The sequence below is a fragment of the Astyanax mexicanus genome, chromosome 17, assembly GCF_023375975.1.
Source record: "Astyanax mexicanus isolate ESR-SI-001 chromosome 17, AstMex3_surface, whole genome shotgun sequence".
Taxonomy (NCBI): domain Eukaryota; kingdom Metazoa; phylum Chordata; class Actinopteri; order Characiformes; family Acestrorhamphidae; genus Astyanax; species Astyanax mexicanus.
Genome location: NC_064424.1, coordinates 15384604 through 15456692, shown reverse-complemented (window position 1 = coordinate 15456692; position 72089 = coordinate 15384604). Strand labels below are relative to the sequence as shown.

Below are 72089 nucleotides of genomic sequence, written 5' to 3'. Positions count from 1 at the left end.
AGTTATCTAACAGCCCGTGGCTCTATCAAAAAATCTTTAATAAATTTTTCTGTTTTGGAAAATTAAGTTTCTAAATAAAGAGCATTTTTGAGACGGACAGTCCGATTTTTTTTTTCATTATAGTTCAACCTTACGGGCCAGATGTTTCTTGCTTGCGGGCCGCATCTGGCCCGCGGGCCGCCTATTGCCGACCTATGGTTTAGATCACATGTGTCAAACACAAGGCCCGCGGGCCAAATGTGGCCCGCCACGTCTTTTTATGTGGCCCGCGAGAGCTTGTAAGATCTTAGTGTCTATAATAAATAAGTCAGAAGCGTTCTTTGACCAAAAAATACATTTCCCACAATGCTTGTCGATTGTATTACCCGCAAAGTTACGGCTTACTGCCACTACACGGCAGTGTAGTCATTGATGTGGAAACCCTGCCGGAGGGAAGGTGTAACTTCGCGGGTGGAATTGAGACATATAAATGTTTATCCCATAATGTCCAGAAAAAGAGAAGTTGATGCAGACGGACGGCTGTGCTTCAAGGCGAAAGACCGGTATGCCTTTTGTGTTACGAAGAGTGTTACTGACCAAAATAAACGCTTTTTAGGAGAGATATAAGTTCTGTGTAAATATTTATAAGACAATAGCTGACAAAATCTGTTTTAATGACGTTAATAAACATCACTGGGACAGCGCTAGTCGCAGTTTCACCGCAGCAAAGTACGAGGACGTGAATCACTTATCTAACCAGCCTTTACTAATTTCTGCCCTCAATAACCCTTTGAATAACCTCCAATAGCCTTTAATAGTCTTCAGTAGCCTTCAACAGTCTAACCTTGCAGCCGTGGTGTGTCCACTAAACTCCGTAGTTATAAACATCCTGAGGTTAGCAGCGCGATAACTGACCTGTTTATAATGTAATCCCAGCAGTGACTCATGCTCTAAACGGCTGCTGTTAGCTGATTGGGCTGAAAGATGAACTGTAGAGAGCTGTATTATTCGGTTACAAAAATCTTTATTTCATACACAGAAGAACTTAAAAATTGTAAAAACGCTCCAGACTGGCTGAGCTGAGCCCTGTAGCCCGTGGCTGGGCTGTAGCTCTGACTCAGTAAAGACTGCGGACTTGTGGTGCTGCTGCTGCAGCTCCCACTAGTGGTTGGATGAGGAACTGCTAAATCTGAGGAAATGCTATGTTCTTAACAGCTCACAATTTTTGATTTTATATTTATTAAGCCTTATTTCAGTTAATAATTTCAAAGTTAATATAACTTGATGTCATTTCTATTCACTTGAATAGTTTGGTTCTTGATTGATGGAGTTTTTGGATTTCATGACATGACAAATTAAAAGGATTTATGTTAATAGAGCAACAAGCAAACATTTTTTCCATGCAACTGTAATATTTGATTGAATAAATAATATATTGAGAGTTATTTAACATTAAGGAGTAATTACATTCATTTACATATATTACATTTGGTTACATTTTATTACATTTATAAGTTACATCTGGCCCTCGGAGGACAGCCAATATGCCAATGTGGCCCTCGGCCAAAATGAGTTTGACACCCCTGGTTTAGATGGTCTACAAGCATGATCAACCTGACTAAACTACACAACCAGAATGACCAAGTTTGACCATGCTAATCAGACATCAAGAACATGCTGGTTGACTAGCTTATTCAAACCTGCACATGCTTTGAAGACCATCAAATTCAAACAAAAACATCCAGCATGGCCATCATGATGAAGGTGATTGACCTGGATGATCATGTCACCATGACTATCATGACCAAGCTGGTTGGCAAGGATGACCAAGTTATTCTTGCAGAGTGACCATCAAACCTAAGCTGGTCAGCCAGCATGATTAGAATGGCCATGCTTTTTTTTTTTTTCTTTTTTTCATTTTCTCCCCAATTTACACGACCAATTACCCAACCCACTCATCAGGACTCCCCCTATCACTAGAAGACTAACACATGCTTCCACCGATACATGTGAAGTCAGCCACCACTTCTTTTCGAGCTTTGCCGAGCAGCCAGCGCACTTGGAGGAAAGCGCAGCAGCTCAGTTCTGATACATCAGCTCACAGACGCCCTGTGCTGCAGACATCACCCTAGGAGTGATGTGGGGAGAGAGCGCCATCTACCCACCCAGAGGGAGCAGGGCCAATTTTGCTCCCTCTGAGCGCCGGCTGCTTGATGGCAAAGCTGCATGAGCTGGGGTTCGAACCTGCGACCTCCTGCTCATAGTGGCAGCGCTTTAGATCGCTGGACCACACGGCGCCCCAGAATGGCCATGCTTGACCAAAATCAAATGAACCATATGCTATACTGGTCAAGCTCTTGCTTAACTAATTTTCAACCACCTTAACTATCAAAGATCAGCTTAGATAAACCAGCAGAAGCTGATTTTAAAATGGATTTCCAAGCCTAATCCTCCCGCTTTTGCTCATCACACTGTTTTGGCAAATTTTGACTAAAGCTAAGGGTTCCTAAGCTAGAAAAAGGATCTTGGTCAATTTCTGGATTGTTTCCAATTGCCATTTTTTAGGCTGTGACCACCCATCTGAAACATTTTATTGATTTAAAAGGTCTGCCACCAGTGTCTTTCATTCAGACAATGTTTCAGCATGTTTGGTTAGCATTATGCTAATCCTTTCTAGTGTTTTATCTCCTGAGCTTATTGTTCCACAGTGAAACTCAATCGGCGTCTCATGCAGCTAATACTGCTCCACTTCTAATACTTCTTGCTTTGAACTGTGCTTATTCAACCAAGAACTCAGGAAATGTATCTTATCAAAGTGATATCTCCTGTCATGTCCTCCATATGGTTTACCCATACCAGATAAATCACTTTGACAACCACATGGCAGTCACAGTGGCCCCTAGGGCAAGTCATGTTGACTCCTGCTGAAAATAATGTTTACAACGCCTCATTACAGTAACAGTTGAACGAGCCATATGTTGGAGGACTTTAGCACTTCAAACATGAGACAAGTGAAGAAGAAATGGCTACTGTTTACTCGCCACTCTCTGGGAGAGGGAAGAAATCGTGCAGTTTGATGGGAAAACATTAGCTAGATAGGAAAACCGTAAATGTTACCTGCCATGGTGGATTGCATGTAATCCCGTGCTCGCGGGTAGGGAGAAATTAGATACACGAGCCAGGAAGATAGTAATATATGGAGTACTATAATCTGCTTACATATGCTGTGAATCATCGCGTTCATTAGGCATGGTAAAAGAAATCATGCTCTTCACTTCCCTCTCTCTCTCTCTCTCTCTCTCTCTCTCTCTGTATGTGTAGCAGTTTGTGACAGGGTAAGAACATGGGAAAGCATGACTAAAGATGGATAAATTCTGACGACAATGTAACAAAAAGAACGGCTTGGCCAAAAAGAGGAATATGGATGATCACAAGCCATCAAACCAAGCTGAACTGCTTGAATTTTTGCACCAGGAGTGGCATAAAGTTATTCAAAAGCAGTGTGTAAGAATGGTGGAGGAGAACAAGATGCCAAGATGCATTGAAACTGTGATTTAAAAACCAGGGTCATTCCACCAAATATTGATTTCTAAAGTCTTAAATCTTTATGAATATGAACTTGTTCATTTTTCTCAAACATATACCTATAAATAGCAAAATCAGAGAAACTGATTCAGAAACAGAAGTGGTCTCTTAATGTTTTCCAGAGCTGTAGTTTATCAGCTATAAATCTATTAGAAGGTTCTTCTGAAAAGTTCACTGAAAGGTTACATCTCTCCAAATATTTTCTTTTTAAGAACATATACTGTAGATATGCACTCTTGGAAATGGCAAATCAATACACATATTACATTACAGAACGAGAAATTGCATGATACCTTTCTCTTACCTTGTTTGCAGTGACTACTGTGAGAGCAACTGTAACTCAGTTTGATCACAGACATGCTCCATCATACCTGATCTTTAAGGTCATGCTTTAGGTCACATTCTTCGGTTTTGAAGACATGCTCATTTCACTTTTCTCTTGACTAAAACTTCTTGAAAAAAGTAAGAAAATAGTTTACCTTGCAGTCTGAAACTGGGGACAGTGGATTGAGAAATGAAAGGAGGTTATAATGATGAGATAGGAGGGACATTCCAGGATTTTGGTACATTTCCTGTCCCACCACTTAAATTTCAAATGTACATATCCAAAATATCTAAATGACTATTTTTTTGTGAAAAAGGAACTTGTTATAAGACAAACTGCAAAATTTGGTGGAAAAATAAGCTCCTTAAATATTATTCAAAAGACTGAATACCTTTGCACCACCTCAAAAAATGGCCGTTTTCTCTTGTCTCACACATTGGGTGACCAACTCCTTTGGCAAATTTAACAATTAAAATAAGCTCTAAATAAATTACTTCCTTTTGTATATTGTTGATATGCATCTCCTTTACTTATGAAAACAACTTCTTTGGTCTACATTGTATTGCATGTTACAGTTTTTATGCTATAAGGTTGTGTACCACAACATGCGCACAACCCTGTTACCATAAGGAATTTTACCTGGCAGAGAAAGAGTTAAAAATATTTGTCTACTGGCACAAAGGAAGTGACATCACAAGGACATTTTCTGCCCACATGGCAAGACCAAGAGTAAGTGCTCTAATAATGTTCAAGTTTTTTTCCAAATATGTTTGTCCAAGTTGTGTGTGTCACTCAGTGAACGCAACCCTGTTACTCATATTGTAAGACTAATAATGAGAAGAGTCAAAATTTACTTTATATACTTATATAACCATGTTTGTCCTTGATCTTGAATACATAGCTAAATTTTACAGTTAGCATCTGTTCCTGGGGTAAACCACAACTTAGCCTAGATTTGCAACCCTTTTACTCGCAACCCTGTTACTGTAAGTTACCAAATATATTGCATAATCTAATAAAAAAAACTGCTTTGATACCCGAGCTTGACGAATCAAACTTTTTTGATAGTCTATTACCTGTATTTAATAAATATATGACTAAAAATGATCAAATTGAAGATCACATTTTCAGAAGTGACCATCCCTGAAATGTACCAAAATCCTGGAATGTCCCAGGAAGGATGAAAAAGTCTTTAAACACTGTTCTTTTGTATTATACTGTACAGTCCTGTAGTCTGTGTGGATAAATTTGGTCATTATGTACTGAGGTGTTTTGTTGAGTATTCTGTTTGTAATTTGTTTCAGTTTTGCAGAAGGTCTTCTGAACAAAGATCCACTCCATGTTTTTGTCATCAGGTGTCTCTGCAGAAGGGTTTTTAGGGTGGAATATGTTTTCTGTGTTTCTGCTGCAAGACTGATATAAGAGACAAGCACTGCTCGACTTCAAGCCAGACATTTGGTAAAAAAAAACCTGATCAGCAGACATGATATACTGTAGATCAGCGACTCATTAGAGCCTGTAGAAGAGCCCTCAATTCCAGTAACTAAGAAATTTCTTCATTATCCAGATTATCTAAACATACTTATGTTTTACTTCTAGTAATCTGCTGTGATTGTTCACATCTACTACTTCTTATATTAATTTTAGACAAAGATACTAAGGGATGCTGGATATAGGTAGTTAGAGTTAAAAAAATAAAAACTTTTACCTGCTATCTTTGCTGTTGCATATGCTTGAATATCAACTCTCTGCTTTTTGGTGTCTGAAGTGGCATTTCTATTTAAGGTATAAGATAGTGTGTATATATATATATATATATATATATATATATATATATATATATATATATATATATATATATATATATATATATATATATACAACTCTGGGGGAAAAAAAGAGACCACTTAAAAATGATGAGTTTCTTTGATTTTACCAAATTGAAAACCTCTGGAATATAACCAAGAGGAAGATGGATGATCACAAGCCATCAAACCAAACTGAACTGAACTGCTTGAATTTTTGCACTAGGAGTGGCATAAAGATATCCAAAAGCAGTGTGTAAGACCGGTGGAGGGGAACGTGCCAAGGTGAATGAAAACTTTGATTAAAAACCAGGGTTATTCCACCAAATATTGATTTCTGAACTTTTAAAATTTATAAATACGAACTTGTTTTCTTTGCATTATTTGAGGTCTGAAAGCTCTGCATTTTGTTTTGTTATTTCAGCTATTGTCTCTAAATGACAATATATTTAATACACAGCCTTAATTTCACATACTTACATCTGCTAAGAAACACGTTACACACACTGAACACTGATCTGTATGCAGTTTCTGTAATTGCAGCTAAATTGCTGTTACAGACCCTCTTGTTCTCGGGTATGATTCCATGTACATTGCTTTTGTACACAACAGGAGACACTGTTTATCCAGACGAGTGGGACTAACTCCCACTTCAGTCACGACTAAGACTCATGATGGATTGCTGTCTGTCAATCAGCTCTCTGTAAACATGGTAGCTTTGCGTCTAACAAATGCCAAACCTTCCCTAGAGTGAAGGCTCCCCACGTTTCAATCAACAAAGAAACAGCCATTTCTCCCCTCTCTCCCCATTGGGCAGTTTTTAATCATTTGTCATTATGCTCAGTTAATTCGGTTATGTATCGCAGCTAACTGACGATTATGCATGGTGTTCACCGGCGATGCCATATATTTCTAGGGAAGATGAATGGGTGCTATTTGCCATTGTATTGATCTAGTGATTAAGGTAATGAAAATAAATGACTGTGAGGGCTGGAGGAAGACTTCCTCATAGTGCTGCCTACACTCTGTGAAGGGAGCTCATTTGGATCAGAAATTAAAGTTCTGTGGACTAACTTTAACACACCCAACACACTGCTATTGTCTTTTTATTGCATTGTAATCACTTCGCTAATGGTCTAAGTTAAAGCTGCTGAAGAGAAATAATTAATATTTGTAATTAGAACTCCACAGAGATCAATTAGTAGTTCTATACTACATCTGGTAAAGGAATACACATCAAACTTCTTTTATATGGTACTTTTCCACTCAATTTAACAAACATGGCTCTTTAAAAACAGCAGAGAAGCTTCCTATATGAGAGAATATTCTCAATGTTTTTTTTTTCATACCAGTTCCAGGCAGCCCAAATGTGTTCCACTAACAACTTCTACCACACAGACTCTCTGCAAGGATCGGCTTTGATAGCATGAATAGATGGTGGTAAAATAATTAAGTCACTAGTCGTTATGAAAGCCACAAAAAATAGTCTTGCTGTAAATACTTTCAGAAGCACACACTGAGCATCTCAGCATTGCAGTACATCCCAGCACACAGGAGGCTGTGCACCATGTGAGATCTGCATGAAAAGAGGAACAATCGACATTTGATTTGCCATCTGGATGAAGATAAGAGACCGAAGACTTTCATGAGTGTGAAGAAACTATCACAGCTTCGAACTATGAAATCAAACAAAGAACATGTTTGAGGTTGCTAATTTTCTAAATAACAGCTTTTAAATCTTAAAGTAAGCTTGCAGTCTTGCATTTTTTGGTAAATGAAATCTATTGGAATTTCTGTATATAAAATAATACAAGCCTAGTGTGGCGCTTCTCTTAAAAAAAAGATGCCAAAGGGAATTGTTTTAATAGTTCTGGTGGTGGCATTGTTTGCAGGCAGGCTAGAACTCAAGGTCCACTAAATACCACAATCGACTAAGTGGAAGTTTGTTGGGTTAAGCGCTGAACACAGTCCAAGATAAATGCAGATACTAAAGGGCTCAACTTTTTTCGTCCTTTCCTTAACAACATGCATTTTCCAGTTTTATTATGACTCTATAACAAGAACCGTGTCTTATGATTTGCTTTAAGCTCTAAACATCCTAACCATCGTACAGTAACTCTTTAGAATTTTGGAACACGATTTTGTTCAAATGTGCAGAATTGGCCACATACAACCCTGGAAAAAATAAGAGACCAACTAAAAATGATGAATTTATGAAATTGAAAACCTCTGGAATATAATCAAGAGGAAGATGGATGATCACAAGCCATCAAACCAAGCTGAACTGCTTGAATTATTGCACCAGGAGTGGCATAAAGGTATCCAAAAGCAGTGTGTAAGACTGGTGGAGGAGGACATTGCGAGATTATAGAGTTATTCCACCAAATATTGATTTCTGAACTCTTAAAACTTTATGAATATGAACTTGTTTTCTTTGCATTATTTGAGGTCTGAAAACTCTTTTTTGTTCTTTCAGCCATTTCTCATTTTCTGCAAATAAATGCTCTAAATGGCAATATTTTGTTTGGAATTTGGGAGCCATGTTCATTTCATTTCATTTATAGCATATAGCTATAAATAGCAAAATCAGAGAAAGTAATTCGGAAACTGAAGTTTTTTCCAGAGCTGCATATGAAAATATTAGTTCAGTCCGCTCTTCTCAAACACTAAAATTCAAGATAAAACTTATCAGGCCTGCTGTTATCAGGCCACTATCAAAGGGCTGTTACACCTTTTATGACATGCTGTCCACACCTTGGTCATCTCAAGCACCCAGTGGCCCTTAAATCTTCCTTTCAATTTGTTCTCGATAAATCCAATGACAAGGCGTGAAGGTGAAGGAAATCTAATGGCATGTCTGACTTGGACCAGAAAGCAGAACTGTTTATTTCTCTTCTCATTACTTCTCCTCGAGTAAAGTGAACATGTGCATGCCTCCACTGCAGGAGCAGGAAGTACCTGGCTCTGGTTATATATTATTCAGCTCCACTAAGGATGACAACTGACATGCATAAAACGCTAGAATGATTTAAGATTCTTTGTAAGCACTTTTTCACTCTAACTTCTACATATACAGGTCTTTTTATAAACACTATGCTATGGCTCAGCTTGAGCTTCTCTCAGAGCTTCCTGTTGAAATGAACAAACCCCTCAGTCTATTTCTACTGATTAACTTAGTTACAAACGAGGGAGAAATAATGCCACTTTATATGGCTAACAGCAACGCTCTTAAACATTTAGCCTGTTTAAATTAAACATTTACAGACATTTATAGAGCTTACATTTGCAGAAATACTTCATACCCATTTTGTATGATTCTCACTGCAGCTCCTATCCACTGGGGGCTCTGTTTTTACCAAAACACACACAACCTGTCTGCTGTGTACTTGAAGAAGAATTGAGAACACAGAACAAAGGGTCAATAGAGCTACTGTACATTCATGCTGCTAAAAGGGAAAATAATGAATAGAGACGCATGCAGTAAAAAGGTTTTAAGTAATAAGATTCTCTGTTCGCAAAAATCACTTGATATTTGCTTCCCTGGGTACTTAGTATATGTTGTAAAAATCCTGAAACAGGTTAGTTACAGTGATTTAGCTATTCTCTGCCACTATATCTAAATATGGACATTGTGGACATTTAAAACTGATGTTTTAGATACACATAGACAGACACATGTTGATTAAAATAACGAATAAGCTGTTTTGTGGCTTTAAAGTTTAACCACCAACAGGAGAGGAGTAAAACCTGCAGGAAAAGAAATAATAAAAAAGTATAATAATTAATGGTTGAATATTTGGTATTTTTACTGGCCAGAAATGTATTAAGATGTGTTTAAACAAACTAATATAAGAATGAAGGAAAACATACTTATCTGTGGTTGTTTGGATTAGTGCCATCTATGTCTTCATTCAGTGGGCAAATGGTTGTGTTTGTTTGAGGGGACTTTTATTCACAGTTTTCTCCTCTAAAAAAGCAGAAGGTGACATCACAACACTTCCTGTTTGGTGCTATTTAAAGCCTGTGCAAACCATGTGGCTTGACCTTCTAGTTTTCTGGGCTAGGTTGTGCTTGAGATAAGGAAATACTACTATTTGTTTGGTTAAGCAAATTATGATCACTACACTTATGATCAGCTGTTGAAATTTAGAGTTTTATTTTACCAAATTGAAAACCAAGAGGAAATTGGATGATCACAAGCCACCAAACCAAGCTGAACTGCTGGAATTTCTGCACCAGGAGTGGCATAAAGTTATCCAAAAGCAGTGTGTAAGACTGGTGGAGAACATGCCAAGATGCATACTACTTCCGGCGCCGACGCGAGTGGCTGCCTGTTCCAGTAGCTCCGTCTCTTTGTGTGTTTTTCTGAGTTTTTTTACGTTTATTTATCGTCTCTGTGCTACTACACACGTCTAGTGTGCATCTTATTTATATCCTAAGGATATTTTTGGTGTAAATATGCGGGGCAGCGAGGAATACCGTGTTTATTCCCGGGAAGAACTGCTAGCCCTCCGACCCGCGGGACGTGGGGGCATTGTCCACACAATACCGGATGATCTGAGAAGGAGGTACCGAGGTTGCAGGGCCGGCGCTATGCTAAAGGCTAAGAAGTCGGAGCAGCGCTGGAGGTACAAACCCTCAGTTCCGTCGGTGGTTATGGGGAATGTTAACTCACTGACCAACAAAACCGACGAGCTAGCGTGTCTGGTGAAGAATCAGAAGCTCTACAGGGAGTGTAGCATGCTGTGTTTCACCGAGACCTGGCTCACCCCCGACACGCCGGATGCTAACGTGCAGCTACCCGGCTTTTCTTCAGTGAGGGCGGATCGGGACCCGGTGCTTTGCGGGAAGCGGAAAGGTGGAGGAATCGCGCTGTTTATTAACAACGGATGGTGCAACCCTGGACATGTGTACGTGAAGGAGGTGATCTGCTGTCGGGATATTGAACTGTTAGCGGTGAGTCTCCGACCTTATTACATGCCGCGGGAGCTCTCTCACGCGATCCTCGTGTGTGTTTACATCCAGCCGAGAGCGGACGTGCAGGCGGCGTGTGACGTCATCCACTCCACCGTCGCAGCGCTGCAGACACAGCACCCTGACGCTTTCTATGTGATCACTGGTGACTTTAATCACGTAACGCTGGACTCTACCCTGCCTGCCTTTTTCCAGTTTGTGGACTGTCCCACCAGGAAAAACAGGACCATAGACTTGCTGTATGCTAATGTGAGGGATGCATACAGGGCTATTCCACTACCACCGCTGGGGAAATCAGATCACAATCTGGTGTTCCTGCAGCCTCAGTACAAACCACTGGTACTGAGGCAGCCCACTACCACACGCTCATTCAGAGTCTGGTCTCCTGAAGCAGAAGAAGCCCTAAGGGACTGCTATGACACCACTGACTGGAGCGTGCTGCTGCACCCACATGGTGAGGACATTGAGGGGGTGACTCACTGTGTTACGGACTACTTGAATTTCTGTATGGATGTTGCTGTTCCCACAAAGACTGTACGCTGCTTTCCAAACAACAAACCCTGGATTACCAGCTCCGTCAAGGACCTCCTCAACCAAAAGAAGAGGGCGTTCAAAGACGGAAACTTGGTAGAGCTGAAGCGCGTACAGGGGGAACTCAAGGTACGTCTTAAAGAGGCCAAGGAGTCTTACAGGAAGAAGGTGGAAAGAAAGCTGCAAGACAACAACATGAAGGAAGTCTGGGGTGCAATGAAAACCATCACTGGGTGCAAGAACAACAACGGCAACCCAGTAGATGGCGGTGTGGACAGAGCAAACCAGTTCAACAACTTTTACAACAGGTTTGACTGTCCTTCTCCTGCTGCCCCCTCCTCCTACCCTCCTGCAGCATCACCAACTTCAACTCCAACTCCACCATCTTCATCACCACCACCATTACCCTCACCTCCATCTTCATCAACATCATCACAGTCATCATCATCACCACCACCCTCACCTCCATCATCATCTTCATCACCATCAGCACAATCACCCTCACCTCCACCATCTTCATCAGCACCATCATCACCCTCACCTCCACCATCTTCATCATCACCACCATCAACACTATCAACTGGCAGACAAATCATCTCCTCCAGTCCACCAACCTTTACTGCTGACCAGGTCAGGAGACAGCTGAGGAGACTTCACCCCAGGAAGGCAGCTGGCCCGGACAGAGTGTGCCCCAGAATGCTCAAGGCATGTGCTGTTCAACTGGGTGAGCCCCTCCAACATGTTTTTAACCTGAGTCTGCGTCTAGGGAGAGTTCCTGCCACGTGGAAGACAACCTGTCTCATTCCTGTTCCCAAGAAGGCACACCCGAAGGAGCTGAATGACTACAGGCCTGTTGCTTTGACATCTCATGTGATGAAGACCATGGAGCGACTGCTGCTGGACCAACTCAGACCTCAGGTCCACCATGCTGAGGACCCACTGCAGTTTGCGTACCGGGAAAAGGTGGGAGTGGAAGATGCCATCCTCCTTCTCCTGCACAGAGCTCACTCTCATCTGGACAAGGGGGGAGGTGCTGTGAGGGTCATGTTCTTCGACTTCTCCAGTGCCTTCAACACCATCCAGCCCCTACTACTGAGAGACAAGCTGATGGAGATGGAGGTGGATATGCACCTGGTCACCTGGATCACTGACTACCTTACTGGGAGACCACAACATGTCAGGATCAGGGACTGCTCCTCTGATACAGTGATCAGCAGCACAGGAGCACCACAGGGGACTGTTCTCTCTCCAGTCCTGTTCACACTGTACACATCAGACTTCAAATACCACTCGGAGTCATGCCACATGCAGAAGTTCTCTGACGACACTGCAATCGTGGGGTGTGTGCGTAATGATGATGAGAGGGAGTACAGAAGCCTGGTTGAGGAATTTGTGATGTGGTGCAAGATGAACCATCTGCAGCTGAACATCTCCAAAACCAAGGAGATGTGCATAGACTTCAGGAGGTCCAGGCCCTCTGCTCAGCGGCCAATCTCCATCGAGGGGGTCGACGTGGAGGTGGTCAAATCCTACAGATACCTTGGTGTGCACCTGGACGACAGGCTGGACTGGTCAGTGAACACTGACTCCCTCTACAGGAAGGCTCAGAGCAGACTGTACTTCCTCAGAAGGCTCAGGGCTTTCAACATCTGCCAGAAACTCCTCCTGATGTTCTACCAGTCTGTGGTAGCCAGCGTCCTCTTTTACACTGTTGTGTGTTGGGGAGGCAGCATCAGCAAGAGGGATGCTGGACGACTGGACAGGCTGGTGAGGAAAGCTGGTTCTGTGCTGGGATTAGAGCTGGAGTCCTTAACACCACTGGCAGAGAGGAGAGCCCTCAGCAAGCTGCTGAACATCATGGACAATGTTCACCACCCTCTGCACAGCACCATCACCAGGCAGAGGAGCTCATTCAGCGGCAGACTGCTGTCCCAGTCCTGCTCCACAGACAGACTCCGAAAGTCTTTTGTTCCTCAGGCCATAAGACTGTTCAACTCCTCTCAGCACAGCAAACTAAAGACTCTGTGAAACTTTTTCATTCCGGCCACTCTGGCCACACCATGGACACACCCCCAGCTATGGACACACTCTCAGACTTGCTGATGCCTAGAACACTTTTTATAGTTCTACCATATTTTGCACTAGTAGTTCATTCACTAGTTAATTCATCTACTGTTTACGTATCTTTTGCACTGTTTACGTATCTTTTGCACTGCTTAATTTAATTTAAATTATTATATAAATGTGTATTTGCACTTTCTGTTTGGCTGACATCAGTTATCCTCACATTATGCACATCAACTGGTGTTCACTGTCTATTGTGTTCAACTGCACTACCTCCATTCTCCATCTCCATTACACACACACACACGAAGACTGTACATTTACACTGTATATTCTATTTCTTATTTGATTGTATTTATATGTATCTTTATATTTTATATTTTATCTTTTTTAACTTTTGTGTATTGTGTAACCTGCTGCTGGATGCCAAGAATTTCCCCCCGGGGATCAATAAAGTATCTATCTATCTATCTCTATCTATGAAAACTTCGAGTAAAAACCAGGGTTATTCTACAAAATATTGATTTCTGAACTCTTAAACTTGATGAATATGAACTTGTATTCTTTGCATTATTTGAGGTCTGAAAGCTCTGCATTTTTTTTGTTATTTCAGCCATTTTTCATTTTTTGCAAATAAATTCTTTAAATGACTATTTTTATTTGGAATTTGCAAGAAATATTGTTTTTTTGTAGTATATAGAATTAAACAATATTCCTTTTACTCAAACATATATCTATAAATAGCAAAATCAGGAAAAAACTCATTCAGATACTGACATGGTCTCTTAATTTTTCCAGATCTGAATATTTGTGAATGTTTTGAAAGGTAACAATAACTTAAACATCTTATGTACAACAGATGCCTGTGCTGACCAACATTAAATTTAGTAATAATGTGAGGAGAGCATTGTTGACCCTCAGCTCATAAATCCTGAGCTCCTTGTTCTGTGCCCTCTCTATCTACATGTATTCTTAGCCCTGATATGCATCTCATTCTGTATGTCCAAATCCAGAGGTGTAATAAGAAATACTTTGATTTCACCTGCTTGGCAGATGCTCAGTAGTATTCTGCTCAAGTCTCCACTGTCAATTCTATTGACTACTCTGAGTTGATATGAATGTTGGAATTTAAATGACATTCATGAATTCCTAAGTACACACCTCTTCAAATATATGTGCTATTTCATTTTTCACAAATGATTGAGAACAAAAGTAGATCAGATTTCAGTGTTGCCTTTATTCAGAGCGCAGGAGCCGTCTCATACATACGCATCCATATTTTAAGAAAGACATAGCTCTGTTCTTTTGATCCTCTTCTGGGCTTCAGAGATCACTTCCAACTATTTTATTGATTCATCTTCATCAAAGAAGTCGTCACCTTTACTATCTGTACTCTGAAAATTGCCAGAGAAGAAGAAGAAGCTGGATATTCTGCAGTATAGATATAGATAGATAGAATCAGATGTGCTAGATTGAAATGCCATGGTCAGTGTTAATCCTGATCCTATGAAATTCTGCTTTTCCTTGCCAAATGCTATTGATTTCAGGTGCTGTTTGGTTCAGTAGATTTATGTACCAGAATTAGTTGTATTACATTTAACATAATCATTTTTAGCCTCTAATTATCCGAATTATCCTTTAGAATCCTTGTAAAACCTGTCTTGTTAACTTTTTAAGACTTTAAGATTGATACCTGTAATAATAATAAAATCACACATTGAATAATCAGATTTGCTACCATGCCAGTCTGTGCCTCATTTAAAAAGAAGTCCAGGATAAAACACCCTTTAAACAGTACTTTCAGCATGAGTAGACTGATAAAACTGTTGTAGACATATACCATGTATCATCGCTGTCCAATGAAAAACAGGTATCTCCATTTTTGTCGATTTTTAGTTTATTACATAATTTAAAGAGAACAATAGAAATACTTTAAAATTACCTGAAATAAACTCTTTTTACATTGACTTACATTGAAAGTTTGGAAGGTTTTTTCTCTCTCCTAAAAAGTTGCTGTTTTGGGGATACTTGTTTTTCATTGAACAGCGACGATATATACCCATCGGCCATAACATTAAAACCCCAAACGGGATAAATGGACTATATTGATTATCTGCACCTACAGTTGTATCTCTGACATGTGGTGTAATCAGGACAAATAGGCAAGTGTAAGAATCTTTACTTTAAAAACAGGCAGATTGTGAAGCCAAAACAACTGGGTTAGAGCATCTCCAAAACAACATGCAGTACTGGTGGAGTATTACTGGTATACAGAGTAGTATCTACCAAAAGTTCTCCAAGAAAGTACAAAAATTGAATTAATGATAGAGCCATTTGTGCCAAAGGTCTAAAAATGTAATTGATCCCTAAATATAGAACTCCTTGAAAACGTCTTGGTGCCAGATACACAGGACACCTTCAGAAATCTTCAATGGGTCAGACACACAATTTTAGTAGGTGGTTTTAATCTTTTAATCAAGGGAGCAGAGTGAAGAGGCACACAGTCCAAGCTGCTTGAGGTCTTGTGTGAAGTTTCTATTTGGAGAGACATGTCATCTGCTGGTGTTGATCCACTGTGTTATATCAAGTCTAAAGTCAGCGCAGTGTTAACCCCAGAAAATCTTACAGCACTTCATGCTTCCCTCTGCTGACAGTGTTTATGGAGATGCAGAATTCATTTTCCAGCAGGACTTGGCACACTGCCCACACTGCCAAAAGTACCAATTGGTCTTATATAATATTCCACATTTTTGTGAGGCACTGATTTTTGATTTTTTATTGGCTGTAAGTCATAATCATCAATACTAAAAGCAATAAACGCCTAAAATAGATTACTGTGTGTGTAATATATCTACATAATATGAGTTTTTTTTTTTAACTGAATTATTACATTTTTTTAATGCACCTGTATCTGTGTCTTTATGACAAGCTCTTAAGACAGCAGCAGCATGCAAGCGATCATTGTCCTGTTGAATGACAACTTTATAAATATAATGCTGGACCATCATACAAAATCTGGCATCATGCAAAATTGCATCACCAATTATTGATCTTGGTGCAGTCCATGGATGTATTAATTGGTTGTCTTCACCAAGACAAAGTTAAGATGACCCGCTGCCATTATATGTCAGTCCATGACAGTTGGGCATGACTACTTGTTGATGAGTATATACTGTAAAACTTTAATAATGTTTAGATTGTCATTTAAGAAAGCAAATTTGGTTTAAGGGTTTCAATAAATGATGTAGATTGATGTTACCAAGAAACATGCATTATCATCAAAGGACCTGTACTGTCCTGGAACTGTACTTTGTACTTGAATGATTTTATACAATTATAAACAATATAACGCTTGAAATTCTCACTATGTCATATTGCACTTTAGTACATTGCTCAACTTTGCCAAAATTGCTTGGTCATGTTCTTCCATTTGTTTCGCTTTATGAAGCACTGGAATAACACTGAAGTCCCAGTGGAGTAAAGCATAATGTGCTTTGCTGGATGTCCTGCTGTGCCCCTTTCTCCGTTCACTCATGCGTGACCCACTGTGTAGTACGCCTTCACTCGCAAATCAAGCCCACAAATACAGTTTCCAAGTCAGAGGAATGTGTCCCAATGGCCTCTTCAACCACAAACTGGGGGATTGTGGCTCGCTCGTGGAAAGCCTGCTGCATGTGCTGCTGTGCTGTGGTGTATTAGGCAGCATAGATTCCTCCAGGGTCTCGCTGCAGGCTTACCACTGTGACAGGACAGAGAATAAAGACAGATGATCAGTAGAAGAGGCTGTGTGGGACATGTCAACAGAGACACGTGCCATTCTTGATATTGAGGATACTGAGCTCCTTGACATGGACCAGAGTCTAATTCAAAGGGTCATGTGTTTCTTACACTGAATACATTTGGTCGGATTTATTTTCTGTTGGTTTTGCTCTGCAGTTTTAGTGAGTTGACTAAAGAACTTTGCTACGCTCCATCATCTTCATCTACATAGGATGCATCTGCTAGACTTGACATTGGTTGGTTTGTAGAATTTTGTCAGGTTTGTGCAAAATTTTGCCTCCCTGACAGAATTTGACTCTCCACAAGTGCATGAGCGTCAAACAGGCAAATTAACATTACAGATTACCCTCAGATACTTTTATTTCTGATTATAAACAATCTTCAATTACAGTCGATAGAGGAATTCTCATGTGCATGTAAACGAGAGACCGATTTTAGCAAAACACTGCTTCTTTTTCTTCTTCTATTGTTTATTGGGTGAGGATAGCTTCCCTAGATTTTTGTCTTGAACCATATAAATAACAACAAGCCCACTTGACCAAATTTGGTCCTTTGGTCTGGACCATGGTTTAAAGCAAATTTCAGATCTGCTATATTGGTTCAGACCAAACTGAAAAGTCTGAAGGTTTGGACCAAAACGAGGTAGATGTGAAAGCTTCCAGACTCAGGACGACACATACCTGAAAGGCTGTGCTGGAAACAAGAAATACAGTGCAGTACAATGGAGACTAAGGCTCAATTCAAGTGGAGTTGGTTTTATTGGGGAAACAGGTTTTCCATGAGGAAGCACAAAATAAATACCTTCAGGAGTAAAAACTTAAGGCAGGAACCTTTAAAAGATTTAAAAGGAAATGTCAAGAACCCATTAGAATTAACTGTCATAGCTCAATTATATAACCTTAATAATTACAAGGATTGGGACTCTTATCACAGTATGAGATCTAAACATCCATCTGCAAAAATATTAAAAAGTATTCACGTTTTATACTAAACACATAACATCTACATTCTTTATTCATTATTAACTATTATTTTCTGCAGCGTATCTGTGCAGCTGATCTGTTCTAACTAACACCACTGACGTAACCACAAGAGACTGGCCCCATTTCATACCTTGATATTATATGGCTTATCTCACCCACTCTGTGGAAGGTTATTGGCCCCAGAAGGCCATCAGTACGTTGCAATGTCTTGCTCAGCCCATTTAGGCCTGTCAAACTCTCTCTGGAGGGGTATGATGGTAGAATGGGCAAGAAGCCCATGGGTGAGAAACCATAGCCTACACAACCAGAGTGCAGTAGAGTTGCCCTACTGAGATCTACACAAATAAACCATAGCTTTTAACACTTCCTTTTATTTCTACACTTTTTTTTAGCTCCAGTGCTCATAGAGGAGCACTTTGTAGTTCTATAATTACAGACTGTAGTCCTTCTGTTTCTATGCATACATTATTATATTCATTTTCCTATGTTCCTCAATGGTTAGGACCACCACAAAACATCTATTATTTGGGTTGTAGGCAGAATTGCCAGGTTTGCGTTTTTTCTGCCAAATTGGGCTTGCTTAAAAACCCAATCAAGGGTGAAAATTCAGGGGTGGCGGGGTGCGTTTTTTGGGCTACTTTTAAAAATGACGGGGGGCAAACGTGTCCAGACTAAAATCAATCTTCCTTGGATCACAATGTAACCAGAAATCACAAGGCAATGAAGAAAAATGGTAAAGAGGAGAGAAGAGAGTTCAGTAGAAGTAAAAGTCTGTTTTTCTTTACTAATTATGTTGCTAGTAAATGTTCTTGACTGGGATATAAAACGATAAAATAACTTATAAAATATTAGTTATGAAACAACAAAAAAAATACTAATGTTACAAAATTATGCATGACTTTAAGATATATAGTACAAATAGTTGTTTGTTCAAATGTGGCAGACATATATTTTGGGCTAGTTTAAGCTACTAAAGGGTGGGTTTTGGGCTGATTTTGGGTTGGATAGTTTCGTTGGATGTGGCAACCATGGAGGTGGGTCATTTTCAGCACTGCACTGGTGGTGGTGGTGTTAGCGTGTGTTGTGCTAATATGAGTGGATTTTTAAACATCTCAGTGTCACACCTGTCCACCAACCATGTGATCTCTGCAGATAAACCTGAGCAGCACAGATAAACTGTATAACTTTGATTGTGGCACTATCAATTCTGCCCTGGCCAAATGAATGCAAGTGCTGTTATTGTGAAATGGAAGTGGAAGCACCTAAAAGCAACAACAGCTCAGCTTCAAAGTGGCAGACACGCAAATTCACAGGGCGGAGACACAGAGTGCTGGAGCACGTAGCAATCGCTAACCTCCGTTACATCACTCTCTACACGGCTCCAAACGGCCTCCAGAAGCAGCATCAGTACAACAACTGTGCACTGGGAGCTTCATGAAGTGGGTTTCTGTGGAAAACTGCTCCATACAAGCCTAAGATCACTATGAATCAGGGTTCACATCAGTCTGTCAGTCTGGTGGAGGTATCTGAGATTGGCATATGCCAGGAGAACCTTACCTATCACATTCTATAGTGCCAACATGGTGCAAGAAGAAGAGATGCTGGTTTAAGGCTGTTTAACAGTGTTTGCACTTTGCCATTGTCTGTGGGGAAAAAATATAAATAAAACCACTGTTTTATAGGAAATAACTTCTAATATGTAATTAAAGTTACATTAAGTTAATGGTTAACATATACTAAGTATACTGGTCACATGTTATTTTTACCACTCTTCTTACACAATGTAATTGTATATGAACACTGTGCTCATTAACCATATAGTATACGATCAATATATGCAAGTATAACAGCCAAATAAACTACATTCTTCTTAAGTATAAAGTACTGAAACTAAATAAACTTTTTTTTTTAAGGTTTAAGGTTTGGCTTACACATTTCAGTTATCAATTGGGGGGCAGGCCCCATATTTTTAGTATGACTGAGCCCATTAACACAAAAGGCAAGATCCCTAAAGACCTTCTGATTTTCTCTGATTTTGCTATTTATATATGTTTGGTATGTGTTTAAGTAAAATTCAAAAGTAAAGTTCAAATGAAAAAAAAAAAAATGGCTGAAACTAAAAAAAAGATGCAGAGCTTTCAGACCTCAAATAATGCATACATAAAAAAGTTTGTATTCATAAAGTTCAAAGCTCAGAAATCAGAGTTCAGAAATTAATATTTGATGGACTAACTCTGGTTTTTAATCAAAGTTTTAATTAATCTTGGCATGTTCTCCTCCACCAGTCTTACACACTGCTTTTGGATAACTTTATGCCACTCCTGGTGCAAAAATTCAAGCAGTTCAGCTTAGTTTGATGGTTTGTGATCATCCATCTTCCTCTTGATTACATTCCAGATGTTTTCAATTTGGGAAAAACAAAGAAACTCATATTTTTTAAGTGATACATTTTTAGGTGATACTGAGCTACAATAGTGAGACCTGTTTTGATTTGCTTGTTTTTTGCTTTATTATATTGTACAATGACATGCTAGAAGTTGCTAGACATCAGTATTTAAACTGATCATGAAGCATTACCTGAAGGAAAAGCTTAGAAATGCCAAGACCTGTATAAGTTGTGAGGTGTTATCTTGTAAGTGAGGCTGAAGACTAGCAAGATTGATCATGGCAAAGTGATGTGTATTATCAGTGGAAGTGGTCTTCAGATGGATGAGACATTCCATTTCTGACACTGGGCGGGCATTTAACTCTCCTAAATCCACAGTGTAATGGTATTGGGAATACATCATGGAAGGCATTACCACCCAAGCTGATTTGACACAAATTCATGTCTTATTATAAATCAGTGCATATTCTATTTAAGCCATTGGGGATAATTAAAGTTAATTAAATAGAACATGTTTTGTCAGAAATATACTGGCATCAACAGTTTCTCACAAGTGAATTTGGGTATGTTTTCTATTTACTCAAGTATTTTAATGTGTTGAGCTGCTATAGCCTCCAGTCTCATTGCTCTCGACATTCCTACTATTTCTACGTTCATCAGCTCATTCTTTCCTCCTAATGATGCGCCACATTGGTAATTTTGGTTCTGTCAATTATTTTGGCTGTTTCTCTGATTGATGAGTGAATTTTGTTTCCCAGCTTTATTATCTGCTACTGGCACAGGAAAAAAATAAGAACTTAAACAGACATCAGATAGAGTAGAGCAAACACAAAAACATAAGCAGTCACTGTAACATTATTTACCAGAAAATTTGAATAATAGTCTCAGTGCCTCCTTTAATAAATGTTAAACCGTCAATCTAACAACAGCCGTTGCTAAACAATAAATCAGCTGATAATTTCTCCACAGAAGAACCCATTTACTCTTTATTTAGCTTTTGGCTTTTGTGCCCACTTAGCCTACTTTGCTAAAAGCTTCTAATAAATGAGGAAATTCATTACAATGACAATAATAATAATACAATTGCAGCCTTTATGCAGTGGTACTACATTTGACATAAATATTAATTAATTTAACCAAAAATAAATCATGCATGAGACAGATACCTTTTAAAAATACTGGTTTAAAAAAGTTGTACTGTTCCAAATGTATAAAGCGAGTCAATGCTCAAATATATTTGTATTCTGCATCACTCCTGCCATTTATTTTACTAAGCATGTCAACTTATTTACTTGCCTCACAACTTCAAGCAAGATCAAAACAAGAAAGTACCACAGGCAATAGGATAACATGTCATTCGAGGATAAACCGTAAATGCTCAGCACTGACTGAGAGCAAATGAGCCCATTATATAGGCCTAAACCATGCGGCTAGAACTCAGGTGATCTACTTCCTCAAAGTTTCATTCGAACCAGCAATCTCACAGTCATAGTGGCAGTGCTTAGCGCGCTGGACCATTTGGAGCCCTAAGATGTGTGTTTTGAGTAACTTGCTAGACGCAAATAGAGCAAATTTGAATTAAACATATTCAATATAGTCCCACCCAATCCAAATTCAATTAGTCAATTCCTTTATTCTAATTAGACAATCAATAGTACAAAAAGTGAAAACAACAGAAGTGGCATGAGAGGACGCTCAGATGTTTTGTTGCCTGCAGATTCAGTTTCCGCTAAATAGGTTGAAAGGGCTTTCAGATTAAATTGAAGGCCTCAGTCTCTGTTTTAACCCCAGTTGTCACTGTGTCATTTTAAATGTGAAATAGTGGAGCACAGAGTCAAAACAATACGAAAGAGCATCTGTCCAAATACACACTGCATTTTTTCATGATGCTGCTTATGGCGATCCCTAATCACATCGTAATGTCTCTGACCTTGTTACGCTGCCTCTGCGAGTCTTCTGGAATTTGAGGCAGACAGCTCATCTCCCTCCACCTCTGCAGTCTACAAATCCTCTTCTACTCACCATACCTCATTCTCCTCTCTGAGGAGTGAGTCACCATGAGAAATAAAGGGCTGAAGGGGAGTAAGTCATATCAGTTCAAGACCAAAAAAAAAAAACACGTCAAACGCAAATCAGTTCTTGGAAAGGAGTCATGAGCGCATTTTGGGCAGAAGCAATTAGCCAGTAGGGTTTGTTGGTGAGATTTTTTTTTCTTCACACCCTCTGGAGAAAATGGTTTTAAATGTTCTGTCACCTGCGCTTTAGTGCTGCACCGTGCTTTTACAGATGTTACACAGCTCATCTCCACTGAGAAAGCAGCCTGCTTTGTTATTCCAGTCAGATGTGCCGGGGCAACACGCCGCAGTGCGGGCTTCACCAGGCCCCAGGCTAGCACTTCTCATAGCACTACTGCTCGCTCCTACATCTCCGACAGCTCAGGAACTGGAGCATGACTGACTGTTTGGACTAAAATCTAGTTCTAGTGCCCTTATCATGGAATAACACATTTTTATGATTTTTTTTTTTTAATTAAGGGTTATGCAGCCGATGTAAAATGTAAACACTGTTGAATTTTTAAACCATACAGTACCATTCATTCCACATATATGTAAACTAAGCTGCGAAAACAGCAGTTTCTGAATGATTTCTGTGATGTTAGAAAAACGGCTAACTAATATACAACATTGTGCATATAATAATTTTGCCCAAATGAAAAATGAAATGTATCTTCTAAATCAGGAGTTTTTTACCTGATGGTCCGGGCAGAGTTCCTGGGGAGTCGAGTGAGTGATGCTGATTAAGGGCACTGGATAATTTCCAGAGTCGCCTTTTTACTAAATCAGAACGACTCATTCGCTGATCTACTCTTTAACTCAACTTGATTCAGGGTCACTATTCCAGGTCCAGGTTTGATTAAATGATTAAAACTTTTTAGAAGCAGGAATGCAAAAATGCCAGACTCCAGAATTCCTCTGCAAATCAGGATTTTCTGCACTTTAACCTGTCAAGTCAGAATAGCGACTGTAATGGTACTCATTTGTGATGATATAATAGGCACAGTGATGGTAATCCATTGTGATGTGAAAATGACCATTGTGATAGCATCCCATTGTGTAAATATGATCATTGTTACTATATTCCACTGTTATGTCATAATTGCAATTGTCATGGTACACTGTGAAGATTCCCCCTTGTTATATCTTAGTCATTTGACTGTGTCATTATGGTCACTGTGATACTATTCCATTGTGATGTTATACTAGCCTTTCTTTTTTTTACTTAATTTATTTTTATTTTCCCCCCATTTTCTCCTGATTTAGCTAGGCCAATTCTCCCACATTCAGCTGTTACTCAGTTGTATTTCCTCCAACACATGTGAAGTCAGCCACCGAGTAGCATCACAGCTCACTCGGAGGAAAGCGCAGCAACTCGGTTACAGACACCTTGTGCTGATTAACACCACTCTAGGAGTGATGTGGGGAAAGAGCATCATCTACTCACCCAGAGAGAGCAAAACCAATTGTACTCTCTCAGGGCTCCAACAGCTGATGGTAAGCTGCATGACCGGGATTCGAAACAGCGATCTCCTGCACCACATTATGATACCATTGTGGAATTTTTCACAGACAGACCCATGTGTGTATGATAAAATAATTACGCTATATACTGATTCTCCCAAATTCCCTCCAGGGCAGGGGTTATTTCAATATGTCAGGTATTAAAATTAATAATAATAATAATAATAATAATAATAATAATAATAATAATAATGGCCATGTGAGATTCTTATGGCAATTTTAGTAACATAATAATGCTAAACAATGGCATTAGAGATTTTCAATGAAAAAACAAAGAAAAACATTGATTATGGGACTGTTTGAAAAAACATATAAGTGGCCAAACAGCAAGAAATATTCCACCTCGCTCCAGCAGGGAGATTAAGAGTGAGAATAGTTGCGCGTCTTGTTTATCCTGGCGCTGTAAACATTGTCATTATCATTTGTGTGTCTCAACGGTGCCTCAGTGTTTTTCATTTGTCTTTTGATTGAAAGTGCCAGGCGGACCTTCCCACACAGTGGCTCTGAGACGGCTGCCAAATGGGTCCCGCCACTTTCCTTCACATGCAGTTCCAGTTCTGCTGAAGATTTAATATAAACCATCTCGCTGAAGCCAAGAAGGACTGACACTGCTAAACGCTGTGATATAACAACAATATCTATCTTTGCTGGTGTGAAACTAGATGAGAAAGTTAGAGGAGCTACAGTCGGAGGTTGCGTAGCAGTGATCTGATTGAGTAACAGATAAGATTTTTTTCTCGCTGGTCGTAGAGTATCCAGCACACACCACAACCTAAACTATTGCAGTATTTCTAAACATATTTGCATTCTGACTAATAGCAGATCCTTCAGTTTACTCGTCCACTCTAGATTTTGAGTATGCGTGTACGGGATCATTTTCTTGTTGTAGTAGCCAGTCTCATTTCAACTTCAGTTTTTTTTTTACAGATGGCTTGCTTCCAGAATTTGCTAGTATTTAATTCAATCCATTCATCCCTCTTCCAATAAAATGGTCTGAGTGCCACTGGCTGCAATACAAGACATGATCCATGGACTCCTGGATTAATAGTGTGCAAGGAGTTCATGTGGAGTTCAAGTTTTCTCACCACCTTAACAACTATGCAAGTTAAACACTAATGCTGCATTCCATTTACTTCATTATAGTTAAAAGTCTATCATTGTTAGTATTGCCCCAGGTTAGCCTTGCTTGCGACATCAGTTGATAACATTATATATGTATTATATAGTATTGTGGCGTGGAAGAGGAAGGAAGACCCGTGAGACTCATGATGAACGCTCATAAGCTCTTTTATTTAACAGGCTTGCCACTCACTTACAGTCTTCAACAAGACTAGGAGAGCTAAAACCACCAACCCACAGAGCTCAAATAACCCAAAGGCCACCAACCCAGCTGTGTGTCTCCCAGATGGCAGATCCAGAGTGGTGCCCACCCTCTCTGCATAACCCCTCCCAAGGGAGATGCCCCACCCCTGTCATCCTCGCACACAGGAGAACAGAAACATGCCTGCAGGCAGCCACACACACAACCCAGAGCCGCCACATAGCCCCCCTCCCAAGGGTCAGCCGTCCCGGCGACCCCACCAACCCAACACAAACCCCGTGTACAACAGAACATTTTTTTTATTTATTTTTTTTTTACAATCAGTCGCAAACAAAGTCATTAAGGCGGGCGGGCGGCCTCCGTGCCCGCGGCAGCCTGGAGGGGCCGGGCACGGCACCGCCTGCCAGCGGCTCCGAAGAGCCAGAGTTCAGGTCAGGCACGAGTGCAAGGCCGGCAGGCTCCGCACCACCGTCCACAGTGTCCGACAGTCTCGGCCTATAGGGGGCCAGCCTATCACGGTGCACAATCATAGTGCGTCTGCCCCACCGGATCTTATACACCACCTCCCCCAGCCTGGACAGCACCAAGCACGGACCCACCCAGGCCGACTGGAGCTTTGGGCACAGTCCCTTCTTCCGCTAAAGGTTATATAGCCAAACCCTCGCCCCCACCGCCAACGGGTCCCCAAAGCAGCGCGTGTCGTACGCACGCTTCTGCTTCTGTCCGGCAGCAGACTGGTTGGAGCGCGCTAGACTGTGTGCTAATTCCAGCGAAGACATAAGGTCCGAGACAAAAGTGGGCGTGTCCGAAGCGTACCCGCCCCCGTCAGGAGGCGCCCCAAAAGCCAGGGAGACCGGCGTCCTCAGCTCGCGCCCGAACATAAGCAGAGCCGGCGTGAATCCCGTCGTCTCCTGCACAGCGGAGCGACAGGCCAGCAGCACTACCGGCAGGTGCCTGTCCCAGTCACGCTGGTTCTTGTCCGACACCATGGCCAACTGCGCCGCCAGCGTGCGGTTAAAACGTTCCACCAGTCCGTCACTCTGCGGATGAAGGGGCGTCGTCCTGGTCTTATGGATTCCCAGGATGCGGCAGACCTCTGCCATGACCTCCGACTCGCAGTTCTTCCGGAACCCCGAATCTGCAAAAGAACTCTCGCACCAGGATATCCGCAGTAGTGACCGCCCCTTGGTCCGGCACCGCGTAGGCCTCTGGCCACTTCGTGAAATAGTCCATCGCCACCAGAACAAAGCGATTTCCAGAGTCCGTCACCGGAAAGGGGCCCAGCACATCCACGGCCACCCGCTCCATCGGGCTGCCGCACTGGTAAGGGTGAAGTGGGGCGCGGGGCGCCCTCGAGGGGCCCTTCTTGGCAGCGCACACGTCACAGCAGTGCACGAAGAGTTCCACGTCGGTTCTACACCCAGGCCAATAGAAGCGTTGCCTCAGGCGCTTCAGAGTCTTGGTGACACCAAAGTGCCCAGTCCCAGGTGACCCATGAACTCCCCGTAGGACCGATCCCCTAAGCGCCCGCGGTACCACCACCTGAAAAACGCGCCACCCGTTCGCCGGATCCTCCCAGGTATGGCACAGCACGCCGTCGGACAAACTAAAACTAGCCCAGTTGGAGCGCAACGCCTTAGCAATCGGGCCCAGCGGCACCACCTCCCCCCACAACGGTGTGACGTTCGCACTGAGCGCATGTACTGCCCACGATAATTCGCGATCCGCCCGTTGCGCATCGCGGAGCTGCTCTACGGACACCTGAGCTACCCCGACAGCGCCAGTAACATCCCCGGAGATCGCAGCGCAGCGTGCAGTCTCAGCAGATTTCTCCTCAGCACGAGCACAATGTTTGCAGTTGGCGGCCACACACGGCCGGCGCGACAAAGCATCCGTGTTACTGTGGCCACGGCCCGGGCGGTGCACAACCTCAAAACGAAACTCCTGGAGTCTAGATAACCAGCGCGCGACTTGGCCCTCGGGCTCGTGGAAACGCATGAGCCACTGTAGCGAGGCGTGGTCAGTGCGCAGCAGAAAGGGCACCCCATACACGTACGCTCGGAAATGTTTAAGGCTTTCGACCACTGCGAGTAGTTCCCGGCGCGTTACGCAATAGTTGCGCTCCGCCTTGTCCAGGCGGCGGCTATAGTATGCTATTACGCGCTCGGAGCCGTCCTGAACCTGTGACAGGATCGGAGCATTGCACAGGCGGATTTTTAGCTCCTCGAATGCCTGCTCCGCCTCGTCAGACCAGCGGAATTTCACACTAGGCTTAGTCAGAGCATGAAGCGGCGCTGCCACGTCCGCGAACCCCCTAATAAACCGCCTGTAATACGAGGCGAGCCCCACGAAGCTGCGAACCATTTTTGCGTCTCGCGGTGTGGGCCAGTCACGGACCGCCTCCGTCTTTTTGGGATCGGTTTCCACGCCAGCACCGCTCACTACGTGGCCCAGGAAGCTCACGCGCTGCCTTAGCAGATTACACTTTGCCGGATTGAGCTTCAGGTTAGCCGCCTGAATCGCGCCGAGCACCATTTCAAGGTGAGACAGTGAGGAGTCGAAGTCGGTTCCGTGCGACAAAACATTATCCAAATAAACAACGCAGCACGACCGCGGAACCCCGCATAAAACACGCTCCATAAGATGCTCAAAAGTAGCCGGCGAGTTACAACGGGGAGTCCAGTCACCGAGCCCCGTGCACAGTCAATGATAGCTCCGACGCGTGAGAGCAGGTCCTTGCCCAGAATGCACGGGTCGTTGATGCGTCCTACCCAGAACTGTTGTTGAAAGGGCCCCTTGACGACATCAATTGTCAACTCCGTTAATCCTAGGAGACCTATAGGATCCCCGGTGACTGAAGAGAGAGCGATGCGCTGGCTGTTGTCAGACACAACCTCGGCTGCTACCTCCGTCGCTGAAACGTGTTCTCAGCGCCCGCGTCAGTTCAGGCAGCTCGCAGCGGCACTCGGCGGGGAGCTCGATCAGTACCCTCAGCGCGTCGCCCCGCAGCGCCAGGCAGAGGTTGGCTGCCGTCTCGGCGTCCGTCCAGCCCGCACCGCCCGCCACGATCTCCAGCTGAGCTTCGAAGGCTGTCCAGTCAGCGCTGCCGTCGTAGGGGGTAAGGCGGGGTTGAGCCATCAAGCCCGCCATCCCGGAGGCTTGCGCCGCCATCATCGCGCCGTACGTTCCGCGAGTCGGCGCCACTGTCCTTGCGCCATCCGCTCCGTGAGCCAGCGCCGCCGTCCTCGCGCCATCCGCTCTGGGAGTCAGCGCCGCCGTCCTCGCGCCATCCGCTCTGGAAGCCAGCACCACCGTGCTCGCGTCATCCTCTCCCCGGCCACGACCTCCGAACAGCCCGCTGGCGCCGTCAGGTCCGAGTCCACTCCGCTGGAGAGCCTTGCCTCCAGTCCGTTGGTCTACTGTCTTCCTCCTCAGCCGTTCGATTTCCCTTGCCAGCAGCTCAATATCTTCCAGCAGGGTCACTTCTGACACCAAATGTGGGACCGTGAGACTCATGATGAACGCTCATAAGCTCTTTTATTTAACAGGCTTGCCACTCACTTACAGTCTTCAACAAGACTAGGAGAGCTAAAACCACCAACCCACAGAGCTCAAATAACCCAAAGGCCACCAACCCAGCTGTGTGTCTCCCAGATGGCAGATCCAGAGTGGTGCCCACCCTCTCTGCATAACCCCTCCCAAGGGAGATGCCCCATCCCTGTCATCCTCGCACACAGGAGAACAGAAACATGCCTGCAGGCAGCCACACACAACCCAGAGCCGCCACAGTATTATGTGCATCTAAACCTCTTGGAACAGGTCCACAGGCAGATGTTGGACATTACTGTGTGTGATTGGTTCAATGATATAAGTGATAAACAGCGTAATAATAATACCTTTACTACTGTTAATGTGGGGCAGCCATCTTGGATTTTTAAAGCAGGGTTGGTGAGGCTCTCCCGACTTTTCGAATAGAAATTCTGAACTGTAGGAACGTTCCTGTTAAAAAAAATTATTTGCCCTAGGACATTCTGACTTTCCATTTCAAACAGAACTTGATTTTATAGTATTTTAGAGCACTTTCATAGCATTAGCTGTCCAAATTCCATGGTATGGTCAAATTGAACAAATAATGTTTAATAGTAAAAGTAATGTTGTGAGTGATTTTGAACATTGGCCATCATGCTCATTGGAGTTTTAATAAGGCCCACAATTGCCTTGTAGACATGCCTTGTAGAAGGCATTACCACCCACAGTGGACAGTGCAGTGAGTGGTTATGACCATGACCAGTGACTTCTGGCTAGAATTAACTGTGCAACATGCATATCCCACAGATCAGTTTTCAAGAGACTCTGAAAAGAAAACTAGAGGTTTTGGTTTCTGGTTTGTTGGTATGTTGTTTTGGGATATCCGTGTTTTAGTCAGGAGAACTAATATTATCAAATTGAGTGAACTTACTGGCCAGTACAACTGAATAAAATGAGTTCAGAGAACTTCAACCTGAAAACTTAAAAATGCCTGTTGAGCCAATGAAAAAATGTGATTTGAACCAACTTTTAGTTATACTACACATGTCAGTGCTCTTTCTACAGTGTTGGTTCATACAGCTTTCCCATAGGCTCCTGGCACCATATATTTGCATATTAGGTGTGTCCTCTCCCTTACTTACCATCTTTGTGTTGTCTGTTATTTAAAGCTACCTTATCCTAGGCATGCATTTTGTCAGTTTTGACAAAATTTGGCATTAAATTCAGTTCTAAAAATCTTTTTTTTTCAGTAGAAACAGTTTAAAATTTTCGAAATTTAGCAGTTGAAAAGTAATGGATATTAATTCATAGCTTAATATTATAAAAGGACAGTTCTGAGAATTCAGTGTGGAATTTCATTTATTTATCACAGCCTTGAAATAGCGAATAAAAGCTGAATAGTGAATCTGCAGTCTGTTTTTTGTGTTTTTGCACAAAAGCACATTCCAATACTCGAGTGAATTATAATGATAATTGGTATTCAGTCGCATTAAAAGCAGAGAATTTCAGCGTCTTTGTTATTATCCCTCCCGCCCCTGGAGAACCACGGCTCACCTCGCACAGTATGTCATACATACTACAACAAGGCCTCATCTCAATCCATTATTTCACAGCTTGCCCACTCCTATACAAGCCCACGCACACCAGCAACAATGAAATCAAACTCTGGCTGATCTTCAAACCAGGCAGGGATTTCAAACCCAACATTAAACGGCACTGCAGTCAAAAATGTCATGTGCAAATGATAATGATATTGCCAATTGTTTCAGACACTGTGAAGGACATGAGGCCCGGTGGTCGGTGTGACTGGTTCTATCTTTTAGACAGCGCTCTGACTCTGGCAATTACATGCTTTTGAAAGCACACACAAAGAAGTGCTCCAGATTTCCACCTGCACCACCATCCCTGTATTATTAGACACAAAGGACACAATTGTTTGGAATCACCTGTATTTTTTTTCTTTTATGCATATTTATAATGCTCTCTGGTGTAGATATTAAAGTATTATATGGTAGACATAAAAATGATGTTGGACACTATATTTTCCTAATGATACCAGAAGGCATCTGAGCATCATACTTTGAGGACTTTATTAGGAAAACTATAACAGTTAAGGCTGTTATTAGAGCACAAGTCCTAACTTGTATTGCCAGTACTGTGTAAGGCTTGTCCAGTTCTCACAATATGGACAAAACTGCCACTCCAGATTGGTCGCTGTGATTGAGATGGCACATATAAATTCTTATAGCAACAGATTTTCAAGAAATGTAACTCTATATAAAATCACATTAGGTTTCACAGCAACTATCTGGAAACACTCAAGCAACCATCACAGACACCATAGCAATCTGAGATGTCACAGCAACACCCTAACAACTTGGAATACTACCTGGAAGGGCGAACCAACTAGATACAGTATATATTCTCACCCTACATTTTGTGTGTCAGAAGACTCATCAGACCAGTTGCTAAGTTGCAAAGTAACAAGTAAGTTTTGACTTAAGTCTGGATACTCAAGTCTCACATCAAGTCTCAAGTCTGGACACCCAAGTCATGTCTCAAATCTGGAAACTCAAGTCCCAAATCAAGTCTCAAGTCTGAACGCTCAAGTCTCAAATCAAGTCTCAAGTCTGAACGCTCAAGTCTTAAATCAAATCTCAAGTCTGGACACTCAAGTCTCAAATCAAGTCTCAAGTCTGAACGCTCAAGTCTTAAATCAAGTCTCAAGTCTGATCACTCAAGTCTCATATATATATATATATATGTATATGTTTTAGTGATTCTGTTTCCACTGCAACCTCTTCTGTTCTTGGCTGAAAAGAGATGGAACCAGATAGGGCCTTCTGCTGCTGTAGACAATCTACCTCTTGACTCAATGTGTAATGCATGAAGTGCAGTTGAATTAAATTGAATAGAAGAAATCTCCATCCACAGAACTGTCCCGCACTGTTCTTTCTTTATTACAGCAGTCTGAGTAAACTCTAGAACCTGCTGTGTTCTCCCTCCACCCGCCACACCCACCAACCAGTGCTGTAATGAGAGGCTGCAGTAGAGAGAACAGATAAACGGAGAGTGATGTCTGTACTGCTGTTTAAAGTCTGAGAGAGGAGACGGTACCCAACACTGACAATCTGCCCCCTGACTTCAGCTCTCATTGGCCCCTAATTAGCCCTCTGTGGGTTGCCATGACAATGGTCAGCGGTGATTAGCAGCGACATATTTAATTACAGGGAGGTCTGAAAGGCTGTAGTTCTGTTTGGCCTTCGCTATCTCTCTCTCTCTGTCTGTCTCTCTCTGTCCCTCTCTCTATCTCTCTCTGTCTCTCTCTATCTCTCTGTCTGTCTCTCTCTCTTTCTTTATTTCTCTCTCTGTCGTTCTTTCATTCTCTCTTTATCTGTTTCTCTCCTTCTCTGTCTCTGTCTTTCTCTCATTCTCTCTCTCTCTGTATTTCTTTCTCTCTGTCGTTCTTTCTTTCTCTCTATATATATGTATATTACATTCTCCGTCATTCTTTCATTCTCTCTTTATATCTGTTTCTCTCCCTCTCTGTCTCTCTGTCATTCTCTAATTCTCTCTTTATGTCTCTCTGTGTCTTTCTCTTATTTTGCTTGTTTCTCTTCCCCTCCCTCTATTTTTATCTCATTCTTTTTCTATATGTCTCTCTCTTTCTCTGTCTTTCCCTCATTCTCTGTTTCTCTCCCCTTTTTTCTTTCTTTCTTTCTTTCTTTCTTTCCCCATTCTCTCTTCTTTCTCTCTCAGTCTTTCTCACTCTCTCTCTCTCTCTCTGTCTTTTTCTCTTTTATTCTGTTTACCATACACCCACTCATTAAGCTGGGGGCATGGGATTCTGGGTAATGACAGCAGGGTGAGGGCGTTTCCAAACGTAATGATCTGTGATAAGATGAGCAGGAACATTAATATTAATATCGTTTAGAGCCCATGCAAAACATTTTCATCAAATTATATAACCCCTTCTGCATTCCTGCCTTTACTGTCTAAGGTATGCAAGATTAATTTCTAAAATGATAATATAAATATGCAGATTTTCTGCATGATCTGTTCGTATTGCATTGCACGACACTGTTTTTTTTTATTGCAGTGCACTGTTTATGGAATTTATGATCCCAGTACAGTGAATAACTTGTGTGAGAGAAATGCAATAATGAAAATATCTCTGAGTGTTTGCAGTGAGGGCAGAATCTCCTGAGCATTTCGGTATTAACCTGTGCATTTGCTTTAATGCAGCCCGTTTGTGTAGCGTCTAATCCAGGCTCAGGAGAAGGCTCAGCTCGGTTGATGCACAGTAGCTCTCCCAGTGGCTCCAAGCTGTCAGTCCATTTAAATTGGCTCCCCCAGCTCAGCACAGAGTGTATTAATAGTTAATAAATGTCACCTGGCATATGAGCTGGATCACCTTCCCCTATGTCTCGATGAGGTGACATGAGTGATTAAATGTAAAATGACTACATAATATCCTTAAGGCTTAGTTTCTTAAAATTAATTTGCTTCAGGAATCTCAGAAAGGCAAAAATATTACTACTGATTAAAAGAAGGAATGGTGTCTCTGTTAATTCTTACTTTGTGTTGTAATGCCGAATTTATACTCAATGTTAAATACAGATATGGATACAGATGGAGCTTTTTGTCTCTACTCTGCCTTTGTTTTGTCTGGATTTGAGCATGTTTTTTAAAAGTGTACAGATACATACAGAATGGAGCATTTCCACTGGAAATCATTGGGGTAGTGTATCCACCAATTTAAGCAAAATGGCCATGAGCACTGCCAAAAATACATTTGTGGTGGAGCTTTTTTATACCACTCGCTGCCATTACCATAGCTGTCTCTGAAGTCTTTTTTTTTTTTGTAAATATGAGTAGTAGAACAATAAATAATGCTGCATAATCTGAATCATATTTGTGTAAAATCTTGTCTTTGCCAGCTCTTTATTTTTCAGCTTATCAACAAATGCATGTGTATGGCATTATTGCTTGAGGGGAGCCTAAAGTGTTATATGTAGTTATGGTATCGGTGTAAAATGAATGTGGAATAAAATGTAACATATGGAGCATTCCCACCATTTATCTACTATGTAGCTATAATAATAAAAAATAAAAGCCTATTATTAAAGTATACCCTTGCGATTGCAAATGTACAGCTTACAACATATCTTATGGTCAGTTGCCCATATTACCTAGGTTTGAACTGTCTCTCATGTAGCTGTAGGACTAAACTAATAAGATGAATCTATGAAAGAGAGGTCAGTGCATATACCACCCACAGAGAATACTGATACAGGGGGTCTACTGAACACAGGGAGACTAATCAGGATGTTTCCTCTGTCGCTCTCGTGCTGTCAATCAGTCTTTTTGTTGTGCAAGCACGTACAATTTCCCAATTTGCGGGTGCGATTAATCTGTAGGAGAATCCCTCAAGTCACGGAAGAGGTGAGATGTCTGGCTTAACAAGCGAGCAGAGTAAATTCAATACGTTACATCAGCAGTGATGCAACAGCTCACTACAAAGGAATTGTTTCAAATATTAATCCCACACACAGAAAGGAAATATATTTCAGTATGTTTTTTGTATGAATATGCATATAAATATGTTTTTGAACTTGAAAGGGAAAATTGCATCAGATCACAATGATTTCTGCTCTGCTGTGAAAGTCTATATTTATCACAGCTTATTTACATTTATGAAATTTGACAGAAGCTTGTATCCAGAAGGACTTTAGAATATGTACAGTACTGTGCACACGTGTTAGGCACCAAAACAAATTACACTAATCCATTTATCTCAGCAATATGAGTGTTTTTAGCTGAAAAAAAACTTAATATTTGAACAGATGCAAATGAACATACATACAGTAAAATGTAACAGAGAATTCTCATTTTTAACTAAGTATGTTATATCTTGTGAGCCAAGCTGAAGAACAAAGAGTAGTTTCAGATTTCTCCTGGGTGATTTCCTTCAGCCAGCATGTGTATATGTTCAGTTCCGCCAGCAGCTCACCTGATTTACCAAATTTACCAATTTACCAAACCAGTTGTTCATATGATAAGAACTAGAAATAACACTACTGAACTCAGATGAGCAGATAAGGAAAACAGGGCTGTAATGGGCAAAAAAAACACTTACTTTACAGATAAGATGCTTTTTCTTTACTGAAATTCCCACAGGTGCCTTAAACATTTGCACAGTACTGTGTTTCTGGTACAGAGGTGGATCAATGTAGATGCTAGGATACTCACTGTGTATTGGAACTGAACCCCAGTCTGCAGAGTGGATGACACACTATACAATGCCAACCTTTAAGGACTCACCTACTCTTCAGCTGATACTGTAATTTAACAGCTTATAAAACAGTGTCGGGCATCCTCTTACTGAAAAATGCAATCAAGAAGTTAATTTCCAAAAACAGATAAAGATGTGTTTAAAAGACAGCACTTATCTGTTTTTGCAAATGAGTTCGATTTAAGAAGTCTAGACATAAGAACTGTCTCTGCTTCCTTGGGAATTGGGCAATGACTTGGACATAAAGCAATGACTCATTACCATTCAAACAACTAATTGAATTCAGTTATAAATGAACCCCATTCAGAATATCTGAGTTTCAGGAAGGGGCGAGAGGAAGAGACAGTAAGCAAAGCACTTGTGCCCTCAATTAAGCCCTAAATGAGTTCTTAAAGAGTCATTTCCAAAATCTCCATGAAGCTTTTAATAGACATGCTAATAAGCAGCGTGCAGCTGCCTTCCAATACGCGTGAGTGACACACACACACTGAGAGCAGAACTGTGAACACCTGAATTATCTTTCAAGTCCTCTCTGTGTGACCTGTGATCTGTGCTCATTGATCCTCACGCTTCATGCAGGTGCATTTCCATCTGGATCAATAACATGAGGTAAATTTAGATTTGACCTAAAGGGCCGGTCGAACGTGTGAAATGAATGCCTAGTGCATGAGAACGTTAATAGAAGGCTTAGGACTCCCCATGTGTGAACACTAAATAAATATGTTGCCTTTACTGTTTAACTGTTCTACTGTTTTTTTTTTATCTACTCTACTACTTAAACTTGTACATGTTGGATACAATAAAATAAGTTTTGAGTGGCTGTTGGTTGACATAAAGGGAATAAACTGGTATTACAGAGATTAATAACATGTTGCATCTAAACATGAATGTATAGTTTTTTATTCATCCCAAATAAATGAGCTTTAATTGGCCACTGAAGGTTTAGGACTTTTTAGGGGCTTTTGGACAAATTTACGTACCTATAAGCTTCCGCACTAGTTCTAGCAGCTCGTCACTCATATCTCAACCAATCACCAGCTTCCACCTGTTTTAATAAGACTTCCCCTGACACGCCTTCTCTGCTCGTAGGCGCTGTTTCCTTTCCCTTGCTTTCTCCCCACCGCCTCCAGTTTGGTCCCTGGGGGTGGGCTCCGCCCCTGCCTCCTACATACGGCAGGATCTGGAAAGGTCCAGATGCTGCAGACCTGGGCTTATTTAGCAGCATTTTACTCTGCTGCTAAATGTGGCTGTTTTTTGAACACTACAAATATAGGAAAACATGCACAGGATTATGCACCAATTATTTTTGTTAATAAGACTATTGTATTAACTGAACTTGTTGAATTTATTTCAATTTTGTTTGATAAACAAATTTCATTCGGCATGGTTAATTAGTTCAGTTATGTGTAACCACTTTTCACGGATACATTACATTGGCTTAAGGCATTTTTTTCGCTGAACCTCGAAAGAGAAATAAAAATAAATATATAAAAGAAAGAAAGAAGAAGATGGAGCTACAGGAAGCACAGCAGAAATGCTTCTTTCCTGTAGATCTATAAGAACAGAGGCTCAGTACATCCATCTAGCAGTCGAGGGAAAGTCTGGCAGTAGCACTGCTGTTGTTGTTATCTTCTCTGTACTGCAGCCCGTGTTCTATAAGAAGATGAACTCCATCAGTCATCTCTGAACTCTGGGTTATAGGGTTCAGAATTGCTTTTCTAACTGGTGCAATTGGCTTATAGAGTTTTGTACCACTGCTCTACTGGACCAGGTTTCTCTGTGGTTGAGGGTTGAAGAAAACACAATGGGTGCTCTTAGTGTTCAAACATTGATAACTTACTCCCCCCCACCCCCCCCTTCCTGCTGATCAGATTAATGCTAGCCATTTTTTGGCCTGTTAGATTAGCATAAATAACTTATCATCGATGTCCAATGAAAAAAAAAATCTTTCACTGCAAGTCAATGTAAAAACAGTTTATTTTAGGTCATTGTGGAGAAATTCTATTGGTTCGCACATCAAGAAATTTTAACACAGTATAAGGGACAGTTTGGTTATTGAAAAAAATTAGTAATCTAAAAATCAACAAAAGTGGAGATACTTGTTTTTCATTGGACAGCGACGATATGCACATCTGTGTACAGTAGACGCTTCTTGTGTTGTTGCTGTTGATATTGATCAACCTGGTGCTTTCACATTCTCAGACTGACTTCAACACTACAGCTGATCTGATCGGAATCTGATTAATCACACTTTTTTCTCTTAAAACTGAAGCTTTTAATAATTGATCCATAAAAGAATGGCGGAAATAAAAGCTAACGCAGGTCGTATAGTAAAAAAAACAACTCCTTCATGTCGCAGCTTAACTTTTACCTAACAGATAAACAGATGCTGAATCCAGGTAGAAGAGAAGACGGAATTGTGGATTTAATGTCTCAAATGTGATACAAAGAGAGAAGAATGAGAAGAGAAGGAGTGTTAGTTATGAAATGTAGTCCATACTTTAGCATGAATAAATAGAATCTACCTTTGGAGCTATGCCATATAGTAGCTATGCCGTTTTTACATGGCTAAGTAAAACTGCTAAACAATATCAGGCTCTGCATCAGTAAATTGGCACCAAACGTGGAAAATTTACAACATTTTCCTTATTATTTGCATGTGTTATCGTATTACTGCATGTTGACACCACTAGTAAAATGGATCTCTCCCACACGTTTATCAGTACTAGCTTTAAATGACTAAGCACTTTTGCACTTGGAAGCTCTGAATAAGAGCATCTGCTAAATGCTGTAAATGTAAATGTACAGTATCTTTAGCAGAACAGGAGCAGCGAGATCTTTTTATAAGATCAGTCTGATCACTTGATTCACTCGATGATGAGGAGCGTCATCAAACCCGGTGACAATTCAGAGCATCTACTGCTCTGGCTTTAGTGATAATATAATAATGTGAGTTTAAAATTATTCATAACAATTTTATAATGGTAATGAGTAACAAGACATACAAAAATGCATCGGAGTAAAAGTATTAATAATGGAAAATTATGTAGTGAAGTAAAAGTGGAAGTAGAAAAAAATACACTCCAGTAGATACCGATACAGCATTTATTTACTAACACTTAACTGTATTTGCTTATAATTTATATAGTTTACCAATTCTGCAACAATGTAGAATTAATGCATCAGTACTTCAAAGATTTATTTGAAAGATTTAGGTAATGTATCAGGAAACTGAAGCTAAACTCCATCCCCTGTTTCCAACTCTGGACAGGTTTTAAAATCTGGACCTTGATCCAGTTTCCAGTCCTGGATTTTGTTCTTGCTGGAAGTTAAATGAACAGTTAACATAATTGATTGGCTACTTAAGTGCCACACCATGTCTAGCAGAGGATACAGTTTACAATTTAAGGTAGAGATTTATATAATACGGTTTGAGTAATATTAAACAGTAATAAAGTAGTTCTACTTCTTTACTATATTATTTCTGTTAATAATTCACTGCTACAGACTTAATGTCCGGCTTACTTCTATATGCTGCTGTTCTGAATAACAACTGACACTGGAACTATGCATCAACCTGTTTAAATCAGTTGAAGTAAATGCTGTTTGGATCGGATCCTGTGCTGAAATGATGAAGCTGGATGGAATTTTTATATTTTCATTTTTTTTTCAAATGACTTCTAAAATCAATATCTATGGAAATATTTATTGCATATTGCTGAGGCTTATTTGCTGCTCAGATCTAAATGTTTCCTCATTTAGGATCCACTGGGCTTTCTTCTTATGTCAGAATTCAGTAAGCTTCCTGAATATCTTCATTTCCATGTGTGTGTGTGTGTGTGTGTGTGTGTGTGTGCGTGAGAGAGAGAGAGAGAGAGAGAGAGAGAGGGAGAGAGAGACAGAGCGGCTTTGACATTGATGTCTTATCAGGCTCTGGCAGAGGCGCGAAATGGAGCACTAATTCAAACCTTAAGCGGTAATGTTCATTTCCTCACAGATCGTAATATAATGCTGAGCTTCCCTCTGCGCTTCTCTCCTCCGTTTCAGCCGAGGCCCGGGTGCAAAGCAGGCAGACTACAAAGGCTTATGGGAAGAGGCTCAAGGAAGCGAAACAGTGGAATACATGGAGCCAGCAGTAATGGTGAAAAATATGAACTTATGATATCAGCAAGGAGTGCAAATCTCTCTGTGTGTATCTATGTGTGTATGTGTGTGTCTTAATGGAGTGAGTGGGTGGCTTGAGGAGGCTTGGGGCACTTAACAGATTCTCTCAAGCTTTTAGTCTGAAAGTACAGCTAATTATGCAGCAAGTTCTTCCCTGGTTAATGACCTAGCGCAGCACTGATTCTATTTAGACATACTATTGACACTGTGATTTCAAGAGTTGTTTAAAAAACAAATTAAAGTGAGTAAATGAACAAGGTACCAAAGAAGAGTCGAGTCTCGAGTTGATTAAAGCTAAGCCTAGCTGAGAAGTCCTTGCATATAAACAGCCATTGTTCTACACTGTAAAATCTGTAAAAACACTCCCTATATTGAATTAATATTCAATATAGTTAAATATAATTAAATAAAAATAACTAAAAAACTAAGAGAAATATGAGATCACGTAAGCATTGCTCACCATCAGTGTGTAGCCATTCCCCACAGCCCACCTTTGGTTCAGCTGTCTAGACTCAGTGTTGAAGACTGTAAGAGCAAATTACTGCTTGTGCTATAGTGCTATAGTGACCACTTCTGCACCAGTGTAGAATTATGCCATCAGTTACTTCAAAGTTTTAAGTCTTGTATCAGAAACTGTGCTGATTTCCAGCCTTTGTTTCCAACTCTGGGCAGGTTTTAAAATCTGTACCTTGATCCAGTTTCCAGTGCTGGATTTTGTTCCTGGAAAAAACAGTAAACATAAGTGGTTGGCTACTTAGTGCCAGATCATGTCTAGGACTGGATACAGGATTCAAGGTCCAGATTTAAAGACTGCTGTTTGAGTAATGTCAATTTTTGAGTATTATTCGATCTCAAAAAATAGTACATAATTGAAAAGTTCCTTTATTTCAGTAATTAAGTTCAAATTGTGAAACTCATATATAGATGTATTACACAAAGAGTGAGCTATTTTAGCATTTATTTATTTTATTGTTGATGATTATAGCTTAAAGTGAATAAAAAACACAAAAATCAGTGTCTAAGGAAATTAGAATATTATATTAGATCAATTGGTACTTTTGCGGGTGTGGGCAGTGTGCCAAGTCCTGCTGGAAAATGAAATCATTTTGCATTTCGTTTGAAAATCAAGGGAGCAGAGTCTAGAGGAAGAGTGGAGAGACACAGGGTCCAAGCTGCTTGAGGTCTAGTGTGAAGTTTTCACAGCATTTCATGCTTTCCACTGCTGATGACTTTTATTTCATTTTCCAGCAGGACTTGGCACACTGCCAAAAGTTCAAATTGGCCTTATTTATTATTCTAGTTTTCTGAGACACTGATTTTTGGGTTATCATTGGCTGTATGCCATAATCATCAACAATAAAATAAATAAACACTTAAAATAGACCACTCTTTGTGTAATACATCTATATAATATATGAGATTCACATTTTGAACTGAATTACTGAAATAAATTTACTTTTTTAAATTATATATTTTAACTGTTTACGATTTACTAGTATGTACAGTTCGCTTAACTGTCTAACAAGTGCATTGTTTGCACCCAGAACATTGTATTATTTAAGCTCAAATGATAATTTATTTACTATAATTTTTTTTCATTTATTAAAAATTGAGATCACTAAAGTGTATAGGTTTACTGCACAGGCTGGTATCTTCCATCTTCAATATTCTAGCTCCAGCTACACTACAAACCACCATTCCAGCCTTGTCTTTTTCATTCTGGGAGGAGAACTAAGATGCAGTGGAGAGCTTTAGGCTGCCCTCTTCACTACAATTCCCAGCAGCACCACAAGTTATTTCTCCTCACGCTGTGCCTGCAGTCAGCTGCTTTGAGAAGGATTCCACGTGGAGAGTCCTGCATGGAGAGCCAAGTATGAATGTCAGTAAGTCACCTTGAGTAAATAAATAATAAATAAATAGAGAAATGAATAAGCATAAAAATCTAATGCTCTTTGCACAGAAGGAAGAAAAAACATGTAGTGGGTGTCTCCTAAAAAAAAACAACTGAAGGCAATATTCTGATTCTGCATCATCTTTTTAGCGTTGGTTTAACATGTAGTGTATAAAGACCACACATGAGTAATATTCATTGCTTTAATATACTGGACAGTAGGAGCTAGCTGGAAGACATTTGATATTTTGGGTGAAAAAAATGCACCGTTATAACAAGGCACACAACATTTTTGTGCTTACTATTGTATGTAGAATATATGTAGAACACATGTTTTATAGATGTTTGGTATCACCTTTCCTTCGTGATTCTAAAATATAAATAAAAATATAATACCCAAATTATGGTCACATTGGTATAATGAATCACCATTGAGTCCAGTGACTAAGTCCTCTTTTGAATTGAGGCCTGGCCTCAAACCTGGTGACTCCAGAACATTTACTGTCCCTTAAAACCATATCTTTCTCTTGCTGGAAAAGTGCATTGTCCCCCAAGTTCTCAAAGATTTTCCTATATTTTGCTGCATTTATTTCACCCTCTACCTTCACAAGCCGTTCAGGGACTACTACCATGAAGCAGCATGATGCTTCCACCACCATGTTTCACAGTTACAATATTATATCGATAATAAGAAAATGGTTGGCTTATAAGGCTTATATCAAAGTAAGTATGAAAATCTATCAATTGCAGCTTGGAAAAAAGAACTATTAGAAGGCATTTTCTTTACAATTATGTTTTTGTAAGGTTATTTACAGCGTATTAGATTTCAAGTGTTCTTATACTGGAGATAAATTTTATCTTATTATTTATATATGTACTCTCATATTAGACATCATCTAGAAGAAGAATTGTTGAGCACATTTCAAAAAATAAACATGGGGAAACATAGAGATTTAAAAAATAGATTTGAAGACCTTGGAGGTGATGAATGTTTGTGGCTGCCATTTTCTTTATTATAAGAAAAAAGCTAATAAACCTAATAAATTCTCATTTAATGGAATCACAAAGTTAGTGTGGCAATGTTCTCACTGCCAAAGTTAGAAAACCTTTAAAAAGGAGAATATATGGACCAAAGGGAAGAAGGAACAAATCAGATATGTTATGATGTTAATGGGTTAATTGAATACAACCTTAGATGCTATATGCACATTAGTTTTTCTCAACCTACTACCGCTTCTTTTTTTTTAACAGTGTTTGAGTTCTCACAGCTGGACGCTCCTCTGAATTTTAGTGGTGGTTGTTTGGCTCCTTTGTATCAGATAATAGTTGGGTTCACTGCTGTGAATAGCATTTCTCCAGCAAACACCTCTTTAATCTGCTTTGTGTTTGTTTTAGATGAGTCAGTATTAAACATTCCAAAGAGGTTCGCAGGACTAATCTATTACAAAGATGAGCAAAACTCTTTCGTCTGTAGTTTTTCTTTTTTTTTCTTTTTTTCGGTAGAACCATCTCTGTTATGCAAATACAGGATGCTTTTCATCTGCTCTTTTGGAGCTCCTTTGCCAATCTGTGAAGTGACAGTGGGACGCTGGAGCTTCTACAGTGACAACGGCTTGATCAATACCATTTCAAGAAGCAGTGGAAGACTAATTGAGGGCAGGCTTTTGTCTTTAAAGCTGTGCGTTGTGCTAAAGTGATTGGTGGAAATGGCCAAGGGGGAGATTAGTTTCACTTCCATGATGTTATAGAGTTTAGAGCGGCTTTTCTAACTGGTGAAAATGTCTAATAAGGTTTCATGTTACCATGGGGAACTGGGTTCCTTTCACAGAGATACCAGAGCCATCTGTGGCTGAGAGCTGAGAGTTAATGGGAACACAATAGGTACCACCTGCCGAGGGGGCTCTCGTGGCAAGAATAATGTCATATATTTTATAGTCATTTAAAAGAGAAAGAGAGAGATGCAGAGATGGTCTAATATCCATTCATGTGGAGAGTAAGAGCTCTGTTCTGTTATTTGTCTGTCACTCACACAGTCATTAGTATCAGGAGGCGTGACAGGGTGGCTTTATATGAAAACAACCATAGGAAAAAAAAACGTTTTTTTTGTCTTTTATGTAAAAAGAGAATATACTTTAAAATCAAATAAAAATATCTGTTTCAATAAATCTTCTGCAAAAGTCAAAATCTGTAAATTTAAATTTTTTAACTCAACTGTACACAAGTGCTTTGAATGTTAATTTCAGTGTTAAAAAACAATCATTGATGTATAAACACAGTCTTTGGTGTAAAAATACAGACTAGTAAAGTAGTTTTACATTTTTTACATTTTCTGTAAATAGGGGGTGGCTATGTTAATTAGATGTTCAGTTTAGAGGGATTAGCATGATGTAGTTTCATACCAGTTTTAACCACCTGGCTGGGTTAAAGCTAGGCTATGAGGATATAAGTGATTTCACTCTTTGGGCTTTTTACAGTGCTGTTAGTGAATAGGAAGTTTATTAATAGAGAGCTACTTTAATCAAAAAAAGAATATGCTGTCTGTTACTGTATTTTCTTGGTTAATTCTATAGCATATGTTGATAAAAACACACATTACTTAGAAAAGATGTGATTTATATGTAAATGTATAGAATAAAGCCACTTACTAACTAATTTGACATTTTCATCATGTAAATTGCTTGAATAATTCTACCAAGTACCATAATTTATTTATTACCGTTATTTAAAGGATGTCAACTTTTAGATAACAGGCTTCAAATGTATTAATGCAGAATTTGATTGTTTTTTTTACATTTTTGGAATGTTTACTAACAGAGAAAAAAATAATAATTTACTATACTTTGACAGCAAAGTTACAGAGAACAGATATAAGGAAAGGCTGTAATTTTACAGGAAGTCATTGTTAAATTAGGTGCAGTAATTTTCTGTAATTTTATGGTAACTGTTTGGCAACTTTTGCTACCAGACATTCTTCTGTTTTTTAAGATTTTTAACAGTGTTGCAAATTTTCAGAAAGAAATCTGAAATAGCTTAATACTCTCTATATAGTCCATGTATGTTTTTCTCATTCAGTAATAAAAAAAAAGATAAAAAAATGGAAAATTACCTGTAAAAAATAAAACTTAAAATTGTTCTCCTTAAGCTGAACAAAAAAACCCCCAGCAAACTAATTGCATCAACTATAATAAAACCCTAATTGAGGCCAAGCCAACTACTTTGCACATGCCTATTTTGACTCTTTGGTTGAATGGGGTCCACAGAGCTATTTTGCAGGGGTTTTCATCTGACGTTGGTCATGCTATTTGCATATTGGGTGTGTCCCCCCATTTCTCACTCACCATCAGTGTGTAGTCATTATCTACAGGCTGCCTTCTCTGGGGATTGACTATGTGTTTTATGATAGTTAACTGCCTGGTCTCAGTGTTGAAGGCTATAAGAGCAAGTTACTATGTTTTGTGCATTGTTATAAACATATATGACTGATGTTAGGACTGATATGTAATAGTACTTCAAATTAATAAAAAAATATTGTATTATGCCAAATTATCCTTGAGTTTGATTAATACAAAATATGTAATTGAAAACTTTTAAAACAATTTTAGTTGATCTGAAAGTCAGCAGAATTGATACAAAATACATTTTATAGAACTGAAATTAGACTCAATATGTGGATCTGTGTCAGTGTAACATTTCTTTGTGCTTTGTGAACATGTGAAATCAAATAATCTCAAATCAAATTTAAGGCAATTTTATATGTTTGCCTTTTTTATGCACCCAGCCAAAGCGGTACTTTAAAACCTTCCACTACCACCCTATTTTAACAAAAGTACCTAGAATCATTAATAGTTTAGGACTTTATTAAAGCATTCCATATTTTTTTTTAAGTTAAAGACTGCTCTGTTGATAATGTGTAATTGCCTCCAGTATGAAGACAAGTACTTTTAAAATGCATGGTGGTGCAATCTTCTTTCAGACTAGATGGATCTGGCAATTTTATTAATGCTCATCAGCACTTTCCTTTAGTTTAGCAATGTGTGAATGAGCAGATAAGTTTGATATTTTCTATTTTGGCAGCAGCTCGTGCATTAGCATCAGCGCCATTATCACCATGTTTGCCCAGATTATAGTCACAAAAATTCACAAAACCATGACATGAGCAGAAGAATAAACTCCAGATCACTTTTAATTTTTCAGAATGAATATTTATTTATTTGATTTTGACTTTCTTCCCCATCCTCCTCAAGAACACTCCACTTTCAAAACTTAAACTTTCAATGTAAAATATTTTAAAACTTTTTCCTGTATTGTAGCAGTTCTTGAGAAACTCCTGTAAGGCTTTGAGGTTCAGAGCAGTCAGCTGGACTCTTGGTGTGCATAATCTGTAAGAGAGGTGTAGAATTCAGGGCAGATCAGCTAGTATGAGAGACTTTGATGAATAACAGGATCAAAGACAGACAATTTGGAGAAAATTGTCATTAAGTGTAGGGTCTAATTTTTCATCAGTTAGGATTTTACACATTCTGTAGTGTGGGTGAGGCTTAATACACTCCAGTCACCCAATCAAGGACTTCTGAAAACAGTAATTAGCTGGATAAGGAGAGGTGGATTAGAGCTGGAATCAAAGTCTGCAGGTAATGAGCTCTCCAGGAGTAGTAAGAGAGTTAAAGTCCAGTAATATGAAAGTTATAAGAGTTATTTTTTGTGACCAGAATAGTGACCTATATTTGTGGCATATATGCAGCATTAAAGATCGTATTAAACACACTTACTATATGTTAAGGATCAAACTTAATTCCATATTCAAGTAAACGTAGGAGTTAAATATTTAAAAGTAAATATTTACCTTACATTGGCTTTAGTGTGTGGAGCAACTAACAGTCAAATAAATATATAAAAAAAAATAATGAAAAAAAAAAATCTTCCAGGATCAAGAGCTGGTTAAATAAATTTATATTTAGAACATCCAACAACATTGCCTAAATTGTTCAATACATTTTAAATATTACATTTATTAATTTTGTTAATACTTCCTTTCTCATGCATTGTCCTTTTTGTTTTAAAGACATACTGCCACATATAGTCAAGAGACTTCAGACTCAGATGCAAAAGACACATTGAGAAGTAAAATACTGACCCAACACAAGCAACCCCAGCAGCTTTTACTAAAGAAAAACACCATATTTATTAAAATTTTTCATTTACGGTTAAAGGTAAAAAGTTCAATTAGTTATGCCAATTTGAGATGATATGACCCAGCACTACATGGACTATTGTTTAAGTTTAGGACCAATAGGATTAGCAAAGGCTTCAAATAACACTGGTGCAATAATTGAACACTAGACAGAAACTACTCGGACCTCTTTTGTTCAATGTATTTATTAAAAATCCCCTTTGCATAGAGACATGATTGTAAGATCATTAACATGTAGCATTTTAATAAAAGCAAGTTAAATCAAGTACAAAAAAAAGGAGGGAACAATAAGAGGGGTTTCTTTGCTTGAGAACTGTTAAAAATACAAGTCCCACCTAGTAATGCTGGGATAGAGAGGGGGAAAAAAACAAAAAACAAACAAAAAAAATTCCCTAATCTGTATTAATAGCTAAAACAAGGTCAACAAAAAGCAAATCCAATCCAAGCTTCATAACCAATATTCATAACTCATGATGGTGGCCAACTTACCCATTCTGAGACTCCAAACAGATTAGAGTTCTACAGGGTGTAGAATGCATAACGTCACCTTTCTAACCCGTTTAGAATCCCAGGTGTAACAAAGAGAAGAACTACGGGTAAAACACCCACACCCATACAAACCAACAAAAACATCAAAAAAGTCATGCAAAGAACATGCAAATAAAGTACCTAAACTGGTACAAACAGAAACCACACCACACCAGCAGACTTCCTCCTTAGTGGCCATCTTGGATCTATTTAAAGAAGTATCTCCTCCCCCTATTTCTCAAGCTGGCCACTGATTGGACATCAGGAGTCCTGCTAATTACTGCAGGTGAGTTAGGAGCGTGAAATATCAAAACAATATCAAATGTTTCATTACTGGAAACCTAATTGTTAACATAAATGCTTCTTAACTCGATTAGTAGATTAGAAAGGTAGATTAGATAGCTTTATTGTAAATTTGCAGTACAATGAAACGTCAGGTGCTGAAATATAGAAAACATGAGTAAATGAATTAAAACTTCTATAGTAACTAGATTATAGAAGGGGAAAGCCTCTGGCTGTATCTCAAACTTCAGGTCAGCAACCAGTCAGTACACAGTAGCAGTAATGCTAGTACCTTTACTGCCTAAAACCTGTGTACTGAAGAAATAGCAAACATGCAGGTATGTTTTCTTAGCCTTTTTAGCAAAATATATAATTTTACACATACAAAATAAACTATTTTTTAATATATTTTTAGTGATATTTTAACTAGAATTTAGGATTAGGATGATGAAGATTGTTATTTGATATTATTTTTCAAATGAATCACCTGCAAGCTCTATGTAAAGTGTTCCACAAATAAGGTTTAATTATTGGTTTGAAAATGATTTTTATTATCATTAACAGTAGTAGAATATCAAATGTTGAATTCTCAAGTATTCTGAAGAATACTCTGTATATGTATATTCTGTATATGTATGTATACATATATGTATACATATATGTATACTATATATATATAGTTTTTTTATTTTAAGAGAACCTTTTTTTCTATTTTTTACATTTTACAAGTTTTTGTCATGTTAGTTCTATTGATTTTAAAAAATAAATAAGGTGGAATCTGTATATACAGAACGTAGATGTTTAATTATATGTTTAAATATGTAATTATATAAAGTAGGCTAAATAGGGTTAAACTAGTCACTCACACACTCTATTAATTATGAAAACATTCAGTAGCAGTTTGTCTGGTCTTGGATGCTCTGAAGATCTGCAGAAGGTTGTTTTTCCTCAGTATATTTTATGTGTAGAGTACTGTCTTATGATGATACACATTAAGAGTACACAGATTTTCAGCTGCGAGCCTCATCTTTAGAAGCTTGTTGCTATGGTTACCTCTCTCAGAGACATGTCTTGTTGCCTCTGCGCTGACCCGCCAAATTTCTTTATTTCAGTAATAACTGCAGCATTTGGCCAGTTTTCCTCACTCCAGATAAACATTTATGTAATTCCAGGGCAACCAAACAATACTATGACCAACTGCTGCGAAAAATAAAAAAACGTGATGGAACAAAACTCTTCAAGGTTATATTCAGAAAAACAGAATATTGACTGCATCAAAAGGATGAAACGCAGTGGCTGTTTAAAAAAAGATGATCTGTTTGCAGCTTCGCATCAAAGAGTTTGGGAGGAAATCATCAGGGCTAATCAGAACCTAAAATAAAATTAATATATGTGTGTGTGTGTGTGTGTGCCTATTCGCATACTGCTGATATTAGACTAATGCCGACCTCTCCCCTCCTGGCAGTGTTAGTATTTAATCTTCTTCTCTCCTGCTTCCTGTCAGCTTAATGTCTAAAGCAGAGAAATCTTTATTCCTCTTTCAGGCAAACTTTCACCTGCTGTTTTCATCTGCCAAGCTCATACTCACATCTCAGCACTGCACTGCAATCTGCCGTCTCGTCCACCAGGAACTACTACACTCGTCATTTCTGTATTTTGTAGATTTGTAGATTTATTACCTGACCCTATACGTCAGCCATTCAAGAAATTCTTAACAAATCCGCATGAGTTTCCATGTAGTAATTCCTTGTTTAGAAGCTCCATAATGCAAAAGCAGTATGATTGTTGCTGTAGTGACACTGTTTTCTCAATTCTTCTTATGTTCTTTGTACATGGCTGAGAGGTTGTGGGTATTTGGCAAAAAAATGCCACTAGTGGACGGGACCTATCTTGTTAATCTTAACATATGTACAAAATATGTTCAATCTAAATTTTAGGAATGTTTCTCTAGGATACTTTTAGTTACTTTTAAAGTTCTAGCAGGAAAACTCTAGAAACAAAGTGCAGCAAGAAAGATTTAATCCCAATAAACATGTATGACAATTAGTAATAGTGAATAGTGTATATAGAGTCTTTGGCGAAAGCCCCGTCGAAGCCCAGGTCCGCAGCGTCTGGAACCTCGCAGATCCTGCCGCACTTGTACAGCGGGGGCGGAGCCTATCCCCTGGGCAACCGGCGGGACCGAACTGGAGGCGGTGGGAAAGGAGGAGGGTGAAAACGTATGTCAGCGTCTGCAAGCAGGGGAGAACAGGTATGAGGGAGGTCTTTTAAGGACAGGTGGGAGTTGGTGATTGGCTGAGAAAAGTGGCGTGATTTCGAGTTTCCCGCTAGAACCTACGCGGAGCTTTCAGTTTTGTGAGATTTTGAGATTTGTGTGCAACAAATTTGATATATTCCACCAATAGCAGCACTTCTACTTTAACTTAACTTTTAATGAAGCACTATCTAACCAAACCAGCTACTAGATAATAAATACTATAAACTTCTTATTATATTATATTATTTATGTTAATACAGTATTTGTGTTCTAAAAGAAATTCTTACTACCCAGAGGCTCAGAACCTGCACATATCTCAGCATTTAGCGTAAGACTGCAGAGGATTCTGCCCAGGAATACCTGACCTGTCAGGATTCTTTCAGAGAACAAAGGAATCTCATCCTGGATGTCACAAACAACCCCTGGGTAACATCTAAGAATGTGCAGACCTATCTGCAGACCTGCCTGCTGAGGTTGAGGTTGGTGAGAATAAATGAGTCATCAGGAAAAAAGGCAAAGTCAAAATAGTCTGTGAGAAAGAAATCTCTGCCTGGAAGGGATCTCTGTTTTCCCCAGAAGAGAAGAAGAGCAGCAGCCAAAGGGAACTTGGCAAGAAATCTGCAACTTAATGCTTGTTTATCTAACACTCACAAATATAAAGCTTACTAACCGGGATCTTGTTCTGAACTTATGGATCTAACAGAATCCTTTAATGTAAAAGTTTTCAAACTTTAATTGGGTTCTTCACACCTTTACACCTCTCATTTTCAAAAAAAAAAAAAAAAAAAATATATATATATATATATATATATTTTTTTTTTTTTTTTTTGAAGCTTCGTCAGTTTAAATGTATAAACCTGTGGGTCCAATTGGCTATGAGGCACCCTTCAAAGGTATGTAGGCCAACCTTGGGGGGAGGCAGTAGACTGTAGGGGGCTAGTAATGGCACTTTAAATCTTTGAAGTGTAAGAAAAAAAAAACACTATGTCACTGTCACTGCAGTGCTGAGAATATAAATGGTATGCATGCACCAGCACCAGTGTTGTGCTGAATTCTGACCCCCAGTCAGAATCCGACTCCTGTTTGTTTGCATATGCAACAAACAGCAGTATATCCTCCTGAGACCTGGACTTTAGCTTGGTGTGCATTTTTATTTCTTCTATCTATTCATGATTACCTATAAAAAACCTGTAAGTATAAAAAATATAGAAACTTAACTTTCTCTTTGTCTAGGAAGCGTTTTTGCAAAAAAAACTGAAAAAAACAAGGGTACTCATATTTACATTTTAAAATGTATCCTTGCCATTTGGGATCAGTTTCAAACATAAAATTCGATTATATTTTTTTACCTGGCTATAGAAACTTTTGACTGGGATTCTCGACATCTTGTTTTTAGTCACTTAAGTATAATGGTGTCATGTGACCACTAATTAGTACAGGCAGTGTCTCCATATAAGGCTAAAGGGTCAACATTTAAAAAAATTAAGGATAATGGTGCAGAGAAGCAGAAATGGAATGTCCTCATATGAGGACGCTGGGTCTCAAAAGGATATGCACAACAGATTATGATGGCAGTCTTCACAACAACAAAACACAGAACATTATCTAAGTAGAGTAATGTGCATTAAAGTATTAATGTGTATAGATTCATTTAAATTAATCACATATATATCCAGCTCAACCACTTGACTATCAATTCTATAAAAGTTTTCCTTTATTTGTAAGAGTGTAGAATATAGCTTTACCAGAATAGCAGTGAAAACAAACTCATTGATTTCAGGCAAAAATGATAAATTAGCAGAATGCTACAGACTCACATGGGAATATAATGTAATAGTGAAGACAGAAAAACACAAACCAACCTTATAAAATAGCCCAATTTTCAGTAAAGTGACCTTCATAGGTTCGAAGGTGGTTCGAAGGTGGCACAGGACCTGCAATCATTAAAATGCATGACAAAAAATAATCATGTTTTTAATGAATTAAAAAAAATTGATGGACCAATTGCTCCAAAACTGTCAAAACATTTAGCAAAACAGTTAGAGCTGATATGTCGCTTTTTTTTTTTTTTTTTACAAAACCTCAAAGGCTGGCAAATGGATAACCTTGTGAAATGATTGTGCTGTTTCAGAAAAGCGCCTGTGCTTGGTTTTTCAGCTCTTAATTACAGTCATTAGTGAACAAAGTTGAGGTTGTGCACGGCAAGTCAATAATACATGACTCTACCCTCACTAAATCCCTCCTCCTACTCAGGTCAGCGGAGTTGTTTAATGAGTGTGATGCCGTGGATTCGGTTCAAAAGTGTCAGATTTGGATCAGAATGAACCTCTAAAGAATCTGCTTTGTATTCAGCAGCAGCAGCTCAAGTTTCCTCAGATGAACAGAGAGGAAGAAAAAGAAAAAAAATTTTCTTTTTAAAATGCACAAAGAGAGATCAGATAAATGTATAATTATGCCATTAGTTATTTAATAGTCTTTTACGGGGGAAGGACCCAACACACCCGTAACTTTCAGCTGCATCTGACGCAGAGAGAAAGAGAGAGAGTGAAGCTGGATTTGCTCAGATGTCTCTCTCCCACTTTTTCTTTTCTCTTTGTGTTCTGCTTTCAGCTCTTCTTTCTGGTGCATTCTAACAGATAAACTGTGCAATCTGACTGAAATTGGAGCAAAATAAGGCCTACTTTTGATGACTTCTTTTAAGCAATAGCCTGCGTGGTTAAAGCAGCTGCTTCGAGACCCAGTCTTTAAGGGGGTTGGGACCACATTAAGTCAAACTGTGAACTGTGAGCTAACAATAGTGTTTCATTTGAGTTTCATTTGAGTGTGAATAGAAGATAAGCAGTTAACAGCAGAAACAAAGTCTTTAAATCTGAGTCTTTTAAAGATAGGAAGCGAGTGATAAATGGTCAATTTTGAAGAGGCTGATGGGCTTAAATTCATAGCCGTCCTCTTCCTTTTTTCCTCTGAAACTCTCTGCTATTGTCGCAGGGACGATGAAAAGGAATGAAGCCACGTACGTCTAAGTGATGACAGGGTAGCGAGGGTACGGCATGATGAATATTTATAGAGCAGTCACCATGTTGTCTGAGTCCTGTTTTGACTATTTGAATAATCCTCTCAAACTAGCGTGTATGACACCAAAGCGTGAGCTGATAAGTCCCTGACTGAAGTGAAGCTCGCTACGTCGCTTCAAGGTGTTTATTGACTTTGGCAAAGCGGAAGAGTTCTGCCTCAGGCTCCGCCCACTTGTCTGTTCCTCTGCCACGGAGGCTCGTAGCGTAGGCTAAATGTCAAGAGAGAAGCGTGTAACATTTACCCAAGCCAGACTGGAGACTCTGCTGTTGTTTTACCCAATAGCAAATAGAGGGTGGAGAGAGACAGTGAGAGAGTGTGAGATAGTGAGAGGGTTTTTTAGCATTTTCATCCTGTTTTACTCAAAAGCAAGAAAAGAAGGGATAGAAAATGAAAGGCATAATTTCATCATTCTGCATGAGCGAATACCTGCTCTAGCTTTTGCATGTAATAAAAAAAACCTCATCTTTCTACTCTAAGGTCTTTTTTTTTTTTCAAAAAAGCACTGCCGCTCGAAGGAGTTTAAGGCTTAAAATAATGATACGCCACAAGCCTGACAAATGTAGTGTGAAAAGCATATTGAAACATTTCCAAATACGTTGAATTTATAGACAAGCCGTCGCACACAGCCCGACGCTTGGAAAGTGGCTTTATGTAACATGTGACGCGTCCTCTGAGTGGGTGTATCCGCTACCTTGCAGAGGCCAGGGGGAAGTGGGGAGGATTTGAGTGATTAAACTGTCAGGCGCAAAGCGTGTCTGGGTTAGCATGTCTTCACAATCATCACGCTACAACACTGTGTTAATGCAGTCTGACTGGAGTGCAACACATAACCCCAAAGTGATTAGCATGAAAATGCTAATGGCGGAGTTACAAAACTGCCTCTCAGAGCGCTCAACTTTTTTATCGACCGACCCTTCTAAAAACGTACCTCCAGAGCACCAAGACCTCACCCAGGAACATCAACCAGGTCTCATACATTATAGAGGTGAACGTGCTCCGTGCACTTGCCTGACTTTCTGAAAGTGAAAAATCGTCGGCTGTGGCTGAGGCTAAATATATGAGATGTTTAATGAGAGAATGAATAGGCCTTCACAGGGAAGAATTACTCACTCAACCAAGTCAGGAAGTGTTGCTGAGCCTGCCTTCTTCATCCCCCCGAAACAGAACACAGGGATCTACAGCCATCTGCGAGGAAAACGATGTCACACCTCTAAAATAAAATGTAGGAAAGCCACCAGAATATCTCCAGGACTGTTTGCCCCCTCTTCACTCTTCCATTGCTATTAAAATAAAGCAGTTTGGCTGTGTTTGACAGCCCCTGTTCAGGACAGGATTCTGCTCCCCTTCCAGCTAACTGCGGCTCCTCTTGCTCCTTTCGCCTCTCGCTTCTCCTTTGACAGATTTTCTGAGGGTTGACGACGAAGATGTGTCATCTTGTCAGCAGATGTTACTCTTCCTGTTATGATTCCACTGATTTCTGTGACTGACAGAGAGCTGACTCGGCTTTTGGAGCTGTCTGAATAAAGTAGTCTTCAGCTTATGGAGTTAAACTGAGATATTTTAAGGGGACACTACAGAAGGTTGTTATCAGGTTTTAGCCTAGCTAAAAAAAGGCCTAGTGAATAATCCAGCCTTGTCACCATTTGAGCCATTTGACACATAGAGTAGATTTTGTATGCTGTTGTGCCATTACATGATAAAAAAACACAAAAAAAACCTGCATTCTGTTTCGGCCAACATGTTTCTTCACAAATCTATGTATTGTTCTTACTGGCTGAGCCATATTCCCTTGTAAAATATTGTTTACAATGGATATAAATATAAAACAACTATCAAGCTATTAAAAACATTGTGTTGTTTGTGTACAGAACAAATCAGTATTACAATAATAAAGATCTTTTGGGCATGGCGTCCTCACAAACTAAGTGAACATGCCATAAAAAGAATAGTGCAGGAGGCCACCAAGAAACAGCAAGACAAGCATATTTCACCATAATTGTGCTCTATTCACTGAGCCACCAGTGGCCCAAGACGCCTGTGACTTATCTGAAGGAGTTAAACACTTCAGCAGCTGAGCTGTGGTAAATTTTGTATATGCCACTCTAATGTCAGCTACAAGAAGGTTCTTTAATTTGATTATGTCACCGGGGAAAGAACGCACACCAAATGACAAAAGAAAGTTTTTCGGGTATTTTATTCTGATTTTTGTTGTATTTAAAACAATAAAAATAAAAATTAATACACTGTAAAACCCCAACTTAGAACACAGTACAGTATTTGGTAGTGGCACTAATTACAGAAAATAGATAAATAACATTAATACCACATTAATACCATTAACAGAGCTCTTTTTATATTTGTTTTTAAGCTCACCTCGATTTACTCAGCTTTACTCAACAAGATTTGAGCATTTCATCAAGAGAACTTGGATAAACAGCTTCTGTAACCCAGAAAAATACAAGGCTTGAACACGAGGAGCACACTACCCCACACAAACAATGCCATCTGCCCGCATCTGGTTGTGATTTATCCAAAATACATGTTAAGAAAGGCAATATAGGCATCTACTACTGTTATAGGCCAACTAAACCTTATATTGTTCAGTATTTCCTGATTTTTACCTCTTATTTCATTAGGATGGCTCTGGATGGATCCTAAAATGGAGCACCACCATTCACTGCAGCTTGAGCCTCCTTCTCTACCATGCTCTTAGCTCCTCCCTTTCCTCTCTCAGGGTGACAACACTTCTGATTGTGTTTCTTAAAGTTACAGACACACATTTTAAAGGTGTATTCTCAATTCACCACCTGGCTACAATTAGACCAAAATGGAGCTTTCTGGACATCAAACTAGACATTAAGGTAGGTGGATATAAAACACTGCATGTCACCACAAACACCATTTCCCCTCTGTGAAGCATGGTGGTGGCGGCATCAGATTAATTACTTCAGAGTAGTTATCTTTTCCCAGAGTTGTGTGGAGAGTTGTGAGTCAAGTTGTTTTGTCTTCATGTTGTTTATGTTTGTGGTAAAAAATATTGTTTAACTAGTAACTGGTTAGTAATGGGTCTTTATACCACAATTGGAATACATTTTACTTTACAACTAGAAGCACCAGCTGCCAGGACCTCTATTAAATTAGAAATTCAAGAAATTCAACAGGTATTAGGTATTTTTTTGTAAATTCTTGTAAATTCTGCTCATTCTTGATTCCATTTATATATGCAATGAAAGAAGAAAACATAAAAGAGGGTCAATTCTGTATGTTTGTATCCTAGACACTGTATATGTGGTTGCGTGGGCTGTTAAATGGGTATGTTCCTGTTTGGTCGCTTCACAGTAATGACAATGTGGCACACAAAGGAATAATTATGACCTTGTGTTTACTGCATAGCCTGTCTACTTTTTTTTAAAGCTGTTAATAAAATACAACACAATAAAACAACAAGCAATTTTCTCAATGCATAGAAGTTTGACATATATTTCCACCACGGGATCTTACTGCATTACAAAACTCATTCATTATTAAACATGCACTGAAAAATGCAGCCGTGCTGTGGTTTTACATCCACCTAAAGCATTCCATGTTAAAGCATGACAGCCTTTTGCATTCATATATTTGCTCAATTAACATTTGTGTCACCCTGTTTGTGTGGTACTGACTTTTCCTTCCAAGATAATGGGCTCTTTATTAATTTAACAGCTATACCCATACATTTTATAAAGCAACGCTGCTAAGCATGCAGGATGACTCATGGCTGTTTTTCTACTCTGTGCATGGTATTTAGCAGTCGTTCTAGCTCTGTCGCTCCTCTCTTGGGTGGGCTTGCTGAGTGGGCCTCGGTGGGCTTGTCGTAGAGTGACATTCTGCAGGTGTGGCGGTTTGCAGCTGCAGAAATGCTTTCGCTGACACATTTGGCAATTACGTTCCTTTACGTTCCATCAGGAGGCTAAAATTCACATGCATCAGCTTTAGACCGGCTCACAAATCCTCAGTGGAAATCTACGGCCAACTAAATGCTAACGTCTAGGAAGTGTACACCACAACAACAATGGCAGCTCATAAAGCAGTGGGTGGGAGCCTATTAGCCAGGGAACTGGCCTGTTACTCTTACTCTGTAGGTATCAGGGACATTTTATGGCTTTATTTACACAGAAGGTAAAAGTGGCCTAATTTTTTAAGTAAATTACACAATTTTCACTTCGGTATGTGGTGTTAAAATGCGATACATGTCTAAATCGGCAGTCGGTTTTATTTTTTTTCTAAATAGAAAGCAGAAGCATTTGTGAGTGGAGAAGGAACAAAATATTGTGTTTAATGGTACCAGTGTGCTGGAACGACCATCCCTGCTAAGCCTAATATATTTGTTCCCAAAATTGGGGTGTCGGGTCACTTTTCGCGGGAGTTCTTCTGGCCACATCACATGTCTTTATGTACTTGAATCACATGTACAGCCTCTAAAAGAGGATCCATCTTATATTTACTGAATGTGAGCAGCTGGTGGAGCAATGGAGACTTCAGAAGGGGAAACTCAGACCTCAGTAGCTCATTCATTCATAGTAAAAAACAAAGAAACGAAGTTAACGAGTTAACTAAGCGCGTTCTCTCTCTCTCTGACTGATTCATTCACTCTGAGTAGGAGACCGCATCACACCAGCCCAGTTTAAATTGATTCTTCACCTTAATATATGCTGCAGTGCAACTTGTTTTGAACAGACCACGATCCAGATTGGAAATCAACTTTTACATCGACTCTACAAAAAAAAATCCATTGGCTAAAACTAGACAAAATATATGTATATTTTGATGTATATACTTATATTAAAAATAGAGTGCTCAGCAGCAGCAGCAGCAGCAGCTCAAAAACAGGCAATGGCTGACTTCACATGTATCAGAGGAGGCATGTCCTTGTGTTTTGACATCACCAGTGATGGTGATGTCCCATGGGTGATGACCCATTCAGCTGATTAGCAGCTGAATGGGTAAGACAATTGGCCTAGCTAAATTGGCGGAAAATGGAGAAAAAAACGGAAATCAATTATATTTAAAAATATATGAGTTTCTAAACAGTGCCTACCTTGGATTTAGGGTTTAAAAAAAGATTATAGAGAATAGATTCTTTATGTGGAGATTCTGGAAGTTCTAAAAACTCACATATTCTTCACATACTCAATTCTTCTATAGATACTAAGAAACTTTCAGCAGTCTCTTACAAAAAACAACAGAGAGATTACCTTCAGTTACGCCATCACAGATGTTACGTGTCACCCAGGGCTCTAAGCTTCCTGCATTTGGCCTTTGAAAGCATGTGTAGGAGTCTTGAAATGCAGCAAAATAACCAATCAATGTGCAATGTGTAGCAAAGCCTGTTTTGAATCAGTCCCATACAGTGTCAAGTTGAGCTCATTTGCACTTTATTCAACCAGTTTTCAAAGCCTTGTTTCTACCTTGATCAGCTTGCATTGAGTCTCTGGTATGAAGAACATGGCTTCACAACGTCTCTGTAAAAACTCTATTATAGAAATGTAGCACAGGATGCCTCAAGATTTTTTTTTGAAGTATGTTCTGCCATCAATGGAGGTTAATAATGCTTTTTAGCTCCATTCAAGAGTGATGCAAATGAAGTGCACGATGTATTCAGACATAAACAGCTTGATTTTACAGCATAAACTGCTCATTTGAGGCACATGAGATAGCAGTATGTAAACTGAGCATTAACTGTTATACCTCAGGGCATGGCTAGGGGATGCACACATCTATAATATAAGTTATGAGGTGTTATCATGTTCCGGCAGCTGAGGAGAAGCTGCATGAACGGGATTCGAACCTGCATTCACCCGATCACCAAATCTTTTTTTAAATATAATTTTACTGCTGGATATACTTTTTACTCTATTATAAAAATTAACTGTGTTTTTAAATATTTACAAAATTTGACCTAAACAAACATGTGGCCAATTCATTACAAATTGGGAATACATTATATTGGAATATATTAGAATATACAGCTCTGGACAAAAAATAAGAGACCACTTAAAAATGATAAGTTTCTTTGATTTGACCAAATTGAAAACCTCTGGAATATAAACAAGAGGAAGTTGGATGATCCCAAGCCATCAAACCAATCTAAACTGCCTGAATTTTTGCACCAGGAGTGGCATAATATTATCCAAAAGCAGTGTGTAAGACTGGTGGAGGAGAACATGCCAAGATGCATTAAAACTGTTTAAAAAAAAACAGGGTTATTCCACTAAAAATGATTTCTGAACTCTTAAAACTTTATGAATATGAACTTGTTTTTTTTTGCATTATTTGAGGCTTATTTAAGCTCTGCATCTTTTTTTGTGATTTCAGCCATTTCTCATTTTCTGCAAGTAAATGCTCTAAATGACAATATTTTATTTGGAATTTGTGAGAAATGTTGTCCTTAGTTTATAGAATAAAACAACGTTCAATGTTCATTTTACTCAAACATATACCTATACATAGCAAAATCAGAGAAACTGATTCAGAAACTGAAGTGGTCTATTTTTTTCCAGAGCTGTATATATTCAATATATTTTAATTTCCATTTTTTGTTTGGGATCATTCAGCTTTTATTGTTCAATAATTGATGATGTGGATATGATCATGATATGATCTCCATTATTTATATAGTTATATTAACTATACCTATATAGATATATACCTATATTGTATAGGTATTTAGAGTTTTTTAAAGGTTTTAGTGGGAATTCAGATATTATATTCAGTATGGGAGGGGGTTGTTTGTTTCAGTCGAGTGGAACATGATGATAATGTTCACACCATCACATGCTTCATTTACCTTCTAAAATATTTTGTAATGAGGAAATCCTTTGTAGTTGTTTTTTTATTGTTTGAGCATTGCTGTGTTGTTGGACACACCAGGGAATGTAAATGCCAGCATTTGCAAGTCTAATGAACAAATTCAAATTTGTGCATGTTAATGAAGTAACAGGATGTGTGCTTGGCGCAGCAGGTTTGATAGTCATTTTTTTGAAGGCCACAGAGGAGGTTTCTGTGGACATAAGGAGCCAATAAACATAATGAAACAATTAAAAAACGAGCTGGTGCAGTCATCATACTTTAGGGGTCACTGCGTGGGAATTGCTTTAGTAAAGCTTGGGATGAAAGAGCAATCAGAGCCAGTTTGCTTTGCTACTTTTCTGCTTGTGTTGTTGGCTGTAATGGGAGCAAATGCTAAGTGATCTGTGTAAGCATCTGTAGCGTTCGGCCCCTGGACAGTAATTTATCCTCATTTCAGGTCATTAATTTAGTTTGAAAAGATAAAGAAGTTTAAGATCCTTAGTCTGAAATATATTATTGTGTTATTTAACTTTTAATATGTATCTAAGGATACAGGTGAGGGCATTATGACACCTAGAGTACACGACTCCATACTCTGCACACAAACACACACTGAGAAACAGTGGCGTGCACAGACATTTTGGGGGGCAAGTGCTCAGGGGGAAAAAGGGCACTTTTTAGCGCACGTAGGAACACTTCATTATAAAAAAAATTACACGCACATGTTGAATGAAATTTGACTTTTATTTGTAGCATTCTCTAAACGTGAGTTTTCAATGGAAAAATGTCACACCACAAACTGATAAAATACATATACAATATTAAATATATACAGTCGGTTCGAGGGGGTCTAAATCAATTTCTTTGATTTTAAAATTTATAGGTATATGTTTGAGTAAAATTAACATTGTTGTTTTATTCTATAAACAACTTGTCATTTAGAGCATTTATTTGCAGAAAATGAGAAATGTCTGAAATAACAAAAAAGATATGGAGCTTTCAGACCTCAAATAATGCAAAGAAAACAAGTTCATATTCATAAAGTTTTAAGAGTTCAGAAATCAATATTTGGTGGAATAATCCTGGTTTTTAAATCACAGTTTTCATGCATCTTGGCATGTTCTCCTCCACCAGTCCTACACACTGCTTTTGGATAACTTTATACCACTCCTGGTGCAAATTTTTAAGCAGTTCAGTTTGGTTTGATGGCTTGTGATCATTCATCTTCCTCTTGATTATATTCCAGAGGTTTTTAATTTGGTAAAATCAAAGAAACTTTTTATATGGTCTCTTATTTTTTTCCAGAGCTGTGTATTTCAAATCAAATCAAATCAAATTTATTTGTATAGCGCTTTTTACAACTGGTGTTGGCACAAAGCAGCTTTACAGAAACATGATTACAGGACAAAGAATCAGGCAAAACATTAAACATAGAAAATACATAATACAGAACCCCCAGTGAGCGCGGAGGCAAGGAAAAACTCCCTCAGAGCTGCAGGAGGAGGAAGAAACCTTGGGAGGACCAAGACTCACATAAAAGGGGGGACCATCATATCACTGGTCAAATGGCTTTTAAATTAATTTTAAAAAGTCTTTCATACATCCACATAGGTTTTATATATTCAGGTGTATAGCAGCTCCACTAATGGCTTATAGAGTAAGATGGATGATGAGCAGCTGATCTGTGGTGGTGGATGGAAAAGAGCTGACTTCAGAAACTTCCAGTCTGGCCAGACAGAGGACATGAGAGCCTGAGGGTCCAACATCCCTCGGTATCGGGTCAGACAGGTGGGCAGTCAGTAACTCGGAGGAAGGCAGAGAGATGGAATTAGTTTTGACTGGATTTATGTAAAACAGAGAATATAAAACATTATCAGAGTGTGGCAAATGACTCCGGCAGATCTAAATAAAACAGCCTAACTAAAGGCAGAGAGCCAGAAGGTAACATAGACATGGAGGCTCCCTGAAACACTGGCATCCACCCACTCCACCGTCCACAAACCTGAGTGACCGTGTGCAGTGGGAGAACAACAGCACCAGCATCTCAGTTTACCACAATTTCCTCTGTCCATGAACCCCTGAATCTGCAGCCTTATCTAAAGGGAAAAACATTAATTACCAAAAGCTAAACTAAACAAGTAAGTTTTCAGTCTAGACTTAAAGATTGAGACTGTGTCTGAGTCCCAAACATATTCGGGGAGATTATTCCAGAGTTGAGGCGCTTTATAAGAGAAAGCTCTTCCTCCTGCAGAGCTCCTCTGAATTTTAGGAACTACTAATAAACCAGCACCCTGAGATCTAAGTAATCGCGGTGGTTCATAACAGGAGATGAGGTCTTGTAAATACTCAGGAGCGAGCCCGTGTAGGGCTTTATACGTTAACAGGAGAATTTTATAGTCTATGCGGAATTTGACTGGAAGCCAGTGCAGTGCTGATAGTACTGGACTAATATGGTCAAATTTTCTCGTTTTAGTAAGGACCCTGGCTGCAGCATTTTGAACTAGCTGAAGTTTATTTAAGTTACTCCCCGAACATCCAGACAGTAGCGCATTACAATAATCTAGCCTTGAGGTAATAAAGGCATGTACTAATTTTTCTGCGTCATGCAGTGATAGGGCATTTCTTAGCTTGGCAATATTACGGAGGTGTAGAAAAGCTGTTCTAGTAACATTAGATATGTGTTTATCGAATGCTAGATCTGAATCTGAATCTGAATCTGAATCTATCTATTTGTGGGGACTTATGTCTGTTTAAATAGTCAATTATATCCAGATGCTGCCAGTCAGACTCATTACCATCGAATTGCACAGGTGATCATGCATACTATGATGTGTTCCTGGTACAACTTTAGAAATGGAAGTTCTACTTATCGTGCACCCACTATTATGCCTCATTTGTAATGTGTAATATCCGTCCCTCCCTATAATATCCTATTCAACTTTACTCACAAGGGATCACCTCACAACCTATACAGGTGTGTGCCTTCCCAAACCATCCCCTGAGGTAACAATTTTTCCATAATCAACAACTGAACAAACCACATCAGCCGTGGTAGTTGAAGTCATTGATGGACAGATCCTAACATACAACGTGGAGAGGAAGGAGGAAAAAAAAAAACATCAGCATGAAATGGAAGCTAGAAAGCTAGAGCAGTAGAGTCTCCTGGTAGAACTTTTTTTTAAGATTTCATAAGTTTATTTTGGTTTATCTTGGTTTCAGGTTGAGTTAGTTTGTGTTTTCAGTATTGATATTGTGGCGTGTGCTCCATTAAAGTCATATTTCCTCAATTAATGGTTCCCACAGCTACACAAGGTTCAGTGCTTGGTCTGGCTGAGAGTCTGGTGGTTACCTAACCAATAACAGGCCGATAGCAGCACGGCAAAGTAACAATAGGGCTAACATTGTGTGTTATTTGCCCACTAGGGCAAGTTCCCTGAAGGTTCCCTGAGGGCAAGTTCCCCAGAGAGGGCAGAGCACGTTAGCAGACGGCTAACCCTCCAGTAATAAAAGGCAGGGCTTTTTTTTGACTGAGGTAAAGAAATACTGCAGCTCTACAAGCAAAGTATGCTACTTGTTTGACTGTTATGTAGGGTGATAATGCCATACCAAATCAGGAGGTAATTGGTCATTAAGTCAAATAAACCTATTGTCTGTTCATGCTCTTCTGGATATTTATCTTAACAAGTCATGCAAAGCTTCTCAGAATGTGTGAATAAAATGGATAATGAACTGTGGTGGCCGGTCATACAGCTGAAATATCATTTTCTTGTAACTACGTGGTGTTTAAGTTAAGCTGCTTTTGAGTGGGTGTCAGATTGGGAATTACCATTTGTACCACAGGTATTTGCAAGTGGGAAACTCAGATTTTGTGACAATTCACACTTTTTAAATTATGTTTATTATTTAGTAATATTTGATGTAATTTTACTCCAAGGCTCATATTGTAGACCTCCCACCCTGCAGAATTTCTACGTCTACATGTTCTCCAGTCGTTTAGCCCACCATGGGTAATACAGGCAGGGTAAGTGCCTTTATATTCTCTGAACTGAATAAAAACATGAAGCTAAATAGATATTTTAACCAAGAAAGAGAGATGTCAGGTCTAAATCCCACCCATAGAGCTCAGAGATTCAGAGTCATAGAGTCAGAGTCTAGCGAACACATATCCTATACCAGGGGTGTCTAAACTGCGGCCCGTTTCCTTTTTTGGAGCGGCCCGCGAGGTATTTTAGAAATAGAATGAAAGTTGGCCCGCTGTTAATCAGGTTTTTATAATGTGAGATTCAAAGTTTGAACACTAGGTGTCAGAAACGGTCCACAGAGTCTAAAAGCGGTGAGAGGGAAGTTGTAACGCAGAAAAACGGGCCAAAGACTCTAAAAGTGGAGAGAGTGTGCAGTTGTAGCGCAGAAAAACGGGCCAAAAAGTGTAAAAGTGGAGAGAGTGCTCAGTTGTAGCACAGAAAAACGGGCCAAAGAGTCTAAAATTGGAGAGAGTGCACAATTGTAGCGCAGAAAAACGGGCCAAAGAGTCTAAAAGCGGAGAGAGTGCACAGTTCTAGCGCAGAAAAACGGGCCAGAGTCTAATGTTGTCGTAATTAAGGAGTTTAATATTAAGAGAAATCATGAAATGAAACATCTATTTGAAAAATCTTAGTTTACACAACACTGTCAAAGATAAATAAAGATAGTAAGTCAAGTAAAATGGTGTGTAAATGAAAGTAATCAGGAAAATGTATTATTTAAAGTGGTATATTTAATTTTATTTTATTTGTTTTATTACAGAGTCTGTGGCCCGTGACTTCAAATATATTTCTCCTTCTGGCCCCCAACAAAAAAAGTTTGGACACCCCTGGCCTAGACCAATCCCAATGTAAAACCCAACCAACAGAGCTCACTGATGATGATGGTTGAGGCCTTAACACAAGAAGATACCAACCAATATGTTCTTTATGTCACAGAAAACTCTTAATTATACTTCTCCCAAAAAATGCACAAGTGAGCATGATATAACAACTTTCTTGATGATTTGTGGGCATCAGGGAGCTGCTGGAATGCACAAGAATCACATAAATCACAGGACAATGAGATATCTCTGATATTAATTAATTCCCCTATTAATTGGAATACTCAATGTCATTATATTATATTGGAAAATTTTACAAATCTCGATGCTCAGAGAGTGGATCCCCCAACATGCATCCAAACAGAGTGAATACGGTATAATCAATCATCTGGTACACTGTAAACAACCTCAAAATACAGAGCACTTTTGTAAATAGATTTTTAGTGTTCAGTCGGACAGCTCACATAAATATACTTAAATTTGTTAAATAGTGGCAAAAAATAACATAAAACTAGTATGCTCAATATGAATTTAATGCAAATTGATATAATTTTAATTACAAATAAGTAGTAATTAAGTACAAATCATTGGTTCCAAAATAACATAACTTAAGTACAGACCTATTTCAGCATAACTTAAGTATATTTCTTTTTCACAAGTGTAAGGTATTACTGGGAGCCAATACTGGGAGCAAAAAAAAAGACAGCCACTTTCTCCCCATTGCTGTGTAATATAGAACCCAGTCGAGTGTTTGTAGCGCTGCATGGCAGCATGCAGCCTTCCTCTGTGCACTCCAGTATTTGGCAGGTCTACATAGCCAGTAGTTAAAAAACAGGCTTCACACTCCCTGCAAGAGGCACATGCTAGCCTCTTATCTACCAGTGTGGTGGTGTAGTACAACTGGGGTGACAAACAATACATTTTGGAATTGGCTACGATAACTGGGGAGAAAATAAGAGAAAATCGAATGAAAAATGGTTAAAAGAGAAAGAAAGAAACATCATGTTAAAACAGCGAGAAGCCTAATGACGCCCAATTTTGCCTCATACCCCGTAAGTCAGGAACAACTGTTTGTTGAAATTACTCCTCTGTTTAAAAGTGCAAAACTGACTTTATCAAATGTAATTGCTTCAAAGCTCTGTCTTGTAGCCCCACTCCCCCTGTCTGCTAGCCTAAAACATCCACTTCCTCGCTCGTGGAGAGAAAGGTGCAGCGAGCAGTTAGGCTTTGAAGCATTCTACCTTTGTACTTTATAGAGTGTGCCCACTAGAATTGAATAATGCATTAAGTGAATAATGCATATGCTTGTGATTACCACAAAGTACACTGCCTCGCACAATGCGACAAAGTGCTGCTAGCCCGGGTGCTTGAGTGTATAAAGGTAATGGACAAAGCTGTAACAAATCACGTTGACTCTGTGCTCGTTCTATCACGCATAAATGATACATGCTATCGTACGTTGCTCCTGCAGCATTCCCGCATGACATTACAGCACTCATACCTATAAACTGATCTACTATATACCATATCATACAGTGCAATTTTAATAACGTTTAATGCTGAACTTGTATGTATATGTACATATTGTGTGTGTGCGCTCGATGTGGGCCAGTATCTTGCCAGAATCTTTTCTGCTCTTTCCATATATGAGCTCCTGGATAATTCACGATGACAATATATAAACTCCGTTACCCAGGGGGCACTGCATGACGCACAACAGTTTTCTCAGCAAGTCTAGAATAAGACAGGGAATGCTAAAGCTAGTCATTTAACATTAATATTAGTCTGAAGAAATGCCTAAAACAGCAGAGCAGAAACTGGATGAAGCTGTCATCTGAATGCATTATGGTGTGTTTAAGAAATGTACATTTAGGGTGTCACCCCTTAGCCTGTATCTGTCTTGTGTTTTTCCCTCCTCTGTTTTCCTGCCTTGTTTTCCCAACCATGTGCTCTTTTGTTATTATCCTGTCTCCACCCTAGCCTTGCCCTAACTCATTTGTAACTCCGTCCCTCGTTACTTCCCCAGGTGTCCCTTGTCTGTGCCTGTGTATAAATAACTAATGTGTTTCTTTGTTCCCTGTCATGCTTTTTGTTTGAGCCTGTTGTGGTCTATCCTGTTGTATTATGTTTTTGCTATTAGTTTGAGCTTCAGTCCTGCTGCTGTTCTTTATAGTGATGGGATTTTCGGCTCTATTTTGAGATGCGGCTCTTATGGCTCTTCTTACTGTGGAGAGCCGGCTCTTTGGGCTCCCAAACGACTCCCCATATATGTTTTTTACAAGAATTAATTAATAGCTTAAAACTAATTTTATAACATTTTGTTTCATTATTGACATTTTTAAGTACTTGTGATGAGTAAAAACGCTGCATAACAAAGTGGACAATTTTTTTTTTCAGTGTTACCCCGTCACGTAATTGAAAGCTGCGTGTGATTGGTCAGGTGTGTGGAACACATGCTTGACATGCGGACAGTGGAGACATTAAGGCACCGACTGAGAGGGGGTGGGACTATGTGGCACTTGCAAAGCACAAGCGCAACGACAGGGAGGCGGAGAGACAGTGAGATACTGAAGGAAAAAAAACTGCTGCCAAATAGTATCCTAAAACGGCTCCCACTGTGGAGCCGGTTCCAATCATTCACTTCAAAGAGCCGGATTGTTCGCGAACGACTCATCATTATTTCTTTAGTTTGTTTTTGTTTAGTTTTGCTCTTTTTGTTTGATAGACCTTGTAAGTTCTTTGTTTTATAGTCTTATTGTCTGTTTTTGGTCTTAGTTTTTGTTTTGTAATGGCTACCAATAAAGACTGACTTGTATTTGCATCCTACCTCTTTTACGTCTTAACTTTTACACAGGGTATTTAGAAGATGCCCTTTTCCAGAGCAACTTGTGCTTTGTTGATTACTTAAAAAATATATTCATAGCTAGTATGTAGAGACTAGTTTTAAGATATACATCAAACTTCAATAATGTTTAGACGTATAGGAGAAAATGGTTAGTTTGGAAAGATGAATCTTGAGTTGGTGTTTTAAGACTGCTAGAGCAGTTCTGAAATCCAGTGGAAGTTTGTTCCACTGCCTTGGTGCCACAACAAAAGAAAGATGTCTGTCTTCTGTTATTGGAAGCTCAAAGAGCTCTTGGTGCAGATCTGGCTTTGACCATTGCAATCAAGTTTGAAGAAGCTAGTTTTATAGGCCAGTGTCAAGGTTTTGAATCTGATGAGGGAGCGGGGTGATAGGAAGCCAGTGGAGGAAATGCAACAGAGAAGTCACATGGCTGAACTACAAAAGATTGAAGATGCTGCATTCTGAATCAGTCGCAGGGGCTTGGTGTCTTGCAACAGAAAACCAGCCAGTAGGGAGTTACAGTAGTCAAGCCTTAGAGAGCAACTTTCAAATTCTCTAGATGTTCTAGAGGAGAAATCTGCATGAAAGTCAGATTTGCAACATGGCTCAAGAATGATAACTGTTCATGGCCAGTAAATTCTCAAAGTAAGATTGTGGTAAAGACCTGTAGTTCCTGGGATGAGCAGTAGATCAGCCTTGCTTGCTAACACACACAGACAAATGATTTATTTTCTAAATATTTAAAGATTAAAACACTAAAAACACCTACAAATTTCAAAGAACTTGAGTATTGATTTCAACAAGAAACACCGCTAATGAGCTGCTTAATTAATGGATTAACAGATTTACTGGGTCCAGGCTCTAATGGGCTAATAAGGGTTAATGTACTACATCAAACTTGTTTACTTCAAACACATTAAGGTCTTCCATTATACAGCTCCTTTAAATGATTCTCTAGCTTGTTTATATCAGAATAATAGATATGCATGTATTTAAGCTTATTTGGTGCTATTCATTTTTTTGCATCTAGTATTCAATACTAAACTAAAGGGTTAGTAGACTAATTCTGCTAATTACTGATCTTTGTAATAATGCTATGAATTTTAAGAAGCTGGATGCTACTTTAATTTTAAGCCATACGATGCCCAAACTACAAATAAACAGAGGCCCACTGAGATCAGAAGTCTTTAATCTTTCTGACCTCTTGAGGCCTGTAGGAAAATAAATGATTAAAACAAGCCCTCCAGTGTGGCCTAATCAAAATAATTGGAGCATGTGTTGTATAATCAAGTCATTAATCCTATATATCATCTGTCTTTTTCGGCCTCTCTCTCTCCAATCACACTTCTTCCTCCTAATCTCCTCAGTCTCAGCAGTTTCCTCACCAACAGCTCTCCGTCCTACAGAGCCTCTCACCACCCCTCATTAGTACGCCGGCTTTGACATTAATTACTACTCCACAGAACTACCAGAACCACGGACAAGTGGCGCTAATAATTCAGCTTTCTGTTTATTTATTTATGTTGTTCTGCATGAGATTAGAAGAGCTGCCAGCAGCGATCATTGGCTCGCTGGGTCGTACGCTGTTTTCCTTGCTTTTCTCTCATTGTGCTGTAATGTGTGTGTGATCTCTCAAACTTTTAATGGCTTTTATTTCTTCACTGGGCTCAGAAAAGGTCGTTACTCCCCAGTCTGTGTTAACGACCATCCGTGAAGTAAGATTTAAGATGATGTTGACCATGAAGCGAGATGATCTTAAAGGTTTTTTGTGAAGTTTACCACAGCTTTGAGCTCTAATTACCTCTCGCCGAGAAGAGCTCCCAGCACTGGGAAACTAAAGCCCAAATAGTTTCTTATTAGAACATTTCCATGTTTTTTTATATTTAGTTATTTTAGTTTTATGGGTGAGTGAGTGCGTAAATGAGTGAGAAAAAAGAAAGAGCACTGCTGATTCCTTCAGGAGAAGCCCAAAGATAAGCAGAAGCGCCTGGCAGCTGCGCTCCCTCAGGCTTGGAATAGAGGGGGAGCGTCCTTAACTGTCTCCTCAGATTCCTTCTTCTCTCCTCTCTTTTCCACTTTCTCTTCAGACAGGCCACTTTTCTACTTTCAGAAATGTGACCGTCGGAAGTGGACCGTCTACCTACCCAGGGCACAAGCAAGCAGAGGGGCCCATGAAATTTTTTTTTTGCTCACATTCCTTGTGTTTTAGCACGAATAGGGGCCCACTGACATTGAGAACGTACAGGGCCCAGAATTTGCTGCTATGCCCCTGGTTGCTCCATTGTGAAAAGCAAGCATGCATTGGTTAGTGACTCAATGAGGTAAACAAATGGAAATACCCAGAATTCACTGAGAATTCAACTCTGAGACAATGGCAAAAGACACTGTTTACACCCATAACTATAATTCCTTAAATTTCTGCATTTTAAAAACAAGAAAAGTTTGAAAAACAGCTGATAGCATGTGCCACCATGAGAAAGGAAAACCTGCAGCCTGCTGTAGGCCTTTATTTGGAGTGTTATTGCTACACAACACAAATCTAATTTAACATGTACATTAAATGTACATCAAGTTGTTTAAATTTCATTATACATTTAAGCACCATATTAGGCAACGCAAGTCCAGCTTATTGTATTGGAGCAGCAGAGTTGAACTGGATTGCTGAGGCCCCAGTTGGGATTGTAGTGCAAGGTAGGATTGTTTGGCAGGCAGATTAGGAGATTCCCCCGTTGCAGTGGTGGTGGAAGCTAAACCAAACTTTAAACAGTTTAAAACTACTATTACTACTTTTGTCAGTTGGCTAATCTTAAGAAAATAAAAAAATGTATATGCTAAGAACATAGCAACCATAAATTGGTTATGGTTAAAGCTAGATTGAGTTCAAATCCCTTGCACAGCATAAAATGCATCTTTTACTTTTATTGAAACTTTAGACATGACAGCTTTGAACCTGCCATGTTTAAACATACAGGTGCACCTTTTTACCTGCCTGAAACCCCAGGTGGCACAGACCAATCTCTTATTAAACAAAACTAGAAAAAACAGGCAAAACCCATTAAAACAAAGCATATCTCTAAAACAGAGTTTAACCTCATTAAAAATAACAATTTAGTTAACATGCAGGTAAAACACTCAAAATGAGAATTAAAACTACATTTTAAAAGGGGCACAGTGTAACAACAGTCCTCTTTCCCTCTCTGGAAGCCATTTTGGATTCTGCATTTAAAAGGTTGGCTCCTCCCCCAATACTCCAGCCAGGCCTCCCATTGGTCTGCAGGTGGTGGAGTCAGCAGCACTTCCTGTGGAGGGAGAGCAAGAGAGAAGGAGAGAGAAAAATAATAATTTGCTTGCCTTTGCATGTCCTAATCTCAGCTCAGTGAATTCAACTGTCCAGTTGTGAAATGTCCTCACTTCTAAATATTCCACAGTCAACTGTCAGTGGTATTGTATTAAAGAAATGTAAAAAAACAGAGGGGTGTCAGTGGACGCTGAGGAGAATAGTGCACAGAGGAACCAACTTTCTGTAGAGTCAATCACCGTGGCGCTCAGATTAGCTCAAGAATTGTGCATAGAGAGCTTCATGAAATGAAGAAAAGAGCCATTTTAATGCCTCACAGAGTATTGTTTTGCTTAACTTTTATTTTCAGTTACTACATGATTCCGTATGTGTTCCTTCATAGTCTGAATGACTTCAAGGTTCTTTTACATTGGAGGAAAAAAAACTTTTGACTATTGAGCAAAAAGCCTTTACAAGTTACCAAGAAAACATTTGGGCAAATGTGGTCCAGGATTTTTTTGTTACACAAGATAAGCTGGATTATTTATAGTAGTTTCTCACTGAGTAGGAATAGCATTCAAGAGATCAACAACTTCAACCTTAAGAAAAGTAAATTTGAAGCAAAACATTTGGCATTGGAGTTTATATCCATAAACTTTAATAACTGACTCCTTTGTAATATGTTCATTCTAATGCTCGGGTTGAACAGGCACAGGTTTTAAAGTAAATCCTTTCTAATCATCATTATAAAGAAAGAATGACAAGAAGTAATTACCAGAAAACATTCTCTGCATGGCATCTTCTACCTGCCATAACTGCAATAATACCTGTCATAATGCATCTTAATTAACACATCCAACAGTTTGATTGCATTAACTTGAAAAACTGTATGAATAAAAGCTTCTCTTAGTGTGTGATGCACCACATCATTGTATTCTGTGTCATTATGTATGCAGTTCTATGTAAAAGTTGTCTTGTATTTTATTGAGAAGAATTAAACACATCCTTTATAGTTAATAAAACATGAAATATTAAGTATTAAACATTAAATATAATGCTTAATATTGTTACTCATTCGTTCATTCATTCTAATACTATTGTTTTGTGCATTTCTAATATTAAATATAGCTATAGTTGTCAGGTTGTGACCAAATGCAAGGCAAGGAGGCACATTAAGGAGTCAAAATCCATCATTTTATTTATTCTTAGCATAGAAGAACTTTGTTACAAACTTCTGGTTTAGGAAGCACCCTCCACCACCATAAGAGGTAAAGCCATGAATATATTAATATTCCGGGAAAGAAAGGAGAAAAAAAAAAAAAAAAAGAAAGGGGGGGGGGGGGGGGGAGAAAGAAAAAAAAAGCACACAGTCCCTTTTTAAAAGAGTGGCTCAGTCAATTTTAAATAGCAGGGACAATCACTTTTTAAAATTTAATTTTAAACAATTATTTTTAACTGTACAGTATTATACACTCAATCAGCAACAAAAACAACCATACAGGCAACATGTTAGTCCTAAATATTAAATACGAACAATACTGTTTAGGGTTTTAGTTCTCTGTTAGGACACTGGTTTACCCCCTAGAAAAATACCAAGTAGTTCATTCCATTACCCACAATTCACAGCTTGTCTATAAAGACAGGCTCAGTTGGGCTGTGCCTTCTTTTAAACCACCCCCCCACTGACCTGAGCTGCAGACATGGCTCCTGGAGAACAGATAAACGTCAGTAAAACAGTTCTGGTGAGCTCAATAAAAAAAGTTAAAACTGTCCC

General features: G+C 39.3%; 1 long non-coding RNA gene across 1 annotated transcript; it reads right to left on the bottom strand.

Annotated features, from left to right (window-relative positions):
• Window positions 1-45375: 45375 nt before the first annotated feature.
• On the bottom strand, window positions 45376-47090 carry LOC125782512 (uncharacterized). Its single transcript, XR_007425219.1, has 2 exons — window positions 46870-47090; window positions 45376-45568 (listed from the first exon to the last, which is right to left on the bottom strand). It is a non-coding gene; the product is annotated as an uncharacterized LOC125782512 (long non-coding RNA).
• Between the last annotated feature and the right edge of the window lie 24999 nt (window positions 47091-72089).